The 72,089-nt window shown below is 41.9% G+C and overlaps 2 protein-coding genes across 5 annotated transcripts in view; both read right to left on the bottom strand.

Annotated features, from left to right (window-relative positions):
- REELD1 (reeler domain containing 1) overlaps positions 1-8,129 on the bottom strand; it is a gene marked incomplete at its 5' end in the record, with an annotated part of 10,765 nt that extends 2,636 nt beyond the window's left edge. The window contains 4 exons of the mRNA XM_082611237.1: positions 787-1,120; positions 4,278-4,441; positions 5,723-5,879; positions 7,922-8,129. Coding sequence (XP_082467363.1) covers positions 787-1,120; positions 4,278-4,441; positions 5,723-5,879; positions 7,922-8,129 — 863 coding nt within the window. The remainder of the gene's footprint in view (positions 1-786; positions 1,121-4,277; positions 4,442-5,722; positions 5,880-7,921) is intronic.
- Positions 8,130-26,377: 18,248 nt separating this feature from the next.
- Positions 26,378-46,875, bottom strand: LSM6 (LSM6 homolog, U6 small nuclear RNA and mRNA degradation associated). Of its 4 annotated transcripts, none has more exons than XM_082602730.1 (4): positions 46,768-46,875; positions 38,785-38,900; positions 29,309-29,422; positions 26,378-26,775 (listed from the first exon to the last, which is right to left on the bottom strand). In XM_082602730.1, exons 2-4 carry the CDS (start codon positions 38,876-38,878, stop codon positions 26,741-26,743), a joined length of 243 nt encoding a protein of 80 aa, XP_082458856.1. In that variant the 5' UTR covers positions 38,879-38,900; positions 46,768-46,875; the 3' UTR covers positions 26,378-26,740. The 4 variants fall into 4 exon arrangements, with proteins under 4 accessions (XP_082458856.1, XP_082458858.1, XP_082458859.1 ...); XM_082602732.1 differs by having other exon boundaries at positions 46,709-46,802; XM_082602733.1 differs by lacking the exon at positions 46,768-46,875 and adding an exon at positions 46,436-46,643.
- Positions 46,876-72,089: the final 25,214 nt, after the last annotated feature.

The raw sequence follows: 72,089 nt of genomic DNA on the forward strand, positions 1-72,089 counted from the left end.
CTGGTGGCGCAGTGGTTAAGGATCCACCTGCCAATGCAGGGAACATGGGTTCGATCCCTGGTTTGGGAAGATCCCACATGCGGCGGAGCAACGAAGCCCGTGCGTCACAACTACTGAGCCTGCGCTCTAGAGCCCCCGAGCCACAACTACTGAAGCTTGCGTGCCTATAGAGTCCATGCTCCACAACAAAAGAAGCCACTGCAATGAGAAGCCTGTGCATCGTAACAAAGAGCCCCGCTCACCACAACTAGAGAAAGCCTGCGGGCAGCAACGAAGACCCAACGCAGCAAAAATAAATAAATAAATAAATAAATAAAAGCAACGTTTCCTGTCACTGCTGTGTATACTGATAAAATTACATTTGTTGGAAACACTGGAGTTTGGAGTTAGAGAGGGAATGGGGGCAGGTGGTGTGTGAAGATGGCAGCGAAGACTCAGTGAATGCTTTTATTGATTTATATAATTTATATTTATATATTATATATATTTACATATTATAAATGTATGTCTCTAAAATATAAAACCTACATTTATATTTTATTTTATTTATAGCAGCATCTCAGAGACCTCACCCTGTCCAAGACAGTACAGTTTCCCCAGGTAATTTATATATCCAGCTCTTCTGACCAGTGGCTTTTCTACTATCAGTGTTTCTCACGTACTTAAGAATAAATATGGTTAAGATCTTTTTCTGTCTGACTCCAAGAAGGTTCCATTTCCTCAGCACCCTTGTGTTTGGCCTCATCCCACCACCTGTCCCGAATGGCCCACCCCCTGGCCCATTACCTGTGGTGGGTGCTAGGGCTGGAAGCAAAGCTCTCTGAGGAGAATCCTCTGATAGCCATGAACCTCTCCAGCCCACGAACGTCCAGGGATGGTTCCAGGGTTCGGTTGCTGTCCCCACTGGGCTGGTGGCCATCGCTGACTATGGCAGCTATGTGTGAAGATGCTTGGAATGGAGTCTCTGCAGCCCCAGGAAATTCTGTCACCTGAACATTGGCAGGAACAGGATCTAAGCTGTCCCCTTCTGCAGCTCCAGGGACGGCCACAGCAGAGATATCTGAGCGCTGCTGAGGAAGAGTGATGGGGACCCTGGGGGCCAAGCGGAGGCCCAGAGACACTACAGGGAGAGAAGGAGAAATCGCTCCTTTTATCGATTAGCATACACAGCCAGGACAATGGACTGAATGCCAGAGACTTTAACGTGCCTGAGGACAGACCATTAAGTGTGAACCACTCAAAAGCATCACCATAAAGATGATTTGCTCAGTAATAGAAACTCCTGACCAAGCAGCAAAGCACCTGAATTCTCATGTCTTTTTAAAGAGTAAGCTCCTAGCCTCCTGGGCTTGTGCATTCTTGACAGTCACCAATCAGAGAATATAGAAACCGCTGTGACCACTCTATGTTTTCTCACTTCTGCCAAAACCTGCTTCTAGCTAGAAAATAAAATGGAATCCCACAAATCACAGATTTTTTAAAGCCCTAGATCATTCTTGCCATAGTATATTAATGCAAAAAGTTTCCCCAGTGATGGTAAGGACTCGAGCCTCTGCTACGGGCAGAGGTGGGATCACTGCCCTCCACTGTCTCCTTTCCCATCTGTGATGAGCTGACATGATGGCCCAGAGCATTAGAAACAGCTTCACAGAGGGCAGCAAACAAACAAGCACAGGTTTTGGAATCATTGTCTGGGTTCAGCTCTTCACTCTGCTAATTCCTGATTTGGGGTAAGTCCTCCAGAGTGTCAGTTTCTTCTTTTGTAAAACGAGACCAGTAATGGTACCTACAGCCTAGGACTGTAGCAGGGGTAAAGTGAAGTCATTGATGTAAACGCATGCAGCACAGTGCCTGGTACAGATGCGACCTGCACTACGTGTTTACCACGATGATGAGTAGGGCGACCATGATGTTGTTCAAAAAAAGGTGCCAACAGAAGTTTCTCTGGCCAGGGCTCCAACTGGGTTGGACTGAATTCTTTCTTTCACTCTCTCTCTCTCTCTCTCTCTCTCTCTCTTTTTTTTTTTTTTTTGTGTGTGTGTGTGACACTTTGTTCTAATGTCTTCATTACTCAAAAAGACCGAGATTGAAGTGAAAAATAAAGAAGGCTTACACAGACACGCAGAATTTAGCAAAAATTCTGACAGTTTTAACTCCTGCCTGAACTCTAAATGCTTTCAGACACTTTCTGCAGACCCACTGCGTGCTGGGCATCATTCCAGGTGCTGGGGAGGCAGAAGTGATGCTGATTGCCAACTGTTGTTTCTGAATTCAAAATCTAGGGGACAGACTCCTAGATGCCTAACCTTATAAATCGCAGTGTGATGAGAGCTTCAATACCAGAGCTAAAGAAAGCAATTACAGGGCTTCCCTCGTGGCGCAGTGGTTGAGAGTCTGCCTGCCAATGCAGGGGACACGGGTTTGTGCCCCGGTCTGGGAGGATCCCACATGCCGTGGAGCGGCTGGGCCCGTGAGCCATGGCCTCTGAGCCTGCACGTGCGGAGCCTGTGCTCCGCAAACAGGAGAGGCCACAACAGTGAGAGGCCCGTGTACCGCAAAAAAAAAAAAAAAAAAAAAAAGAAATTACATTTGCCTACCAAGAAGTAAAGGGAAAAGGCTCACAAAGGAGATATTTGAATCGCTCCTGGAAAGGTAAATAGTTCATCATGAGGAACAGTTCCGTTTAAGGAAATGTCAGAAGGCAAAACATGGAGATATAAAAGTAGGTCATGCCTAGTGAGGTTGGGTAGGATCCCAAAGTGTTCCAAGGCTCTGCTGGAAAATAAGTTTGAGAGATACAATATACTATCTTCCCAATGGGACAATTTGTCACTCACATTTGCCAGCTGAAGTCTTCTTACAGTTAAAAAATCCATTTAACTTTGTTAGATGACACCTCCCCCAATGTGTGCGCATGTACACACACACACACACACACACACACACACATTCGTTTTTCCCTTGGGAAGCGCTGGGGTTTGTGTAGAGGAATGGGTAAGAAAACAGGCAAGAGCAAAGCGGAGGAATGTGAATAGCATGATGAGGGGTCTACCCTGTAACTGCTCAGATTGGAGTCGGCCACCCCCCAGGGGACAAGGTGCCATCAGGGTCAACCATCTGAGCGACTTTACAGTATCAACGGGACCCATCTTCCTGAAGCCTCACTGTTATTCATATTCATCTTAAAACAAACATGCCTGGGATCAGAATGCAACATTCGCATGATTTATAACATGAAACAGGAGACTTCAAACCCATGTTGGATTTGCAGGGTCTTCTTAAGGCCACCCTCTCAGACCCTGAGACCTTTTCTCTGCTTTTAGGAGTATCTTGGTGAAAAGGTTGGAAGAGCAGTGCTGGGCAATGTGGAGAAAACAAAGGTTTTGGTCACAGGCAGAGATGGAGGGTGGCCCAGGGTTGGCTCTGAGCCTGGGTCTGCTAGACTAGCAAAGTCAGGGATTCATATCGGATCCCGGCCTCACCATGTTAGCCCGGAAAGGAAAGTGGAATTGAATGGATCAAAGGTTGGATCTTCTGTGCAGATGATTGGATGCCTTTATGAAGGCATCTGTTCAGAGCACTTAACTAGATATAAATAACGAAAATGAGTTCCATTTCACCAGGAATTTTCAGGTGGATCAGACATTCTCTAGCTGGTTAGGGTTTTTTTCATTGTCTGTTTTTGTTTGTTTGTTTTCTCAGAAGTTCATGGGCCAATGGAATCTAAAGTCACTTGGTGAGCCAGGAAAAACAATCATTGCCATTGAAACAGCCTCTCATTCCTGATTCTGTTCTACAACCCAGGCTGCAAAGAGCCATCTACCTACCTCGGAAAGTAACAATCAAAACTGGATGAACTTACATAAAAAAAGAAAAAAAGTTTATTTCTTTCTGGTGCTCCCTGTGCAGCCTCAGGGGTCTGGGGAAAACAGCTGAAATATCGTGGTAATTTGTTAAGTGTGGGAGTGGGGGAAGGTGTATGGCTATTTTTTTGGTTTTGCAGCTCAGTTCCAATGCTTCGTGGCCCACCTTCACCTGTGAGGTTGAGCCGGGCAGAGTGTGTTTGCTGCAACGAACCCTGAACTTGCAAGAGTCCTCCCGACCCACACCCATGGCTGTGGGATCACAGCCCCAGGGACTGTTGACACTCCCAAGGCAGGTGTCTATTGGTTGGGTCCCAGGAACCGGACACTGGCTGGAGTCACTCTTAAGTGAAAATTAGTAACTGTGAAAATAAGGCTGCCAACCAGGCTGGTGAATGCAGCGGCTAGCTGCACCTGGGGCGGTTCCTTCCCTGCCCTCTGGCCTCTGCCCAGGGCCTGGCATAGGTGAGCCAGACTCCACGTGGCTGTTGGAACTAGCTCTACTGTGTGTCTGTTGAGACATGACAGATGATTCAATCCTCGCCCAGTAAACAAAATATGACTGGACCACTGATAAACTGTGGAGAAAGAAAGCAGAGTGATTCGAGGATTTCGTTTCCCTTAAATCGTACCTCGGGCCACCCTGATAGAAAGGAGAGAACAAACAAGAAGATAAAGAAGAACCCAAGTCTACATGGATAGAACTTAGAGAGAGATGATTGTGTTACTCCCTCGGGTGACTTCATTCTTTTTAAAAACAAAAGCTCAATAGCAGCAAATAATTAAAATAGGAGACAATAGGTACAAATCAATTACCCTCCTGAATAAATGCAATCATTAAGAAGCTCCTTTTGACTAAAAGGTATCTTCTAGAACCGTCGACTCAAAAGGTTTCATCTTCAACTGTGATCATTTGCCATTACTGGTATGTCATGAATTGAATTACACCCTTCATTGAAAATTTTATAAATCTGTTGTAAAATTGTGTAATCCTATTGGAATTGTAAATGCTATTGAAAATGAGAGGTAAATCATTCCTATTCTAAATTATATTTTGAATACATAATGCCTTTCTTCAGTAAAAATCATTTGCACCAACATGATCTCATTCATCCTCACCCAAATTTTACCGAATTAGGGATTATTGGCAAGCACCATTTTTCTCACTGTAAGTATTCAGAAGACAGTTATAAAAATGTGATGAATTTAGCTGAGATCACCCAGAGAGTTAAGGGGCAAGTAAAAGTCATGGTTCGTTGTCATGTCAAGGTTATGGTGGGAAAGGATCCTGGGAGGTGAGAAAATGTAGGAGGACTTGAGAGATGCTTCTGACCAGTGACTCAGCTCCTTTTTCTGCCAAAGGGAGATAACGGTTTCTGAACTACTTCTTCTGTAGCACAGAGCAGCTATGACAGTAAATCTAAAAATACAAACGGAGGGGCTTTGAGAAATAAAAGTCACTGTACAGATTGAAGGCCTTCAGGCACCACACCTCCATTGCATTGGAACCAAAGTCCTGGCAGGAGCCAGTTACAACAACAGTCGAGTGTCCTGGCCTTTCCAGATGAGCAGAGTCATCAGGGCACGGTGTTGTCCTCCTTGTGTGTCCTTCCTGCTGCGTTAGGCCACCAGGAATGGATGGAAGGGAAGAGGACCCTGAGGGACGGGGGACACACACCTCATCTCTCACGTTCCCCAGTGCAGAGGGGACAACCATGGGGTCTGGATGTCTCCACACTTGGGCACAACCTCCCTCTTCTGTATATGAGGGTGTAAGGGAAAGAAACTGAGGAATACATACCCTTTCTTAAAAACCAAAAAAAAAAAATAATAATAAAAGAAGTTCGCTTTCTTGGTACATGTGAGGGAAAAGGACAAAGCCACGGTCTTTCTGAGGAACGATGATGCTTGTGTGATGCTTACGGTTGTTGGGAACTGGTCCACGCAGTTGGCAGATACTGGCTCCTTCGTCCTTATGCAACACTACGAGGTGGGTGATGTCATGATCACACCCGTCTGGTGGGCAATAAGCCGAAGCACGGAACCCTCAGTGGCTCTGCTCAGGCCCGGGAAGTGTCCACGGTGAGCCTGCCTCTGTCTCTCTCTTTCTGGGCTCTCTCCCGACTCTCCCACCAGCAGCTCTTTTTTTTTTTTTTTTTTTTTTTGCGGTACATGGGCCTCTCACTGCTGTGGCCTCTCCCGTTGCGGAGCACAGGCTCCGGACGTGCAGGCTCAGCGGCCATGGCTCACGGGCCCAGCCGCTCCGCGGCATGTGGGATCTTCTCGGACCGGGGCACGAACCCATGTCCCCTGCATCAGCAGGCGGACTCTCAAGCACTGCGCCACCAGGGAAGCCCCCAGCATCTCTTTTGTTCCCTAGTGAGAACTTCCTGGAGAGATTGGCCAAGGTTCATCTGTGCGCAGGGAGGAGGGACATCACACATTCCTGGACCATGGATAACAGCACAGAGGGGAGTTGGGACAATTTTTTTTAGTCCCCCCGTAGAGACACTCTATGGGGCAGCCCCAGTGACCCTGCCATCTCACCCCTCTAGGTCATCATAGAGCACTGAGCTGCATTCCCTGCACTATATACCACCGGTTCCCACTAGCTCTCTGTTGTGCACACGGTGGTGTATCTATTTCAATCCCAATCTCCCAATTCATCCCACCCTCCGCTTCCCCCACAGAGTCCACCCGCCCATTCTCTACATTCATCTCTCTATTCCTGCCCTGCAAATTGGTTCATCTGCACCATTTTTCTAGATTCCACATACATGCGTTAATATATGATACTTGTTTTTCTCTTTCTGACTTCTTTCACTCTGCATGAGTAGCTGTCTTTCTTGCTTTTTCCAGCTGGCATCTTGGGAGTTTGGTCCAAGGTGGGCAGGTGTGACTCTGAAGTGTGTGTATGTGTGTTGGGAGGTGGGATGGATGGTGGAAACACCCCTGGGGGGCTACCCTCAACCAATAAATAACAGTCCTCCATCCTCCCAAGGGAAGATGCACAGGTGTGTTTCCCGTGGTTTCTCAGAGGGTCCCCACTGGAATTGGACCCCTGTGCATTGCCCACAGCTGTAACCCACTCTATTTGACACCTCTTATTAGTGTTTTGTTATTCCCTGTCACCCTTTCCCTCTCTCTCATCTATGCTTCCTGGATCACTCCCCAAATAAACCACCTGCACTCAAGTTCTCGCTCTGAATTTGTAGGCACCTGAACTAAAATAGCAGGAAATGCTCTTTTCACTCCTCAAATAATTTTAGTTTTAAATAAGGAGGAAACAAGTCTATTTCTTACACATCCTTGATATGTGATGTTTGTTCAGGGTAACTATATTTATACCTTATAATAAAGACAAAATAATTTTTTTATTATAAGGCCATTTGTGCCCTCTTCTCTTATAAAGATTAATATCAATATCGAGATTAGTTATATGAGTTTCATGATACAAATATTTCATGCTTCATAGCTGCAACTAGGGATTATCATACTAAGTGAAATAAGTCAGAAGGAGAAAGACAAATACCATATGATATCACTTTCATGTAGAATCTAAAATAGGGCACAAATGAACCTATCTACGAAAGAGAAACAGACTCACAGACATAGAGAACAGACTTGTGGTGGCCACGGAGGAGGCGGGTGTGGGGAGGGATGGATTGGGAGTTTGGGGTTAGCAGATGCACATTCTGTATTACATATAGAATGGATAAACAACAAGGTCCTACTGTAGAGCACAGGGAACTATATTCAATATCCTGTGATAAACCATAGTGGAAAAGAGTATAAAAAATAATGTATATATGTGAATAACTGAGTCACTTTACTACACAGCAGATATTAATACAGCATTGTAAATCAACTATGCTTCAATAAAAAAATTTTTTTTAAACCCACAAATATTTCATACTTATTTTTGGCTACATAATTTCTTCTTAGGATTAAGCCAAACTTTAGCCCAGGAAACTCCTACCTGGGACAAACACAACTTGGAATTTGTCACTAGGGCCCAGGGGCTCCTGGGGGTCTCTCAAAGCCTCTCCCATACATACCCGAAGCCGTGTCACCCGGTGAGTTGGAAGAACTGCCAGTGAGAATGGTGATGTGGGGGGTCCTGGGGTTCCGAGGCTGGGCTGGAATGTGCTTGGGCTGCATGTCCACACAGGCCACCGAGACAGCCCCATGGGAAAAGGCAGAGGAGCTGGATGCCAGGCAGAGAGCGGCACAAGCCCAGCCTGAGAGGGCAGCGGGGACCCTCATCCTCCCCTTTCCTGTGCCCCGAGAAACAGCAGCTTAAATTCAGATGCTGTTTGGGAAAACGATATGATGTCCTTCTGAATGTGCCTGACCTGAATCCCACACTGCCTTTAAACCTGAAATACCTTTGGTATCACCTCCCCAGATTGTAAGCACTCAAGGTCAAGATCAAAAAGATGTGCCGCATTACTATACATAAAATAGATAACCAACAAGGACCTACTGTAATAGCATAGGGAATTGTACTCAATGTTTTGTAATAACCTATAAAGGAAATAATCTGAATAAAAATAGATATATATGTATAACTGAATCACTGTGCTGTATACCTGAAACTAACACAACATTGTAAATCAACTATACTTCTGTTAAAAACAAAAGTATATCTCTTTAAAATGGCATTTAAAAAAACCCAAAAAAATCAATGTGGAAATGATCAATAAATATAGCTAGAACAACTTTTAACTAAAAGGAATTTCAATTGAATTAAAGTTTAAATGTGAAAAATGAAACCACAAGAAAAAAAAAAATGTGCCAGACTGTAGGAAGTATTTCATTTCTAAACCCTTTTTTTTAAAACCTCACTTCTTGTAATTTTTTTGTAAGAATGTTTCTTTTTAAAGAGAGGCTATACTAATTACATCAAAGAAAAAAGATCAGAAAATGTTTGAATCCTAATGTGGACTTCTTACAAACTGTCTGATATCCAAGGACAATCTGAGCTGTAATATATTATTGCTGAAATGAGACACCCAATATTCCAATATGGGCAGGCAGCCTGGCATATGGTGACTTGGTTTATCTCTCTAATTGCAGATTACAGAGTTAACGGCTACATACCTTCTGCCAACGATCAGTTATTTAGAGGAGACTGCTAAATTTGCAATGCTTCGATAACTCCTGTCCTTTCTCCTGTTGATGATTTTTAATTATTTCACTCCTTTCTCACAGAGAAGATGAACAGAGAAAGTTATACCCAAGCCCATCCACTCTATACTTTGTTAAATATACTGGGGAAAAAAAAGAAACCCACAAAAAACCTGGCTCAGAAATAGAATAAAATGTTTGGGCAAAGTAACATTTATAGAGTAAATATTTTTGTTTACACCTCGGATGTCCATCCGAAAGAATTAAAAGTTGATTGTCAAAGAAATTCACAGATGAAAGTAAAGTGAGAAATAGCAAATAAGACAGATGAAAAGCTCTCTGAGTAAAAATTCAGGACTAGTTGGCATTTTAAAAAAAATAGCTATTTGTTTTTATAGTCCTAGGTACATGTATTTTAAAAGTTCTGCTAATATTGTGATCTAAGGAGCCATGCAAAGCAACAACAGCTCTCCTCTCTAATAAGCTCATTTTAAAAGGTAAAAATAAAATGTAAAAATTTGGTGAAATTAGCTATAAAAGCAGTTAGACTAAGGAGGTAAACCATACAACCAAATCATCATGTCATCTACTGCCATCCTATCTGCACACACCATCGCCACCTTTACGCTGACCAGACACAGGGGACCAGAGTATGATCTATTGTATAATGGGAATCTCTTGGACTTGTCCTAAGAGTCCTCAGACAATACCTTTCTCTGCTAGGTTTGTTCTCCATAAGGCAGTAAAAGTCAAAACCCCTACCGCACAAGGGGCCATTCCTACCGATTTCCAGACACATTAGAAGATGATAAACAAGGAGCTGTAAAAGCATATTCTCAGCTGAGGAGACCCAGGGCCCTTCTCATCTCCTTTCAGAGGGGCCACATAGACAGCCCCGGGGAGCCCTTGTTGATGGCGGAAGCTGGGCTCCTCCTCACAGAGGCAGATTGAACACAGATGCCTATGGAGGGGGCTTCCCTGGTGGCGCAGTGGTTGAGAGTCCGCCTGCCGATGCAGGGGACACGGGTTCGTGCCCCAGTCTGGGAGGATCCCACATGCCACGGAGCGGCTGGGCCCGTGAGCCATGGCCGCTGAGCCTGCGCATACGGAGCCTGTGCTCCACAGCGGGACAGGCCACAACAGTGAGCGGCTCGTGTACCCCACCACCAAAAAAAAAAAAAGCAGTGTAAGAAAAGAGAAAAATTTTCACAACTTTCTTTGAACTCGACTTTAATTTACTTAAAAATGGGAAATTGATGGACATTTATGTAAATGTCTCAGGCTTGTCGACTTGCTTCCTTCTCCATGCTGCCATGCACTTTTTCCATTGGAAAAAAAGAATCTTTCAGTGCTTTTTTTCTACCCAATTATTCCCTCCTGTATTCTCCCTGTTAAAGAACAATACAGACGAACAGGACTTTAAAACAAATCAATAGTTGCTTACTATTTGCAAAAAAGTACTTACAGAGAGTTGGCTAATGTAAGAAAGTGTCAGCAGTATCTCTTCTCTCTAGGAGTTAACGTTTACTTGAGGTGGGGTGGCAGGATATAGAAGAAAGAATCAGACAGCAAGTTAGTTGTGTGGCCTTGGCAAGTTAATTAATGGTGATGAACCTCAGTTTTCCCATCTGTGAGGTGGGGAGATGATTAGATTTCTCACAAGGATACTCTAAGGACTAGGTGTCCTTGTATATGATGCATAGCAATAAATCACAGCTGTTATTAGAAGGGAGATTAAAGCCAGGCTACCAGAATTTAGAGCAGAGAGAGGTATTTCAACTAGAAACAAGAAAAGATGGTGGATCTTAGAGGTTAGGTGGGGTTTGGGTAGATAGAGAAGGGTAGTAGGACATTCAAAGCCGAAGAAAGAGGTTGAACAATGGTGTGAAAGTGGGAAAAAACGGATCGCATTAGTTGTAATTATCCGGAAATAAAATGAGGCATGCCTGATGTAGGGTGTTGGAGCCAGTGATGTTGTTGGGAGGAAATGGAAGTAAAGGGAAGAGTCAGTAAGATCTGGAGACTGTTTGTATGGAGACAAAGGAGGGGTTTTTAAAAATTGGTATTTAGAAAGCCTGAACACAAAATATAACCTATATCTGAAATAAGGAAGATAGCATTTGATCTTAAGACAGGCTGAAAATGCCCTCTTAGCATCATCCACTCCTCAGCCAACGTTTCCTAAATGCCTGCTAAGTGCAGGCCATGTACACAGGGCTGGGCTATCAAGATGAATAACACAACATCTGCCTTTGTAATGCTGGAGATGGAGACTAAAGCATCCGCAGATAATCACAAAACTATGGGCAGAGATAGAATCACATATGACTATGGAAGTACAGAGAAGGAGTATCTGGGGGTTGGTTAAGAATTTCCTTTTCCCTTTTCAAAAAACCCAAACACTCACATCTTGTGATTGGATGCCAAAAATTAGTCTCAAAAATCAGTCTTCAAATAATTCATTTATGACTGTTCTGTAGCCTTTTTAAAGTATCCTACACCATGTATACTCTTTATCCTCATGTGGCCACTTGGTCCCCCTCACGGCCCTGCATTGCAACTGATTGGCTTTGTGTGTCTTATCTTCTCTACCAACCAAGCACTAAACCCCTGGAGGGTAGGATTCATCTTAAAGTTGCTAAGCACCAATACATAGCACAGTACCATGCTTACTGTGAGGCTATCTGTTAAATAATTTAGCACAGACAGAAGCTAAGGAAGGTCAAGGTGCATGCACCTCTGTGTTCAGAACTCTACGTGTTTCATTTATGTTAATCATCCTCTTCCAACCTTCCCAGGGAAGGAGGAATAATAGCTCCCAGTTGTTGAGTTCTTACTATGTGCTAGGCACACATCTAACTCTACTTGTATGTACTCAGCTAATCTTCACAACGACCCTATAAACTATGTATTCATAATCTCCCATTTTACAGATGAGGAGCCTGAGGCATAGAAAGATTAGGACAACTTGTCTGAGGTCACATTGCTCCTAAGCGGAGGAGCTCTGGAACCTGTGGCCCAACCCCTGTGCTGTTACAGCTGCCATCAATGTTCCAGAAAACTGAAGTATACAGAGAGTGTGGGTTGTGAGGTAAATTAAGGATGGCAGCGAGACTTCAATTTTCTGCTTCTTGGGCCAGGGTTTGGAAGGCCCCCTGGTTAAGTAGGACACCCCGTGAGAACTTACCCTCACGGAGGAACTCGCCTCCTGAGCTTGCAAACCTAACGTAAATGGGCAAATCCACTCCTTCCAAGGATGCAGGTAAAAAGCCCGCAGCATAACTGGAGGTAAGGGCGCCTCAGTACTGCACATTGTCAAATGTTTTCCATCCTTCCATCCATGGCAGATGTTCTCAAATTAAAGAAATTTTAAAATTCTAAGGATATATTTTCTTTTTTCCCTTTTTTCTCTCCCTATTTTTTTTAAAAAAAGAACATGCTTGGGGCTTCCCTGGTGGCGCAGTGGTTGAGAGTCTGCCTGCCGATGCAGGGGACACGGATTCGTGCCCCGGTCCGGGAAGATCCCACATGCCATGGAGCGTCTGGGCCCGTGAGCCATGGCCGCTGAGCGCCTGCGTGTCCGGAGCCTGTGCTCCGCAACAGGAGAGGCCACAACAGTGAGAGACCCACATACCAGAAAAAAAAAAAAAAAAAAAAAAAAGAACATGCTTATTCTAGTACGTAAATATCATCCTTCACCTTCTCACTCTTCACACTGCCTTTTTCTGTCCCATCACGGAAGCAGTCTCAAGGAGGGTTCTCTAAGTTTCCCCCTTACGGAAGTGATGCAAACCTCTTATCCAGCCTGCATCAAAACGAAGCAGATTGTTTGAGAAGCACCCTCCACCCCACCCTCCCTTGCCAATGGAGAATACCAGAATCTTTGAACGTGAAGGCCCTTCATCAAAATTGAGAAATTTTAAAAAACATTTTTCAAGGCACCTCCAAAGACCACACTCCAAAGACGATTCTCTGGTTCACTTTTTAGAGACAATTTCTGAAGGATGAATTCCTTCTTTGGCTTTATGACCCTCAACTCCAGAGCCGGGTCCATATTCCCCCCAGACCCACTGGAGTTCTGTCACATTCTGTTAACACAGCCCTTTCTTCTACTAAACGGGCACCTGAAACGGACAGGCCTCCTTCACTGGCCTCCTGTTAAATCGCAGGAGATGTCGGCCTCCAGGGCGATGCCGCACAGCCGCTAATACTACACCTGCCCTTGCTACCGGGAGACTGGCCAATGTCTTGACTGAATCATTAAGTCCTCTGCACACACCTCTAATACGTGAGGGGGGCCCGCGTCTGCATGAGCCTGAAGCATCTTAGAGAAATGTACTCATTTGCTTCCGACCAGGAAAGCTGGAAGGAGAAACACCAGCCTTCCCAATGCCTAGGCCAGTAGTTAATTCTCCCTTTACATGGAAACATTGCTGTGAAGGGGACAAAATCCATGTAGCAACAGCACCCTTCAAAGTTTAATGAAAGGTCTACCTTGAGCTGAGCCAATAATACCCCTTTAACGCCATCATTTCACTAAATCTCCTGCTGACTTGTTTGCTTATCTCACATGATAAAAGGGCACATCAGTACTAATTCCTCCACCAAAGCACCTCTATCTCCCTCCCAAAGTCAAATTCACACATGTGTTACTGAAGGATCTATAGATAGGCAGAAACTATTAATTATTCTAACATAGTTTTTGTCTAAACAAAATTCAAATATGGCAGCTCCTTTAGTGTTTTGCTTTTCTGTGCCATGCGTATAAAAATAACTATTTGAAATATACAAGATAGGAACAGTCCCAAGTGGAATTTATATAGCCAGATTCTTTTAAATTACATATATTATAGAAGTACATCATTTAAAAACAAAAGCTTTTTACCACATATGTTATTAGTTTATTTCTATCGATTTTGAATGGCTTAGACCCATTGAAAATGGTTAATTGACCCAGGCTCTAAGCTGCCTAGAAGCTAAGTAAGAAAGGTATATATAACCAGTTGCCTACTTATTATCTTTATGGACCATAAGGAGAAGAATGGGCTAAAATAACACAAGGATAACTAGAGAGATGATAAACTGGCTGCAGGATCTCTCCGAAAGGATGCTGATTGTCATCTCCTTCATGCGAGGGGCTCCCTGTGGCCCCTTCCCCCAGGGCTGAGGGAGGGAGGTGTGGCGGGCATGTGACTCTGGCCTGTAGGTGACCAGCCCTGGGGTGAGTAAGCAGACAACTCCACAACAGAATAATAATGAAAAACGATCTTGACAGGCCGGAGCAATGAGATGAATCTAACAAGATGAAATTAAACAAGGACAAATGTTAAGTGCTTTTCTTGGGTCAGAAAAAAACCAATGACACAAACCCAAGATGGTAGAGATATGGCTCACCAGCAGGCATAAAAAACAAAACAAAACAAACAAAAAACTTTAGAGTTTTAAACTACAAGCATGTCACTAAAAACAACCCAAAACTTCTTAGTGCAATTTTGTCTTTTGAACAAGAATATGTTCTTCATATTCTGAGATCACAAGTCTACATTTGGAATTAGATTCTGGGCACCCTGCTTTATTTCTGTGGAAGATGGGTCTAAACTAACATTAAAAACAATTTTGATATTGTAAAGCAATTATACTCCAATAAAGATGTTTAAAAAAAAACAATTTTGAAGCAGCAAAGTCATTGTCAATAAGTTCCTTCACCCAACACGGCTATTTTCATTGCTTGCATGTCACTTTTCACGTTGCATACTTACTTTAAAATGAGTATACAGAAGAAAATAAATAAAACAGAATAAACATATGCAAACTGGAGCGCATTTAGAAGAGAGTGGCCGGAGTGGCTTGTGGGCTCTGAACCTGCATTTCCAAAGAGCAGTTGGGCGGACAGGGGAGAAGATTTATGAGAGGTGTTTTCAAATAGCTGAAGGGTTGACAAGAAGAGATTAGGTTTGTCCAAGGTAAACTTAAAGATTATGAAGAAGAAGAGCATTTGTGAAATCTTGAGTTTTTTAAAGTGTCTTCTCTTTAAAAAAAGATTTTACTGTCACATTAAGTTTGGAAAGCATTATTGCTTTATTAGTAGTAATATTTGTATTTTTAAACATTTGGATATCTTGGATTAAAGACGTAAAATGGTTTGAGCAAAGACTTTCTGGCCAGTATGTGGCAAGGCTGAGAGACAACGAATGTGCTCAAGCTCAGAACAAATTTAAATTCAATATTAATAGAAAAAATCCTCCTATGAGTCAAATCTGTACAAAGACAAAGTAGAAGTCTGCAGCTTTTCATGTAGATAGTGTCTTACTTATGAAGCAATGAAAGAAAGGTATTTAAGAATGGGCCATAGCAGTGGCTTTCAAATTTTCCACCACAATCTTCAGAAAATTATATATATATATATATATATAGTATAAGTATAATGTATATGTTATACATAGCATATATAATACACTATTTATTAAATATTATACATAGTATATATTACATATAGTATATACATATAGTAGATAATATATTTTATATCACCACCATATACATGCATACTTGATTTGAGAACAAAATGGAAACAAAAGTCTAACTACTACTACTACTAATTGTTATGGTGCACTTTGGGTTTTTCTTTCTATTTTACTTTTTTAAAAATATATTTATTTACTTATTTTGGCTGTGCCAGGTCTTAGTTGAGGCAGGCATGCGTGATCTAGTTCCTCGACCAGGGATCGAACCCAGGCCCCCTGCATTGGGAGTGGGGAATCTTAGCCACTGGACCACCAGGGAAATCCCTCTATTTTACTTTTTTAAAATGCTGAACTTCATCCACTAAATTGATTTCATCTCCAGTGCCATATCATGCGGACTGAAAAACGTTGGCCTGGAGAACTATTGAGTGGGACTGCTTAGGTAAGCTAGAGAGCCAACAATTCCTTCCTACAATGAGATTCAATCATTCAATAATACAAACTGTGTTATGTAGCTTAAAAATAAACCCAAACCCTAATTGAAGTGCTTTTTGTTTCCAGTTTAGTGCTTTCCTTCTCTTATTCTACATTATTAAGCTTTTCAATTCTTGATTCTATTTCTAATATTATCTGTTCCTACTTATACTACATCATCTGAAAAATCTTTGATTCTTTTTTTTTTTTTTTTTTTGGCGGTACGCGGGCCTCTCACTGTTGTTGCCTCTCCCTGTTGTCGCCTCTCCCGTTGCGGAGCACAGGCTCCGGACGCGCAGGCTCGGCGGCCATGGCTCACGGGCCCAGCCACTCCGCGGCATGTGGGATCTTCCCGGACCGGGGCACGAACCCGTGTCCCCTGAATCGGCAGGCGGACTCTCAACCACTGCGCCACCAGGGAAGCCCTGATTCTTTTACCTGAGTAACTGATGAAAATATGAAACTGTATAGAACCAAGAACAGAAGGTTGCAACCCATTTTAAGTGCAGTTGCTCACCCAGGTGTGTTTATTTATGTAGTTTCTTTTCCAAGAATCAGTTACAAATCCTTCAAGCAAACCAACAACTTCTCTATTTTATTTTTGTCCACAAGGTTGAGAAAGTTTGTTCAGTGTGGTAAGATTAAGAGACCATGGAAAGACAAATACCATATAATATCACTTATATGTGGAATCTAAAATACGACACAAATGAACATATCTACGAAACAGAAACAGACTCACAGACATAGAGAACAGATTTGTGGTTATCAGGGGGAGGGCATGTGGGGGAAGGAAGGATTGGGAGTTAGGGGTTAGCAGATGCAAACTATTATATAAAGAATGGATAAACAACCAGGTCCTACTGTAGAGCACAGGGAACTCTATTCAATATCCTGTAATAAACCATAATGGAAAAGAATATGAAAAAGAATATATATATGTATAACCGAAATCACTTTGCTGTAGAGCAGAAATTAACACAACATTGGAAATCAACTCTACTTTAATAAAATATATTTTTAAAAAAGAGAGAGAGAGAGATACCATGGCTATGCCATAGGGTGGTTGGTTCCGAGGATGAAATGAGCTGATGTAAGCCAAGTGCTCTAGAGAGTGCCTGACTGGATGGCTGTTAGCTGGGATGACATTGATGGTGATGATGGTGGTGTCACAGTGATCTTCCTCTAGTGTAGCTGCTCAGAACCATACTAATGTGGTCTTGGCATGCCTTCTTCAAGTGAACCCAAAGTGCCTCCTAAAAATCACCCCCTTTTTCCCTCTTTTTCTATTTGGAGTAACCTCAGAAGGATTTGAAAGGTTGTAACCTCAAGTCACGGATCCGTTGTTTTCCCAACCTTTTCTTCCTTTTTTAAAACCAGGGCACTTGCTCGCCTCTTGTTTTCTTGGATCTCACAGACTCCTAACAGTGTTTCCTCAAGGTCACCAGCAAGTTGTTTGGTGCAGGGGGACATAATTCAATGAGTTAACTTGGATGAGCTACAGTCTCCTGTATTTTGGTGGATTCTCTTTCTCTCCTAGGAATGTTTTCAGCTTGGAGTTGTTGTGTTTTTTTTGTTTTTTTGTTTTTTTTGAAGAATAAAGAGTAGCCTGGTCTTCTTACCACCTGGTAGCACCCCGTTAACAAGTGGCCCATCCCTTTGTGGCTCACTATATTCTGAAAAGCCTCAGCTCATTTGTGGTTTGGGCTTCTTGACATATTCAGGTGGTGGGTTAGGGTCTTTGAAGTCAGACTGCTGGGTGGAAATTCCACCCCTGCCACTTACTAGCTGGGTGATGCCAAGCAAGTCCTTCTTTGTGATTCAACTTGCTCATTTGCAGAAGGAAGAATAATGTCTATCTCGTGGGGTTGCTGTGAGCTTAGAACAGTGGCCAGCATGAAGTAAGCTGCTATTGGTATGGGTATCATGGGGAACTCTCTGAAGGCCGATCCTTCACTTTCTCTTTGGAGTTTCTGTACAGGAAAAAACTTTACGAAGGTTTCTAACCTTCTGGAGTCTCCTCTCACAAGGTGATGTTTTCTCTAAACTTTTGGATATCTGCCTTCCTAAAGGCTGGGATACATGTCTGACTACATTCATGTTTATTTCATGTGACAAAGTCACTTTCCCCAATTCCCATCACTTCTCTGTCGGTGAACATTTCCTCCTCTGAGCCCAGTATCAACCCTCCTTGGTGTTTCTTCTGATTTCTAAGTGATGAAACTGTCAGCCAGGCAAGCCAAAAATGTGTCGGATGGCCTCCTTGTAGCGGGATGAACTGCCAGCAAATGTTAGAAAATCAAGGAATAGCACTGTAACCTGCCTTTGCCAGTGTTTTCAAACTTCCCAATAATATATAATAGTGGGCCTGATGCTGAGGATGAGAGCATGTCTATCTGGAAGCAAAAATGTTGCCAACGACGCAGGTAAATTATTTAAGGGCGTCAGGACTGTGTTTCTGTGTGGGTACTTGTCATCAGGAAGACAGCAAACAAACACCAAAGAGCCAGACGCTTTCAGGCACTGGAAATGCAAAGCCAAACACAGCCCTACCTGCAAGGAGCCTCCAGTCTACAATGGCTCTAAATCCATGTGGTCTCCTCGCTGTTTTCTATCTAAACTGGAGTGGTGTGTCTCTCATGGCTCCACACGCGCCCGAGAGGAACTTCTTTCTTCGTGTTTTGTTAAATTCCTAAAGCGCCCACGTCAGGGACACTCACCCACCAGCCCCCCAAGGGGTCACTACCTGTGGGATGGGTCCTTCCTCCACTGAAGGTCAGCTGTGGCTTCGGCACATCTCCTCCCCCCCGCACGGAAAGCTCGAGGTAGGGTCAGCTTGTTCGAAAAATACAGAAATCGGCATGACGTACAGAAGAAGGGTAACGTGGAGAGAAATGATGCCTGTACAAGCTGGGAGGGGTGGTGTCAGGAACAGGAACTGGCCGGTCTCAAGGCTGGTCTCCCCCACAACACAGGGGAGATGGTGCAAGAAGAGAAGAGAAAGCCTTAGTTTGGCGTTCAGTTTCACTCCGTTAAAGGGGAATGAATGACAATAATAAAAGGAATCATATTAAGAGTCTGTTCTGGGTTTTATTCCATAACAAAAAGAATGGTTTTTAAATTCTCTGTCTGATGGCTGGTTTTCCTTTTCAGTTAAAACAATACTTTCATTTCTCTGAACGGGCAAAACAGGTTCATTTGGGAAAACACTGTTCTAATCAGGGGAAAAGCAACTATTCTCACTCAGCCTCTCACCCATTCTTAAGAAGTATTTTAAATAGTTCTTAAAATAGATGTTTCTCTTTTTCTCCAAAATGCAAACACAATAGGACATTATGATGGAGGCCCGCTACATGTCTCGACATCCTGGACTTTTCCATCGCAATTCTCAAAGTGATCAGCTTCAGTGAAAAATGTTTTAATTTTTGTTTTTTTTTAAAGTTATATAATAAAGTGAAAGATGGTAAGGAGAACAGCAAAAGAGTTCATCAGTAAACTTGTCAAGTAAAATGGATCTAACAGGAAACACAGCACGACCCGGTTGGATTCTGAGCCCCATGTGTTGGGTGTGGCGGTTTCATGGGGTGGGTCTTGCTTCAAGGGGTGGGGGGCGAGGGACCCCTGAGCTCACACTGTGGGGGTGATGGGGTGCAGAGGAGGGCGGTCAAGCGGCACAGCAAATCTCACTCTAGAAAGGGCACCAACTGTTTCAGTCTTTATTTGACATCTGAGCGCATGTACCTGTGACCAGGGACAATGGATGCAGCCAGAGTTGGGTCGGGGAGGAAAAGGAGATCCCATTGCACACAGTCTGTCTCCATCTCTCTCATGTACTTACTGGGTCCGACGATGCAGCTTCTAACATGAAGATGCAGCAAAGGGCTGCTGGGAAACAGCCTGGCGTGTAGAAATTAGGATTCAGGAGACTCCGGGGGTGGGCGGGGGGAACAAATTCTAAAATACAGTCATGTCAAAAAACTCAAGACGCAGCACCTGCAGACACAGCCCCAGGGCAGCTTGTACCTTGGCCGGGGTGTAAAGGTCTGTTGGCTGCCTATTGATCTTTCCTGTCACACCCAAGCGGAGAGCCAACAAATCATTGTCAGCAACATCATCTTTGAATGCAGAGGACCGCACACACCTCAGGGCCTTCTTATTGCGACTACTGGGAGGATGAGTAAAGAGAACATTGATTTATTGATTAAACGCACAATCAACAGAAGAGTTGACGGAACTCAGCACTTAAGAGCCTGATCACATCTTCTTTATCCATTTATCCGATGATGGACACTTACAATGGAATATTACTCAGCCATAAAAAGAAACGAAATTGAGATATTTGTAGTGAGGTGGATGGACCTAGAGTCTGTCCTACAGAGTGAAGTAAGTCAGAAAGAGAAAAACAAATACTGTATGCTAACACATATATATGGAATCTAAGAGAAAAAAAAAAGGTCATGAAGAACCTAGGGGTAAGACGGGAATAAAGACACAGACCTACTAGAGCATGGATTTGAGGATATGGGGAAGGGGAAGGGTAAGCTGGGACAAAGTGAGAGTGGCACGGACATATATACACTACCAAACGTAAGGTAGAATGCTAGTGGGAAGCAGCCGCATAGCACAGGGAGATCAGCTCGGTGCTTTGTGACCACCTAGAGGGGTGGGATAGGGAGGGTGGGAGGGAGGGAGACACAAGAGGGAGGGGATATGGGAACATATGTATATGTATAGCTGATTCACTTTGTTATATAGCAGTAAGTAACACACCATTGTAAAGCAATTATACTCCAATAAAGATGTAAAAAAAAAAAAAGAGCCTGATCAAATAGCAGTGGGAACTGTTACTCTAGTCACAGCCACTCCCCAAGTGACCCAGGCAAGTCTTGGAACTTCTTTGCTTCAGGCTTCAGCGTCTGGGAAAGGGGACTGTCTTGTTCAGTGACCACAGAGGGAGACTGCGAGGACTAGCCCAGTGGGCTCCTGAGGTCAGGGCAGAGGTGTGATCCCGTGGGGATCCTCTACCACACTCCCAAGGTGGGGAAATCATCCCAGAAATCTTTGCATCTGTGCTCATGCCAGAGAGACTGGGAAGAGGGTGTGAGGCAGGCTTGCCCAGCTCAAAGGTCAGGTCCTACCAACGGGACAAATAGGAAGCATATTCGCTTTCTCAGGATAAAGATACTTAAAACGGGTTCAAATATACTGAAAGTGAGAGCCATACCAACCTAATGTTTGAAAAGTGATGAGGTTCGGTTTTAGATGTAATATACCCTGTGCCTCTGAGACACAGCTGACACAGGGTATGGCTGTGATGTACATGAAAGGCTCCATGGCTCTCCACAATATGCGGACAGAAAACATATGTGTCTGGCTTGGGATCATGTTTACCTGCTCCATGGAAAGGATTTCCTTACCTTTTGCATTTTCTTTTAAATCCAGAAATATAGGGAATTTTTAAGTTATCCTGCAACAAAACCAAACCAACCTATCCACACCCAGCTTCAGAAACTATGGAAGGAGCAATCACTATCTTCCTTTGGAATCTAGTGAAGATGTAGTTAAGGAACTAGGAACACAAGCTCCCTCAACCCCGTCAGCGAAAAAAGGATTTTTTTCAAGGCAATAAAAATCTGACACTTTGCAGTCTGTAAGAAAAATTTATAATGCAAAGGATGTAGTTAACATTCTGGGATGGTTAATTTTGAGTCAACTTGGCTAGGCCATGGTACTGAAGTTTTTGGTCAAATATTCTAGATGTTTTTGTGAGGGTATTTTTTAGATGAGGTTAACATTTAAATCAGCAGACTCTGAGTAATGCAAAATTACCCTCCATAATGTGGCCAGACTTCATCTAATCAGTTGAAGACCTTAATAGAAAAAAACCTGACCTCCCCAGAAGAAATTCTGGCAGATTGCCTTTGGACTCGAACTGCAATTCCTCCCCAGGTCTCCAGTCTACCCTGTAAAATTTGAAATACCAAGCCTCCACAACTGTGTGAGCCAGTCCTTTAAAATAAATGTCCCCTCCCTGCCCCCCATGGATGGATGGATAGACAGACATACACACACACCCACACCCCTATTGGTTCCGTTTCTCTGGAGAACCCTAATACACACACTGTAATAAATATGAACATTGTTCACCGGTATTTCTGGTTTCTTCTCCGTCTAGGTCCATGAAAAGATTATACTTTACTGAAAACTTAAGGTAAACCATGGCCATGTAACTTCCTTTGGCTAATAAGATGGCAGTGGGAGTGACTGGTGTCACTTCTAAACAGAAGCATTTAAGGGCTTCCCTGGTGGTGCAGTGGTTGAGAGTCTGCCTGCCGATGCAGGGGACACAGGTTCGTGCCCTGGTCCGGGAGGATCCCACATGCTGCGGAGCGGCTGGGCCCGTGAGCCACAACTACTGAGCCTGCGCTCTGGAGCCTGTGCTCTGCAATGGGAGAGGCCACAACAGTGAGAGGCCCACGTACCGCAAAAAAAAAGAAAAAAAAAGTAAACAGAAACATTTAAGAGCCAGGGCATGATGCTTTACGCTCTTCTGCCAGGGCACCAAGCCTTGAGTCACGCTGAGATGCTAGAAACATAAGGTGTTGCCTCCCTCTGCCTGGGCCCCCAGGTGACCACATGAGCAGAGTCCCGCCTACAAGCCCCTGTGGATGTACAGCATGAGTGAAAATCATTTGTTTCAAACCACTGAGATTTGGGTGTTGTTTATGACTGACACACCACCTGGAAAAAAAAAAAAGTTGTCCGGTATCCTAGCAACATCCACTCAACATGCCGATTACAAATTTTTTATTTTTTCTTTATTACAAGTTCAGTAGGACTTCTATTTGATGTAAACACTGGATAGTGATTTGGAATGCTGCACATGATGGTAGTAAAACAGTTTCTCTAAAATTATTTTATGTAAACTTTTCACAAACTGGTCTCGCCTTTAATCCAAATTATTGATAGAATATTTTGCCAAACCCATCAGCACCCATTCCATTATGAAACTTGGAATAAATGGAGTCCATATGGATTTGAACATTTTGTAAACAAGACCTACCTTGTTTACAAAATGTTCTATCTCAACTGCTCCAGTGTTTTATGATTTTATGAAGGTCCTAAAATATGTCCACCTTCTACTTGCTATAACTCCCAAATTACTACTAAGAAGAGATAAGCTTTCAATAAGACAGATGAATCGAAACCAAAAATCTGGCTTTTGCTAGATGGAAAAAAAAAAGAGTATAAAGATGGGAGTTTGAACCATATGGGTCTGTGAGGAAATGGGATAAACAGATGGAGACAATCAGATTTCAAAATTATCTAGTCCTGAGGTTATCTGGAATTTCAAGATATGAACATACAGTTGAGATTATCAAATCCATCTAAAGTGTTCAGATTTTTAAAAGAATTCTCAAAATTTGGCTCAATTTAAAAAGAAAAAAAAGAATGGCACCATTTTCTCCCATAAACACCTAAACCTACACACTTGGTATGGAGAGCATGAACAGGGTCACATTTACTTTACTCTCCCCACAGGACCTAGCACAGTGCCTGTATACTGTTATCATTCCCTGAATGTGAAACTGACTTCTGCTTCCACTTCCTCAAATCCCACTGCCTGGCCCCCTCCCCCATCCCCTAAATCAGGGAAGCAGGCTAAGAGGAGCAGATCAAGTATCAGAGTCACATCCACTGCCCCGCCACTTGGCACGTGCCACTCTTGCCCACCCACTTCTGTGGTCTCATCCCCACTTTGGCTAACTGGACTCCAACTGGTGAGTCAAAGCTGGTCGGTCAGCAACGGAGACATGCGTGAGTGCCGCATGTCTGCTGTGTACTGGTGTGTACTGGTGTGTACTGGTACAAACTGGAATAAAAGTAGCTGCTGGATATTCAGATCCCAGAAGTCAAGCCTAACTCTTAGGTGGAGTTTAGCTCAACAACGATGGGGGCAATCTTAGTAAAGGTAGTCAGAGCCATGCTGTTGAGTGCAGGTCCTCCGGAAACAAGGTCACGGGAGATAAAAACTGTAGTTTGTTTTCCTTTCACCAACAATTTCTTTTCGTGGAGAGAAAAAGGATGGTTAATGCAGTTTGGCTATGGAGACTAGTCCTGGCCACAGAATGGGCCAGGATTTGCCTCTGAATAGAAGAGCCAGCCAATACTTTGAGGATCATTTTCTATGAGGACAAAGGTCAGTGTCAGGCCTCGGTAAGAGGACAGACTGGCCCTGCGGCCTGGAATGCTGTACTAAGGTCACTTGTGAGTCAGTGTGATTATCGAAGACAATGTTTCCCCCCAGAGATCACTTTTATTCTTATAAAGTAGATTATTATAGCCTCCCAGGTGACAAACCATACACGCAAGTCATTGCCGCTGAGTTCTCAGACCTTACGGAAATCCCTTAAACACTGACTATTTGTCACGTAATGAAGCACTCCCAGCATGCACTCCACATCGCCCTGAATAAAAAAGCTGAAGATGTAAACCATCTCTCAATAGCATTCCCCTCCTGAATGCTGAGATGTGAATGTGGAAATCACAGCACATGTCTGCCATCTGTATTTGTACTTGTCAACAGCTCTGTTTTGGGATAAACAGTTTTGAAGTAAGAATCAATTCGACTTGTTGGAAGATTAACCAAGGAACAGCTCAGAAGACCAAAACAGAACATGAAGTCAGATAGTCTAAAAAAAAAAAAAAAAGATCAAGCACAATTTTCTGTTTCTCGCTAAACACTGTTTTGTCACAGCCCAAGAGACAGAGTCTGGTGGCCAGAGTTTGGGGGCAGAGAGACAGGGAAAAATGTATTTACTCAAGTGAAAAATTCTTCAACCCAGAACAAATGTCTTTGCTACGATACAACTGGAAATCATTCACTGACCTCTAGGAGACTCCAGTTAAGAAAAAAAGTAATTTTAGCTTTTATACTTTGTTTCACGGTTCTACTATGTGAAGGTATACATAGGGGACAACTTGCATCGGTACAAGTGAATAATACAGTCCTTTATTACCATAAAAATGGTAGCATTTCCCAAAGTTGATCATGATTAAAAGTAGTTCCATGGTTGAAAACACTACTCCACCGTACAGATATTAGAACAGAGAGACAGCAAGGGGAAAATAAAGACACATACCGAAAGGGAGGTCAGGGAAAAAGTTAGTAAAAACAGGATGCTACAGATTGGTGGGAGATAACAATGGAATTGCTTTTAGAAGCGGCTGATGTGAGTAAATGAAGGGATGCAGTAACCTGGCAGCCCCATAGTCTACAAAACAAATGAGAGCATGTATGTTCCACTTGGAGGGACATCCATTTTCCCCTTAGAAGAAGTCATTTATAAAAGAGCAAATGGGTGATCTGTACTTACAGACTGGACCCTTTTCAAGCCCCCGTCAAGGAGTGATAAATTATTGAAGCATAGTTTTATTTTTGGTGTGCAGTAATACCTTGTGAAATGTTTCTGTTCACCTTTCCTAAGTTATTCATTAAAAAATAATTGTTTCCAATTACTCTGTGCTCTTTAAGCTAAAACCAGACAAAATACCACACGTGCCCCTCCAGACCCGTCACCGCCCCTTCCCGCCCCTCCTTCCCCAGCCTGCCCGCACCTCCTTCAACCAGGAAACTGCTGAAACTCACACGGCGCTCCTGGAACAGGACTGCTGCTTAGAAGGGGGAGGGGCGGGGGAGGGGCGGAGCAGGAAGGCCACCACGACGGTCACACAATTGTCTGGTGTTCGTTCAACCGCAGTGCCCACATATAGTTGTTGTTCCAAGAGAAAGCGTGAACCGTTCAGGGAATACAGCAGGGCTGTGGAAACGTCATGAAGAGAGTGGGAAACCCTCTCGGCAGGAGCCACGTGACGCAGAGAGGCTGCCTCGGGCCAGGCAACGTGGATGCTTGCACACTGCTCCTGAATGAGGTCACATCAAACCCAGCTGGGACTGGAGAGAAAGGCTTCCCGGGAGCCCCTTCCTAAGCCAGAGCGCAGAGAAATTCTTCCAGTCACAGAGGAGCAACTGGAACCTGAATGAGTTTACAAACGCCAGGCCTCGCTTTCCACCGTGGTCACAAAGTGAGAGGACGGTGTCGATGCCTGGGCTCCAGAAAGGGAGCAAGAAAACCCACCGCGTGAACCGGCCGGGGGAGATGCAAGATGAGTGCGCACAGACTTGGCTTAAAAGGAACGTTTACACCTACACCTAGCAATGTTGGAACCTTTAGAATCTCTCCCCCAGCTCAATTCGGATTCCCACTCCTTTTGTGGAAGTGCCACGGTTAGATGCCCAATTCTATTTCCTATCGACATAATGGAAACAGAGGCTAAGCATCTGGTCTCTGGGACCCTTTTCAGCCTGAGACTGAAACTGGATGCCTCGTGGAACATTTTCCCTCAAGCATTTTGTACGGCGAACAGAGCAGGAGAGAGGAAGCCGTCTCTACAAATGTTTTAATTGTCCTAACGTCCATCATTTCAGTCAGTCCCACAAGCAAAGCAGGCAAATCAAATGGTGTTGTTTGAGACTTCAGTTACAAATCATGTAGGGAGAAAAAGATTTTCTCTTTTTTGAAAATTCTTTTTGCTTTCTGCTCACTGACAGAGGTATAAGAAAATGACTACAACTTAAATATGAAAGAACTCTTTACAATTAAATCCACAATTTATACATTTATCTCACTCACGTGTCAGTGAAAAATCACCAACTATGACAAAATAGGACAAATTATATGACAGAAGAACCAAAAAACTTAATAAAAAACATATCTGAGTGTGAAAAGTATGGTACTCTCGGTGTCTTCACATCCTCCTCTTCTGTGTACTTATGTACAACACTGAAAAGAAAAAATGAACAAATTGAAAAAAACTTTTCTAAGTATCATAACAAGTTTTAAAAGCAAGCAGATTTTAGTCTGACACCTCTGCATATTTCAAAGGAATTTTCAAACCACACAATAAATTCTAGAACTATTATAAGACTAATTTTATGACTCTAGACCTGGGTTTGATGTCTTAGAGGACTGTGTTCTGATCTTAGCTATACATCTGACTGGATTTGCAAATCGCAACCAAGGGGATAAAATAAAATGTATGTGAAAGTCTCTGGAATCTTCAAATGTTTTATAATTCTAGGGATAACAATTATGATTGTGGTTAAAATAAATTAGTAAATCTACCAGGCCAGACTTCAGATTCAAAATAAAGAATAAAAAATAAATATTTTCATCCATCTCCTCGATATAATCACTAAACTTCCTGTTTACTTTTTTAATTGCATCAGGATAAACAAGAGCTGAGGAGTTTGTTGTTTTGTCTTATTCTGAGTTCCCTGTAAAGTATCACCCTTTGGTTTATCCGAAGTTTTGCTCAGCTAGTCCTCTCGTGACCACCCACGTGAACTCTTCAGGGTATACTGAATATGTAGTACGTGAGAATCAGACCACATCTAATGTCTTGGTCACTAGAGGCAAGCTTTCACCAGAGGTGTACCTCCCCTCCTACCCCACACGCCTACTCAGACTCTGACAGGTTTGTGCAAAGTGAACATTAAGAGATATCCTGATCAAAGGACATAGCAAAGATCAATCAAATAAGCCAGGATCCTCTTTAAGAGCCGAGGATGTGAATTATGGAGCCTAAAGATAACTAACTACCACCGACTACCCCATGGAAAAGGTTATATAAAGGAAAGCATCAGAATGACAGTAAAAACATCCCTAGGAAACTGGCCAAGTCCAAGATGTAGTCTGTACATGACAGGATGCATCCTATCACCTCTCACAGAACCTGCAGCTAGCTGACTGTTGTTATCAGCTGTATTGAGATGGGGAAAGATCATTAACATTTCTTAGTAAATGGAAAGAGTCAAATAAACACAGTATTAAAAATAGGAAAAGAAATTCTACACATTGGAAGGACTAAAAAGGTATATATATAAAGATATGATATGACCCCAATGTTCACAGCGGCACTATTTACAGTAGCCAAGACATAGAAGCAACCTTGGTGTCCACTGACAGAGGAATGGATAAAGAAAATGTGGTACATATATACAATGGAGTATTACTCAGCCATAAAAAAAGAATAAAATAATGCCATTTGCAGCAACACAGATGGACCTAGAGATTATCATACTAAGTGAAATAAGTCAGACAGAGAAAGACTAATATCATATGATACCGCTTATAGGTGGAATCTAAAAAAATGATACAGATGAACTTATTTACAAAGCAGAAATAGACTCACAGACAAAGAAAACCAACTTATGGTTACCAAAGAGGAAGTGGGGGGAGGAATAAATTAGGAGTTTGGGATTAGCAGATATAAACTACTATATATAAAATAGATAAACAACAAGGTCCTACTGTATAGTACAAGGAACTATATTCAGTATCTTACAATAAACTATAATGGAAAAGAATCTGAAAAGAATATATATATTCAGTTATATATGCACACATATATGATTGAATCACTGCTGTACACTGGAAACTAATACAACACTGTAAATCAACTATACTTTAATAAAACAATTTTTAATAAAATAAAATGAAGATATAATGTGAAGCAATATGGTACTGTAAGGACAGGAGATAGAATAACTACAATAAAAGTTAGGATGTTTAGTTCACAGCAAAGAGATCCAAGTGTTATGGGGGTTGAAGAAGTTATCCAGAACTAAAGAATACACATCAATAAAAAACCCAGAATCAGGAGTCACAGAGCTCCATTTGGGGAATGGGACCAAAAAGTGGGGATGAATCAAGGGATAATTCCCACAGTTTTGATGTCTTTCCCCCCCACCCCAAAATTCAAATATGACTTTACTGATAATGTGTTTTTAAACCATGTACTTGAAAGTAACTATAATAATCATAGCAATAGTAAGTTGTTAAAAAAGCTGGGTAACTTCAGAACCGTATTTCCTCTTTTGTCATTTTTGCCAAACTAAAGGATACAAATCTCCCACAGAAAAAAGCATTTGAATGCTTAATAGAGAAACAAGACAAGCTAACTGCCAAATGATGTAAACCAAAGGCAGCAGGGAAATCGTGGCCATGCTCAGAGCACCAACCGCCAGTGTGAGAGGCTGTGTTGGGGGAATATAACACACTGTATTCAAGAACAGAGCTCTGGGTCAGTGTACCAAGGCCCCTCAATTCATCATCAGCAAAGGGAAGGAAGAAGAGAATTTCTAGGTCCAAAATGCCATGAAGCATCCGAAAAAGAACTAGCCACACTGAAGATCTGAGATGTAGTAAGAATTTAAAAACAAAGCAAAACTAAAACTGAACTTTTAAGTTATCTAGAAAACATGTGGTGATCCTATTTTGGATGCTGTGTAACTGTAGAGTGAAGGGCTATTACCGTTGTTTCCTCGGATAAATGCATCCCCGTACTTATTCTTCAGCTGTCCATTTACATACTCCTCTGTCTGCTCCAAGGCTATATTCATATAGCCATCCAGGCAAGCCAGGACCCCTGGAGATGGATTCAGACAAAGAGAAGACATACAAAGCAAAGAGTTGAAAATGACTAAGGGTATATCTTAGAGCTGACAATCTCTTTACTCATTAGCTCTTACATGTTTAATACAAAAACTCACACCGTAAATGAAATTCAGTAGAGCGAAGCACAAAAAAGTCTTTGCTCTCTGCCCGTCTGAATGAAAGGCTAAGGCGTACAGCATGAAGGCCGTCCTGCACCCACGGCTGGCAGGGAAAACAATGGGCTGCCGCCTCCCTCGTGGCATGTGTGGCAAAAGGGGCAACTTTTAAAGCCTTCGCAGAAGTAACACGGTAAGAATATTCCAAGTGCGACACCATGCTTTGAGAGCTAAAGACAGGAGTGGGCGATTGTGCAGGAACAGATGATCACTAGCCGTGACTCCTCACGCCCAGTGGCATTTCTGACTTTGGCCACTAAGTGAAATGCGGGTCTGGCAGATTGATCTCGTTCTTTCACAACATCTCCTGCAGCAGATGAATGTACTCCAAGGTTAAGAGGAAGGCTCCACAATCCGTCAGAATAATGGAAAAGAGGTGACAGCAGGTGCTCCTGAAAGAACATCTTAAAGCTGTGACTCCCAGTGAGGAACAGCTTGAGAACACGGGCACCATAGTGCTTTATAGCACATCCCTCTCTGCGCTGTTCCAGTTAGAATATTTGCAGATCCACACTAATAAGAAAAACAGTAAACATCCCAGGCAGCTTTCGAGGAAACTGTTCAAGTGAACCTTTTTAATTGTGTTAAGATGGTATCAATTTTGCAAAATTGGACCTGATGATCCTTTTTAAAAAAAGACGAAGATAGGTAAACGATTAACTCTGAGCCTCTAACTTCAAGTGGTATTTTCTAGATAGACAACTTAAGTAAAAACAAATACTACAAATGTGATTCAATTAACCAAGTCGATAGCCCCATGTAGTCTCAACTTCATTAATATGCTTCTCACTCCCTGCCTCTGCCCCCATTATCCTCTCAACAAAAGTTTCTTTTCAAAATTGTGTGTGTGTAATGAGAGCGCAAGACAGTAATCTAACAAAATTCTGCTAGAAGCTGCAAACTTTCGAAGCATCAGAATGCACTGTGAATAATTAATAATAATTATTTCCTATCAAAAGAAAGCTGAAGCTACAACTTTAGTTTCATTCCTGCTGTATTACTTTATATCTAAACCACAATCATAAATGAGCAAGAAACTTCTGAGACATGATATGCAAATGTTTGAAAATTAATTAAAAGCATTTAAAAATGAAATGTTCCCTTCTAATAAAAATATTCTCATAGCAAAGGTTTTTTAAAGAAAAAGGTTCTTGGAGGTTGGGATTATAACCCCCTCCCTTCTCTAAGGGATTAAATTACAATGAATAACAGAAAACAAGTTTCTTCAAACTTGAAGGGAAATTGCTACAGAGAACTGGGTTGTTTCCTTGTTTGTTTGTTTTTATTTAACCACATTCTTTATAGTATGCTCTCAATAGTGTACAACGTTTTGCTTTAATAGTATACAAGCCATGGCCAGACAATCATAAATGGAGAAAAATTAGGGTTACTACTACCCATGTGAAAGGTTGTTCAAACTTACTAGTAAACAAAGAAATTTAAATTAAATGAGATATTACTTGTTGCCAATTAGAATGGAGAAGTTGACATTAAAGGCTAACACAAGGGTTGATGAGAACGTAGAGATGAATGAGCCACCTGCCCTGATGGAGGGCCACCTGCACCCTCTTTGACTCTGAAACTGTACCCCAAGAATCTATTATAAAGAGACACTTGGACAAGTGCTTAAAATACATGTTAAAGGAGCAGTCATTTACAATAGAAAAAAGATTGGGAAACACCTAAATGTCCATTAATAGGACACTGGTTAAAAACAAAAACAAAACTGTGGTCCATCCACTCATGGTATTCCTATGTAGCCATTAAACGCTCCATGTTGTCAGAGAACTGAATGCATTTCTTTAATGTTAAAAAAAAATCAGAATGCATGTACAATTGATCCCACGTATGTAAAATTATGCTTATATAGAGACAGATCTAAATGGGTAAGGGTGATTATCTCTGGATGGTAGAATTTGGGGAAGATTTACCTTTCTTCTATATACTTTTCTCCATTATTTGCTTTGAAATTTCTTAAATATATATATATATATATATATATATATATATATATATATATATATATATATATATATTTCCTTTAAAAATATAAAATTTTCCCCTAAAGAGTAGGCTGGTGGATCTCCTCAATGAAGGGGGTACTGAGAAGATACTGAACACATGTCGCGACCCTAATCAGCTGCTGGATATTCTCTACGAATCTATGACCTCCTCTGGGCCCATCAAAAGTCCAGGGGTGAGAAGCGGCACACAGAGATGTTATAATATCTCAGTATTCAGTATAAAACCATTGATTCCACTGTAAAAATCAAATTAAACTGGAGCTACATTATTAATGTCAAGAAACTAAAGCAGTACATAAAAAGCAGAGTATTTTTTTAGCAACGCTTTTGAATCAAGCTTGAGTTTGAGTCCTAGCTCCTCCCTTACTAGGTGGAGATAATCAACAGAGATCTCAAAGGATTTGTGTGAAGAGGAAATGAAAATTAAAGTGATTCATGCACACTGGACCCACAGTAAGCGCTCAATAAAATTAAGTTTGCACATGTGGAAAGTGGAAAAACCTCAAGAGATTTCGATCATTACTCAGGAAAGAGACCAAGAATTATTCAGGAAAGAGGCCAAAAAAGGCTTTAAAACTATGCTAATCAATTAGTTATCCATACCTGTGAAATATTCCCAGTAATTTAACATATCTTAATTTTGGAAGATTAGGAATTTAGTTACTTCAAAAAAATGGAATTGGATACCATTCCTTACACAAAGTTAGTTTCAGTAGTGTCAAGCCTCTTAAAAAGAGCATTTCATTTACTACAAGACGAGAAAGGTGTCTTTGGATACCCCACATATTATATGAGTGAGAAGTTTACACTGAAAAATGATACTATCTAAACAGTTACTTGTCAATCTATTTTTTAACACCTTTATTAGAGTATAACTGCTTTACAATGGTGTGTTAGTTTCTGCTGTATAACAAAGTGAATCAGCTATACATATGCATATATCCCCATTTCTCCTCCCTCTTGGGTATCCCTCTCACCCTCCCTATCCCACCCCTCTAGGTGGTCACAAAGCACCAAGCTGATCTCCCTGTGCTTCCCACTAGCTATCTATTTTACATTTGGTAGTGTATATATGTGCATGCCACTCTCTCACTTCGTCCCAGCTTACCTTTCACCCTCCCCATGGCCTCAAACATTCTCTACGTCTGCATCTTAATTCCTGCCTTACCCTTAGGTTCTTCAGAACCATTTTTTTTTTTTTAGATCCCATATGTATGTGTTAGCATACAGTATTTGTTTTTCTCTTTCTGACTTAACTTCACTCTGTATGACAGTCTCTAGGTCCATCCACCTCAATACAAATAGCTCAATTTCATTTCTTTTTATGGCTGAGTAATATTCCATTGTATATATGTGCCACATCTTCTTTATCCATTCATCCGATGATGGACACTTAGGTTGTTTCCATCTCCGGGCTATTGTAAATAGGGCTGCTATGAACATTTTGGTACATGTCTCTTTCTGAATTATGGTTGTCTCAGGGTATATGCCCAGTAGTGGCATTGCTGGGTCATATGGTAGTTCTATTTTTAGTTTTTTGAGGAACCTCCATACTGTTCTCCATAGTGGCTGTATCAATTTACATTCCTACCAACAGTGCAAGAGGGTTCCCTTTTCTCCACACCCTCTACAGCATTTATTCTTTGTAGATTTTTTGATGATGGCCATTCTGACCGGTGTGAGGTAATTCCGCATTGTAGTTTTGATTTGCATTTCTCTAATGATTAATGATGTTGAGATTTCTTTCATGAGTTTGTTGGCAATCTGTATATCTTCTTTGCAGAAATGCCTGTTTAGGTCTTCTGCCCACTTTTGGATTGGGTTGTTTGTTTTTTTGATATTGAGCTGCATGTGCTTCTTCTATATTTTGGAGATTAGTTCTTTGTCAGTTGCTTCGTTTGCAAATATTTTCTCCCATTCTGAGGGTTGTCTTTTTCTCTTGTTTATGGCTTCCTTGGCTGTGCAAAAGCTTTTAAGTTTCATTAGGTCCCCTTTCTTTATTTTTGTTTTTATTTTAATTTCTCTAGGACGTGGGTCAAAAGGGATCTTGCTGTGATTTATGTCACAGAGTGTTCTGCCTATGTTTTCCTCTAAGAGTTTGATAGTGTCTGGCCTTACATTTAGGACTTTAATCCATTCTGAGTTTATTTTTGTGTATGGTGTTAGGGAGTGTTCTAATTTCATTCTTTTACATGTAGCTGTCCAGTTTTCCCAGCACCACTTATTGAAGAGGCAGTCTTTTCTGCATTGTATATTCTCGCCTCCTTTATCAAAAATAAGGTGACCATATGTGTGTGGGTTTACCTCTGGGCTTTCTATCCTGTTCCACTGATCTATATTTCTGTTTTTGTGCCAGTACCATACTGTCTTGATTACTGTAGCTTTGTAGTATAGTCTGAAGTCAGGGAGCCTGATTCCACCAGCTCCATTTATCTTTCTCAAGATTGCTTTGGCTATTTGGGATATTTTGTGTTTCCACACAAATTGTGAAATTTTTGTTCTAGTTCTGTGAAAAATGCCATTGGTAGGGTGATAGGGAATGCATTGAATCTGTAGATTGCTTTGGGTAGTATAGTCATTTTCACAATGTTATTTCTTCCAATTAAAGTATATGGTACATCTCTCCAACTGTCTAATTTCTTCCATCAGTGTCTTACAGTTTTCTGCATACAGGTCTTTTGTCTCCTTAGGTAGGTTAATTCCTAGGTATTTTATTCTTTTTGTTGCAGTGGTAAATGGGAGTGTTTCCTTAATTTCTCTTTCAGACTTTTCATTATTTATGTATAGGAATGCAAGAGATTTCTGTGCATTAATTTAGTATCCTGCAACTTTACCAAATTCATTGATTAGCTCTAGTAGTTTTCTGGTAGTCTTTAGGATTCTCTATGTACAGTATCATGTCATCTGCAAAGAGTGACAGCTTTACTTCTTCTTTGCCGATTTGGATTCCTTTTATTTCTTTTTCTTCTCTGATTGCTGTGGCTAAAACTTCCAACACTAAGTTGAATAATAGTGGTGAGAGTGGGCAACCTTGTCTTGTTCCTGATCTTAGTGGAAATGGTTTCAGTTTTTCACCATTGAGAACAATGTTGGCTGTGGGTTTGTCACATATGGCCTTTATTATGTTGAGGTAAGTTCCCTCTATACCTACTTTCTGGTGGGTTTTTATCATAAATGTGTTGAATTTTGTCGAAAGATTTTTCTGCATCTATTGAGATAACCATATGATTTTTCTCCTTCAATTTGTTAATATGGTTTATCACATTGATTGATTTGCGTATACTGAAGAATCCTCGCATCCCTAGGATAAACCCCACTTGATCATGGTGTATGATCCTTTTAATGTGCTGTTAGATTCTGTTTGCTTGCATTTGTTGAGGATATTTACATCTATGTTCATCAGTGATATTGGCCTGTATTTTCTTTCTTTGTGACATCTTTGTCTGGTTTTGGTATCAGGGGGATGGTGGCCTCATAGAATGAGTTTGGAAGTGCTCCTCACTCTGCTATATTTTGGAAGAGTTTGAGAAGGTTAGGTGTTAGCTCTTCTCTAAATGCTTGATAGAATTCGCCTGTGAAGCCATCTGGTCCTGGGTTTTTGTTTGTTGGAAGATTTTTAATCACAGTCTAAATTTGAGTGCTTGTGATGGGTCTGTTTATATTTTCTATTTCTTCCTGGTTCAGTCTCAGAAGGTTGTGCTTTTCTAAGCATTTGTCCATTTCTTCCAGGTTGTCCATTTTATTGGCATATAATTGCTTGTAGTAATCTCTCATGATCCTTTATATTTCTGCAGTGTCTGTTCTTACTTTTCCTTTTTCATTTCTGATTCTATTGATTTGAGTCTTTTCCCTTTTTTTCTTGATGAGTCTGGCTAATGGTTTATCAATTTTGCTTATCTTCTCAAAGAACCAGCTTTTAGTTTTATAGATCTTTGCTATTGTTTCCTTCATTTTTTTTCATTTATTTCTCATCTGATCTTTATGGTTTCTTTCCTTCTGCTAATTTTAGGGTTTTTTTGTTCTTCTTTCTCTAATTGCTTTAGGTGTGAGGTTAGGTTGTTTACTTGAGATGATTCCTGTTTCTTCAGGTAGGACTGTATTGCTATAAACTTCCCTCTTAGAACTGTTTTGCTGCTTCCCATAGGTTTTGGATCATTGTGTTTTCACTGTCATTTGTTTCTAGGTATTTGCTGATTCCCTCTTTGATTTCTTCTGTGGTCTCTTGGGTATTTAGTAGTGTACTGTTTAGCCTCCAATTGTTCATATTTCTTACACATTCTTTCCCTGTAATTGATATCTAGTCTCATAGCATTGTGGTCAGAAAAGATACCTGATACAATTTCAGTTTTCTTAAATTTACCAAGGCTTCATTTGTGACCCAAGGTATGATCTATACTGGAGAACATTCCATGAGCACTTGAGAAGAAAGTGTATTGTGTTGTTTTGGATGGAATGTCCTATAAATATCAATTATGTCCACCTTGTTTAATGTGTCATTTAAAGCTTGTGTTTCCTCATTTGTTTTCATTTTGGATGATCTGTCCATTGGTGAAAGTGGGGTTTTAGAGTCCCCTACTATGATTGCATTCCTGTCGATTTCCCCTTTTATGACTGTTAGCATTTGCCTTATATATTGAGGTGCTCCTATGTTGGGTGCATAAAGATTTGCAATTGTTATATATTCTTCTTGGATGATCCCTTGATCAGTATGTAGTGTCCTTGTCCCTTGTAATAGTCTTTATTTTAAAGTCTATTTTATCTGATATGAGAATTGCTACTCTAGCATTTTTTTTTTCTGGTACGCGGGCCTCTCACCGTTGTGGCCTCTCCCGTTGCACAGCACAGGCTCTGGACGCGCAGGCTCAGCGGCCATGGCTCACGGGCCCAGCTGCTCCACGGCATGTGGGATCTTCCCGAACCGGGACATGAACCCGCATCCCCTGCCTCGGCAGGCGGACTCTCTACCACTGCACCACCAGGGAAGCCCCAGCTTTCTTTTGATTTCCATTTGCATAGAATATCTTTTTCCACCTTCTCACTTTCAGTCTGTATGTGTTCCTAGGTCTGAAGTGGGTCTCTTGTAGACAGAATGTATATGAGTTTTGTTTTTGTATCCATTCAGCCAGTCTGTGCCTTTTGGTTAGAGCATTTAATCCATTTACATTTAAGCTACTTTTCAATATGTATGTTCCTATTACCATTTTCTTAACTGTTTGGGGTTTGTTATTGTAGGTCTTTTCCGTCTCTTGTGTTTCCTGCCTAGAGAAGTTCCTTTAGCATTTGTTGTAAAGCTGGTTTGGTGGTGCTAAATTCTCTTAGCTTTTGCTTGTCTGTAAAGGTTTTAATTTCTCCTTCGAATCTGAATGAGATCCTCGCTGGGTAGAGTAATCTTGTTTGTATTTTTTTCCCTTTCATCCCTTTAAATATGTCCTGCCACTCCCTTCTGGCTTGCAGAGTTTCTGCTGAAAGATCAGCTGTTAACCTTATGGGGATTCCCTTGTATGTTATTTGTTGTTTTTCCCCTGCTGCTTTTAATATTTTTTGCTTGTATTTAATTTTTGATAGTTTGATTTTATGTGTCTTGGTGTGTTTCTCCTTGGATTTATCCTGTATGGGACTCTCTGCCCTTCCTGGACTTGATTATCTGTTTCCTTTCCCATATTAGGGAAGTTTTCAACTATAATCTGTTCAAATATTTTCTCAGTCCCTTTTTTTTTCTCTTCTTCTTCTAGGACCCCTATAATTCGAATGTTGGTGTGTTTAACATTGTCCCAGAGGTCTCTGAGACTGTCCTCAATTCTTTTCATTCTTTTTTCTTTATTCTGCTCTGCAGTAGTTATTTCCACTATTATATCTTCCGCATCACTTATCTGTTCTTCTGCCTCAGTTATTCTGCTATTGATTCCTTCGAGAGAATTTTTAACTTCATTTACTGTGTTGTTCATCACTGTCTGTTTCCTCTTTAGTTTTTCTAGATCCTTGGTAAATGTTTCTTGCATTTTCTCCATTCTAGTTCTAAGATTTTGGATCATCTTTACTATCATTACTCTGAATTCTATTTCAGGTAGATTGCCTATTTCCTCTTCATTTGTTTGGTCTGGTGGAGTTTTACCTTGCTCCTTCATCTGCTGTGTATTTCTCTGTCTTCTCATTTTGCTTAACTGCAGCCTGCAGGTCCGTATTTCCCATTGTTTTTGGTGTCTGCCCCCAGTGGCTAAGGTTGGTTCAGTGGGTTGTGTAGTCTTCTTGGTGGAGGGGACTGGTGCCTGTGCCTGTGTTCTGGTGGATGAGGCTGGATTTTTTCTTTCTGTTGGGCAGGTCCGCATCTGGTGGTGTGCTTTGGGGTGTGTGTGAACTTATTATGATTTTAGGCAGCCTCTCTGCTAATGGGTGGGGTTGTGTTCCTGGTTTGCTAATTGTTTGTCATAGGGTGTCCAGCACTGTAGCTTGCTGGCTGTTGCGTGGAGCTGGGTCTTAGCGTTGAGATGGGGATCTCTGGGACAGCTTTCGCTGTTTGACAGTACATGGGGCCAGGAGGTCTCTGGCAGTCCAATATCCTGAACTCGGCTCTCCCACCTCAGAGGCTCAGGTCTGACACCTGGCCGGAGCACCAAGACCCTGTCAGACACTCGGCCAGGTACATGGGGAGTTTCTTGCCTTTTGGGAAGTCTGAGGTCTTCTGCCAGCATTCAGTAGGTGTTCTGTAGGAGTTGTTCCACATGTAGAGGTATTTTTGATGTATTTGTGGGGAGGAAGGTGATCTGCACGTCTTACTCCTCTGCCATCTTGAAGGTCCCTCCCGTTGCTTGCCAATCTTGACTGCTTCCACAAAAACAAATGCTGCTGGGCCAAGGAGTTCTTTATTATCTGGTTATTCAAGCCTGGCTATCACCAGGGGATGCAGGCACACCCATCTCAAAGCAAAGACAGGAGACAGGAGCCCCAGATCATGCAAGTCAGAGGCACACACTCTGCTGTCAGAGTTGTCTCTAAAATGAACCATCTCAGAGGTAGAAAAAGAAAAGGGTATAGAAACTGTTGACAACCAATGCTTTTTTGGTCTACTGGGCACTTCAAAGAGGTTAATAAAAAGCAGTTAAGTCACCTTTACTTCTTTAGTGAACACCAGTAAGGATGAAGCATGGAAATCTTACCTCGGTAATCCACTCCAGAATTTAATTTTACCACAACTGGTCGTCCGATGATTTGCTTCAGGAAGTCACTGGGTGTTTGCTTCCGCAGACTCATTTTAACGATCCTGATCAGAAATCTGAAAGGGAGCAATAAAGGTAAAGACAAAAGTTAATTATTCAACAAAAAAGCCTGGAAGCCCTTAATGTATTTATAGGAAATCAAGTGTCAAAGGACCACATGCAAAGAGCCAACACTACTCCACCACCACACCCATAGCACGGCAGCTAACATGATTCCAGTTCTTACCTGGAGCCAGATACTAAGCTAAGCGTTTGACACACGTTACCTGGTTAGGCCCACAAGAATCCTCAGACACAGCCTCACCACAGAAGAGCCTGTGATTCCAGAGCCCCTGTTCTTAACCACTTGTCACCACTGTGTCCGCAGTCAACATACTCACGACCACCATGACCACCACCACCACTTACCCAATGCTCACTTCATGCTGAGCGCTCTACTAAGATCCCTAGAAATACTATCAAGTTTAATCTTTACAAGAACCCTGGGAAGAAGGTCTTCATATCCCCATTGTGCTGATGAAATTAAAGGCCCAGAAGGATGAAATTACGTGCCCCCAAATCTGAGGGGATCAACATTCAAGTTCCAATCAGGCATGTTTTAAAGCCACTGTTTACATAATGTTTATATGGTATTTACAACAGCTGATTGTAAATTCTATATGCCAAAACAGTATCTCCAGAAAGAATAATAATCATAACTGAGAGCCAATATTTGAGAGTACTACAGGCCGGCACTTATGTAAGCACTTTACATGTATTAATCCACTTAGAGCTCACTGAGGTAGTTATTGTTTTAACCTCATTTTACAGATGACTAGACACAGAAAAGGCTAAACATCCTGGTCAAGGTAACATAGCCAGTAAGTAGATGGGCAGCCCATGTCTTAATCACACCTTTATGCAGCCTCCTGAAAGCTGCTAATGTAGCCAAATATTTTTATTATATTATGTATATTATAATTATAGCAGATACACACTCTCTATAACAAAGAAAAAATCTTAAAAATCAAGTATAATAGGAATCTAAAATAGGGAAAGAGCATTACACACCCAAATCAATCACAGACATACATAGCTACCCATCACTCCTTTCAAAACTCATCCTGTTTTGTAAGTTCTCTATCTCAAAATACTTTGGTAAACAAACGTAACAAAATGTAACTGTTACTTAAGTAAAAACTTTGGAAATTAATTATTCTGTTTCAGTCAAATTCAGCATCAATTTTATTTAGTAGCCATATAAACATTCACATTTAAAAATTAGTATGAATACAATACTTGAAGGACTCTCCTCAAGAACTCAAGTTGTGGGGCTTCCCTGGTGGCGCAGTAGTTGAGAATCCGCCTGCCAATGCAGGGTACACGGGCTCGAGCCCTGGTCTGGGAAGATCCCACATGCTGCAGAGCAACTAAGCCCGTGCACCACAACTACTGAGCCTGCACTCTAGAGCCTGAAAACCACAACTACTGAGCCCGCATGCCACAACTACTAAAGCCCACACACCTAGAGCCCACACACTGCAACAAGAGAAGCCACCACAATGAGAAGCCTGTGCACCACAGCGAAGAGTGGCCCCCACTCGCCGCAACTAGAAAAAACCCGCATGCAGCAACGAAAGACCAAACACAGCCAAAAGTAAATAAACAAATTTTTTTAAAAAATCAATTTTCTTGTTTTGTTTTCAATCAAAACTTTCACAAAACATTCTTCCGTAAATAGCACTGCTTATTTCACTCCAAGTCCACCCACTCCACAATCTGAATTCAGGTTTAAGATCATTGTTTGGAGATTTTCTCAACGTAAATCCATGCAGATTCAGCAGTTTGGATAAACTAGAATTCTAGATTATTGGCTTTTCATTTGTTTAACAATTATGTATATGGACACGCCCTGCAAGAAAATTTCTGCAAAGAAGATATACAGATTGCCAACAAACACATGAAAGGATGCTCAACGTCAGTAATCACTAGAGAAATGTAAATCAAAACTACAATGCGGAATTACCTCACACCGGTCAGAATGGCCATCATCAAAAAATCTACAAACAATAAATGCTGGAGAGGGTGTGGAGAAAAGGGAAGCCTGTTGCACTGCTGGTGGGAATGTAAACTGATACAGCCACTATGGAGAATGGTATGGAGGGTCCTTAAAAAACTAAAAATAGAACTACCATACGACCCAGCAATGCCACTACTGGGCATATACCCTGAGAAAACCATAATTCAAAAAAGAGTCACGTACCACAATGTTCACTGCAGCTTTACTTACAATAGCCAGGACATGGAAGCAACCTAAGTGTCCATCGACAGATGAATGGATAAAGAAGATGTGGCACATATATACAAAGGAATATTACTCAGCAATAAAAAGAAATGAAATTGAGTTATTTGTATTGAGGTGGATGGACCTAGAGACTGTCATACAGAGTGAAGTTAAGTCAGAAAGAGAAAAACAAATACTGTATGCTAACACATATATATGGAATGTAAAAAAAAAAATTGGTTCTGAAGAACCTAGGGGCAGAACAGGAATTAAGACGCAGACATAGAGAATGGACTCGATGACACGGGGAGGGGGAAGCGTAAGCTGGGACGAAGTGAGAAAGTGGCATGGACATATATACACTACCAAATGTAAAATAGTTAGCTAGTGGGAAGCAGCTGCATAGCACAGGGAGATCACAAAGCACCACCTAGAGGGGTAGGATAGGGAGGGTGGGAGGGAGACACAAGAGGGAGGAGATGTGGGGATATATGTATATGTATAGCTGTTCACTTTGTTATAAAGCAGAAACTAACACACCATTGTGAAGCAATTATACTGCAATAAACATGTTTTAAAAAAAAGTTAATGACAGAGAACAGTTCTGAAAGTTTCTGAGATGCTCTTCCTGGGTTAGGATCCTCAAATTTGGCTCAAATAAAATTTTCCATTTTTTAGAAAAAAGAAAAAAGTTAAAGACAGATAAAAGAATACAAACCTAGACTGATAGTTGCTTAACTGATGATATTAGTTATTTTTAAAATGTTACTAATACTATCTTTCCTCACCTTTAAAAAGGCATGGACATATTCTTCTTCTAAACTCATCAAAGATCATGGCTCTGCCATTAAGTCTCACCTCTACCCCAATTAACATCAATCTCTTCCTGAAGGCGTTCAACGCTTCAAATTTTTATGCAGCATCTACCTGTCAGGTACTTAGGCTGGGGATGTAACACCAATAAGACATGGCCTTGGGCCCTCAGAGTTCACACTCCAAAGGGGACAGAAACATACAAATGGCAAAGTTTTTAAAAAGCTGTATGCATTTGGATAAAATGATGCAGAGAACAGCACATACGGAAGAGTGGCTTAGACCAGGCCTTGGAGATCAAAGAAAGATTTCAGGAGGTGAACCTGAGCTGAGTATGGAGGAAAAGGAGTCCACCAGCCTAAAAGGAGAGAAATCTTAGCAAAGGTATTAGACAGTGTTTGGGTTTGAGGGGCAAATGTTACCTAGGCCAGGAGCACAAGAAGTAGCTGCAGAAGGGAGCAGGGCCACCATCACGGGGTCAGAGCAAGTCAGGCTGAGAGCGCGCAGCCCTGAGCCTCTAGGCCAGTTTCCCAAAAGTGAATCATCTGCATCACTTGGAGATCCTGATTCGGTAGTTCTGGGGCAGGACCCAGAATCTGTTTGCAAAAGCGTAGGAGACGCCTATGAACTGGCACGCACGGGAGATACTTGTGTCAGTGATGGGGACCCTGGGAAGGTCTGAAGCAGAGACGTGCATGACTGCAGACTGGAGACAGGCCCTCTCTCAGTTCTGGCGTCAGTTTCCCATTTGGTTACCTGTCACTATTTACTCTCTTTTATATGCTTTACTTTTTTTAAATAGGAGTCTTTTCTCCCTCAAAAGACTGGAAGCCACGTGAAAGGAGAGACTAGCACCAAGCTTCTCATTTACTCCCTAGAACATTGACATTGTGCTAAATCTCTTGAAAAACATTTGTTTTAAGTTATTTGGAAAGAGGATGGTTGCTTCAAACACATTTTATCCATCACTTTAGGAGAGCGTATCTTTTACATTCGTCTTCATTAGGCTTCCGTGGTACTCCCTGTTACTTAATGACTCACCCATAAATCCATTTTGTATGAGTCAATTGGTCTCGACACCACAATTTTTCCCATGACTTGGCTCACGTAACTTTAATTTTTCATATTTTAAATTGAATGAGGCAGAAGGAATAGTTCTGTTTCTGAAGGAAGAAAAAAGCCTCTTGAACCATAAACGTATAAGAGGAAAAAGGCTTTCTTGCTTCAGGGTCACCTTGATAAAACTTCTCTTCAAAATTAAAGCCATAATCACCCTCTAGGCCTCCTCTCCCTTCCCTGACTCCTACTCAGGCTTTTAAATGACCTATTTTCATAAATGGCTATTAAATCAAAAGCAGTATATTTTCTGGCAGAAGCTACTGAGAGGTCTGGTACAAGAACATCTGCCTACTGCCTTGCAGAGATTTTTTTAATTAGAAGAATGGGGAGGAAAAAAGAACCAAATTTTATTCATCCACTATGTGTCAGGCCACACTAGATTCCTCAGCAATTCACATAGCAACCCTGTGAGGCGGTGAGCAGAACTAAGGCTTGACCCCAAAGCCGAAGCCCTTTCAGAGGTACAGCTGCCCTTTTGAATAGGTGTTAAACCTGGGGAATGGCCATAGAGACAGCGAGAGATCTATTTGGAGAGTAGCAGTACTGGGGGGAAAACACGGAAAGTGACAAAGTACTGTAAATTAGCCTGTGACGATACTTAAACATGGTCAAACCGAAAGAAATATACAAGGAGACATGCAAATCCTTGTTTCCTGGCAATGTTCACTGTAAATGTTCACCTACTCTTGAAGTATTTACAGTTTAGGGTGAAAAAAATTGAAAAGGAAAAAAACTGCAATGAAACCCAATACTACAACCCAAGTAAACGCAGCTGTAGACGAACACATCATTGTCAGAGAGGGCATCAGACGCGGAGAAACACAGCTCTCTATGGATCTACCTTCCGAGACAGCGGATACGCTGCCCTCTTCCGAAGGCTTCAGACCAATCCCTCCTCCCCACCCACAGGGGGCTACCTTCGTCCCCTCTCTCCCAGGAAGCACGCTGAGTTGGCCCTTGGCGCACCCAGAGCACCCCTCTCCACTCGCAGTCATTGCCCTTGGCGGGCTGTTTTGCAGTTTTCCTGTTTGCTGACCAGTCTCCCACACTGGGTTCTAAGCTTCTCGGGGACAAGGAAAATGTGTTACTCATTTAGTAACCCTGGTACCTAAGCACACTGCCCAGGCCTGAGGAAGCAGCACTTAAGGGCAGTGCCAGGGAAAAGCCCTGTCCCTACCCCTCCTCTCCCAGCTATGTTTACATCCATGCATGTAAACAGTTATAACCTAGTCATATCTCTATTACTGACCACCAAATTAAAGAAAGATGGAGAAAACAGAAATGTTTCTGTGTTGTCCAAGAACCAGCTGCACCCAAATCAACACAGACGGCTTGTTAAATGCAGATTCCTGAAGCCAACTGCCAGTCAGACTCTCTAGGTAAGGAGCACTGTAAGTTATGTTGTATAAAGTTCCCCAAATAATTTCCATAAGCACGTGGTTCTCCGCCAGCAGCAATTTTAAACCCCACCCTCAGGGACATTCAGAAATGTCTGAAGACATTTTGGATTCTCTTGACTGCGGAGAGTGGTGCCACTGATATCTAGTAGGTAGAGGCCAGGGATTCGGGCTTAACACTCTACAAAGCACAGGACAGCGGTCCTCCACAACAAAGGATGATCTGCCCCCAGATGTCTGCTGAGGTTGAGAAACTCTGTTATAAGCCCTAAAACCGTTGTTCTCTGATCTTAAGGCAACAAGGAGTTTTAAAAAAACCTTCAAGGGTTAACAAATGAGAACCAACAGCTAAGTTCTAAGCACATGACAGAGTATAAATCATAACTTATTAGATATTTTATTCCAACATATAAAGAATATGAAAACAACTGTCAAAAAAAATCTTGACAGGATTGCCATTCCAAATAATGAATTTCTAGTCCTGACTATGAAAACGTCACTTTTCCCATTTTTCAGTGCTATAGATCACTCAGATGATTAGAATCTCTGTTACCTGGCCCAAATCTGAAACCGTAGAATATGAAAATATATATATATATATATACATATTATATATAGATACAAATTATATATACATAGCTGAATCACTTTTGCTGTACACCTGAAACTAACACAATATTGTAAGTCAACTACACTTCAATAAAAAAAAAAAACTGTTGAATAATCCAGGTGATTTAAACATCTTTTAAAATTCTAATACTAAAAATGTCACAGTTCAGTGAGAGACCACCTGTTGCAGCATAAAGAGTACTCACTTGGGATGCGGGGACCCTGAGTTCTAATCCCAGCTCTGCTACTTAATTAGCTGTGTGCCTTGGATAACTCATCATTTCACCTCTCAGGCCCCAGGTTCCTCATCTGCAAAATAAAGGAGTTATGCCAGACGACCGCTTAAGGGATCATCCTGCTCTAACATTCAGTCAGGGCCTATGCAGTAACTCCAGAAATACAAATACACACACACAATAACATCCTCTGAAGAGTCCTGCACAAAATTCAAGCAAGTTGAATTGCCACATACCACTATATTAAAAAAAAAAAAAAATCCAAAGAGGCTCAACCCTGCCAGCTGATATCCTAGAAAAGAATTACTTTTGGTGAAAAAGGCACAAACGTGAATGGTGAAAACTACTAAAACTTTTTGGGCAAACAATACGGCCATGTGTAGGAAGACCTAAAAAAGACCCCACAAGATCACAGCATCTATTCTAATAACTTCACTCCTCAGAATCAATCCAGTTAATCATCTGAAATATTTTTTTTAAAAAATGTTTATCAAAGTATTACCTGGAATACTAAAATGAAGCAAAAATTCACAAACACCCTAAATGCCCCACAGCCGGGAAATGGTTAAATAATGGATAGGACCTACACAATGATGATTTAGGTAGCCAATCAAAAGAAAACACAAAATTAGAAATTATATTTAGGAATGATTTCTAAGTGAAAGTGAAAAACTAAATATACTGTTAAGTGATAAAATGGGTACAGCCTTAGCTCAAATACAAACTAGCCCAGAACAGAGACGGTAGGCGGAAGGGTGCCATGAACGTTATTTTCTTCACTAAACGTTTCTGTATTTCCAATTCTTCTATAACCGTCTTGTATTAATAAGGGGTAGGGAAAGGACACACCAAATCACTCTCAAGATTATCTGCATCATCCCAGTTCTAGACACCTTAAACGAAAATACGGGCTGACCGCGCGCGCACATGCCTGCTCACAAAAGCCGTGGTAACAGGACTTAACACCATGCAACTGTGGGCATCCCCAACCTGACAACTCGAGAAGGTGGGCTAGTCCAGCCCTTAATTCCTGGGAGTCAGGCGCAGCCACCCCGATGCAGCGGAGGCCAGGCAATTCCAGGTGAAGCCTGGCCCTGTGTTCGGGTGCGCTTTCCCGCCGAATCCCCGGGCTCATGTCGGGCTTCCCAGCGTACTTCTACCACCATGAGCGGTCTCGGAAGTCATCTCGTGGGGCCCGGCCGATGCCTTTCCTCCCCGAGCGATCTAGGCTGCCCTCGGGGTGGAGTTCTCAGGACCGAGCTCGGGAAGCCCGGCGCCGGAGGTCCCAGATCTCCCGGGCACGACAGGCGCCGAGGACCGAGCGTGAGCGCGGGGACCCGCCACCCGCAGGCTCCGGAGTCCGCGTTCGCTCCCGGGCCCTCCAGGGGCTGCAGGCCCGGCCCGGCCCGGGGATGCTGCTCACTAACCCTGCCCGGGACGACGGAACACTGAGGTCTCGGACTGCCCGCGCGGCCGCGTGGCTCACCTCGCGGCCGGGATCGGCACCCCGACTCCGGGCACCCCACAAGCCCGGCCTCCGTCGACCAACCAGGCGAAACCGAAACTGAAATCGCCGAGGCGGCGGCGCTTTTCTGTCTCAGCCAATCATTGCTTTCCATGACTACGGCAGCCCGCGAGGACCGAAAAGTCTCACTGCTCCAGAGCGCGCTAATTCCAGAATCCTGGTTTGCCTGAAGGCGAAGTTAGAGCCCCGGAGTCAAGGTGGAAAGCGCTGGGGCTCTTTTCTAACAGAAAGCAAACACCACCAGTCCTCCCTCCCCCACTCCCGCAAAGGAAAAAGCAACACTGGAAGGGATATTTTAACCAGGATTTCTTTTAGGCAGAAATGTTAAAAAATAACTTGAAGGCATAAGAAACTGGAATTCTCTGCGAAAGTAATGTCTATACGTACTCAAGAAATGTCCTGAATTTGAATAATTAAATACAAATAAATAAATAAAACAAGCAGTCTAGGATCTTTAAATCCATTTTTGGATTTTGCTTAAATGTGTGAAGACGAAGTCTTTCTTAGCAAGAGATTGTTTCCGTAGCGACGATAATCGACACAAAAAATTAAAATCACTGAAGTAACTCGTATTATAAAGGCATAAAGTGCGTTGTATTACAAACTAGTTCTAATTGGAAATGGTGTACAGACATTATTTAAGTGCTGCTATGGGAACTTGGTTTGGAACTTTGCATGAATTCTCAATATTCTTGCTATTCAAGGGAGAGGAAAAAGAAGAAAACTAGTATGCCAGGACTTGATTCCTTTTTCCCCTACACAAATACCCTCATCAGCTTAAAATTTATACTTTACTTCTATTCCAAATTTGTAATGCTATAAACAAAGTGATGATGTCTTTAAACAGATCTTTAACCCTGTTTAAGTGTTACAGGATCTAAAATACAGATTTTTTTTCTAAGACAAAAATGAGTTCACCCTCTTGTAAGCTTCTCTTAGCTAAAGGCAGAAGAAATGAACCTTTGATTGACACAGGGGACAGAGAATGACTAGCTGTGATTTGGTAGAAAAGAGGGATTTCCTTATATGCTTTTATAAGAGCTCCCTTTGGGTAAAGACCACATAATTGTAGATTTATTGAAAAGAGCTGTATTTGAAGTTCTTGCAATATAAAATATAATGTAAATTTTAAAAATTTAGGTAAAGTGTCATTTAAATAAATTAATTAGCTGCCCCAAAAAACCCCACAACATAATAGGATATAAAGCCCCATCCCCAAACACCTTCACAAAAGACATCAAATTGTACTATATTCTGCACCAATTGTTTCAATTATTCAAAACAGAATTTTTTATTCATAGCCTCTTTCCCTTTACCAAAGAGGCTTCATGGAGTCATTATGACTGGTGGGCAGGGGACAAGGAAGAATTTTAAGGACACGTTTCATCTGCAGAGCAGCTGCAACCTTTTCCAAGGGGCAAAGATTTGTAAGGGCCCAAGCAGATAAACAGGGTGGGCACCATGAATTAGTTCACAAGCCAAAAATGTTTACCAAAATGTAGTTGTGCCCAAACCCCCCCTCAGCAGCTTAGAACTGGCTTTCACTGACCCACAAAGCAACCTTCCATATTTTACAGGGGTTTTTTTCCCCCAGCATCTTTTATTATACAAAGAAAACATGTGCAAGACTTTTTCGGAATACTAGTCCACTGAGAACAAGTCTTCAAAGCCCTGAACACAAACATTAATTTATTAAGGAGTTTTAAAGTCATAAAACTAGCATGACAAGATTTAGTTTAGCTTACATGGTTTAGTTGTAAGAATTGATGAACCTACATTGACACATCATAATCACCCCAAGTCCATAGTTTATATTAGGGTTCACTTTGATGGTATACACTCTATGGGTTTTGACGAACATATAATGACATGTATCCACCATTATCGTACCATACAGAGCAGTTCCAGGATCTCCAAAATCATCTGTGCCTCGCCTGTGTATTTATCCTTCTCTCCCCACTGACCCCTGGCAACCACTGATATTTTTACTATCTTCATGGTTTTGCCTTTTCCAAAATATCATTCAGTTGGAATCATACAGTGTGTAGCCTTTTCAGATTGGCTTCTTTCACTTAGTAATATGCATTTAGGGTTCCTCCATGTCTTTTCATGGCTTGATGACTCATTTCTTTTTAGCTCTGGATAACATTCCATTGTCTGAATGTACCACAGTTTATTTATTTGTTCACTTACTGAAGAATATCTTGGTTGCTTCCAAGTTTTAGCAGTTATGAATAAAGTTATTATAAACGTCTGTGTGTGGGTTTTTGTACAGACATAAGTTTTCAATTCACTTGAATAAATACCAAGGAGTGCAATTGCTGAACTGTATGATAAGAGTGTGTTTACTTCTGTAAGAAATGGCCAAACTGTCTTCCAAAGTGGCTGTACCATTTTGCATTCCCACCAGGAATGACTCAGGGTTCTTATTGCTCCACATCTTCACCAGTGTTTGGTGTGTCCAGTATTTTGGATTTGGGCCATTCTAATGGGTATATAGTGGTAACTCTTCGCAGTTTTAATTTGCATTTCCTTAATGACATATCATCATATGCTTATTTGCCATTTGTACATCTTCTTTGGTGAGGTGTCTTTTCAGATCTTTTGCCCATTATTCAATCAGATTGTTCATTTTTTAAAATTGAGTTTTAAGAGTTCTTTGTATATTTTAGATAACAGTCCTTTATCAGATGTGTCTTTTGCAAATATTTTCTCCAAATCTGTAGCTTGTCTTTTCATTCTCTTGAATTTATTACTCTTAAAATAGGCAAATGCTAGCATAAAAATACTGAGATGAACTTTTGCCACTCTGTTTTTTTGTTCCAAACTTCTATAGTTCTTTGTACTTATGCCTTTGAAAAACTATATCCTTCCGTGTTTCATGTGCATAAGAGAAGGTATTGAAATCAAGGGCAGTCATCAATTAGCCGTTAATAAATAATAAACTGTAACCTGCCTTCATTGATCAAACTCACTTTGTTTTTACAAAAACTTGCATGTCCTCCAAGCATCATGTAGCCTAAACAATAAGATGTTTGCCTAAGTTGTTTTTTTAGAAACTTAGAATCACCTGTGTCTCCAGTTCAAGCTCAGGTAGGTTAAGACTGGTTAGGACCACTGACCTTCCCATTAGGCTGTCCAATAGGTGACCTGTTGACATCAGAGGATCCAAAACTCACCCTCAAAACATGCTGGCACCACCATTCTCTGAACATGTGTCCCATGTAAAAGCCTGTAACATAGTTGCGCTTGCGCAGAATGATGATCACCTCACCTTGTTCTTATCTCCAGTCACCTCTCTCCACGCTTCCTATGCCTCAGCTTTATCCCATAAATATCCTGAGCCCCTCGCCTTTGAAGCAGTTTTAAGATTTGTTTTCCCTTCTCCTCATTTGGCTGCCTTGTGAATAAACTTTTCTCTGCTGCAAACCCCAGCATCTGAGCATTTGGCTTGCTGAGCCTCAGGCAAACAAACCCAGTTGGGTAACAATATCACATCTAGCTTATTTTATAAAATACCCAACAGCCCTGTGGACATGTGGGTGATTGTGTTATGTTCATGACACTGATGATGAGAAATGCAAACATGAAACTGGATTGGTCAACAGTCTCCAAAGCAGATTTTAATATCTAAATTAGTGCTATACTTCTAGTAACTTTGGCCGTCTTGTTCCAGCGATGCATTAACTCTATGAAGTGCTGGCTTGCACTTGGAGCTTCAGACTGGACAATAAAACCACCTGTCACATCCTAGATTTGGGTATTTGGACCACTGTTGTCTACCTTCTATCATGGAATGTGAAAATTTTTTGTTAAAGACAACAAGGAAAAAGATACACTTGTCGAATATCTTCTGAGAAGTAATATAAGCTTTTTGACTGTGGGCCAAATTTCTCAGAAAAAACAGTGGTGTGCCTTTTATTTTTCCCAAAAGATGGGATATATTCTACATCATGGGCACTGGGTTTCACGTATAACATTGGAGATGTTTAAATAAATGCTCAGACGTCATCTACCATCATTTTGGTATAACTTGAATTTCAGAAGAGATGGGCTCAGGGTCTGAACTCCTAGGAGGAAAGTCTTCCAAATGCAGTGATGTTTTATGCTCCACTCTGAACTCTAGAAAACCGCTCTCAGCTGTAAAATTCAGTGAAATCGGTGTGACGCTGCTCTTGTATTTTAATCAAGATGAACTTGAAAGGTGAACAGTATAAGTGGGAGAAATTATTTATAATTTAGTAATAAAAGTTTATGTCTAACACTCCAGATTTCATACATCTGCTATGTGCTGGCCCTGAGATATAAAACAATTGAAGTTGCCTTTACATTTGGCCTCATATGAAAGGTCATAAATTAGAATGATAGCGTTCGTCTTCTTTCCTAGCTCACAAAATCTTCATATTAACATCTTCACCTCAGACATAAATGGTTACCCAGCCACAAAGAAAAGAGTTGTATTGGCCTTTTATGAATTATAGTTTATGTTGGAAATCTGTGCTCCATAAGGCTGCTGTTCATCTTGCAGTGGAGTGAATCTACTTCAGTGATCTAATTCTACCACAGTGAAACTAATTAAAACTGTACAGCCAGTTGAAATAAACAAATTACAGTCTATAAAAATTCAGGAATAGTTTAGATATCAGCAAATGATTTCCAAGGTATGTGGTTCTTTTCATTCTTAAAAATGCACATCTACATCTCTGAGGGATTTTCTCTGCCTGAATACTTGACACCACATTTATTTAAAACAAATTCAATTTTCAAAATGTTTCTTACTAACGTGATTTTAACTGATAATGTGAAAATTTTGATCTTTTCAACTACAAAATCCATTTCTATTATGACACATAACTAAATTCATTCCAAAATATTAATGAATTGGACCAGTGCTTTACGTTTAGATTTTCAAAAAATGTTTACAGCAAAAAAAAAAAAAAAAAACACAAAAAAAACAGTTGTCCTCGATTTCCCAGGGTGGGTTATCAAATCCATATGCTTTTTTGGTGTATAGATTTCTTTCACCCGCACTGTGGTGTAGTTAAAATACAGCATATTATAAACTAGCAGGGTCAAGTTCAAGAACAACTTCAGAATCTCAGGCCTTCAATACAGGGAGAAAGCAAAAATTTAAGAGCAGATGCTACCTCTCTGTAACTTTTAGCATTAGAAGCTGTTTTTCACAGTTCTGGATTAGTGAACATAATACAGCTGGAAATTCCAATATGGTAGCATAAACTCTTTCCTTCCAATTTTGTTTTTCTTAAAACAAAAGAGACAAAGTTGCCTTTTTCTCTCACTGAAGTTACTGCAATAAAAAACACATCTGTGGCCACCTAAAACTCTGAGTAGCAGACTGTCTAGTTCTTTCTGGTGTGAGAAGACCTGCACCAACGTCTGGACACATTTCTAGAAGGTCACCCATAGATAGAGGGTGATCAGCTGCCTCAAAAACACAACACTGTCCTCATTTCATAACATTCCCAAAAAAGAATTTGGGGAACTGACAGCCATTTTATAAATTGTAACTAGAGCAAAGAATAATACCCTCTTTCCCTGAGGGTCTTCTACAGACTCAACTGAAGAGAATCCTTTCTGCCTTTTAATTTATTTATTTATTTATCTTTTGGCTGTGTTGGGTCTTCATTGCCGCACGTGGGCTTTCTCTAGTTGCAGCGAGCGGGGCTACTATTCCTTGCGGTGCGCGGGCTTCTCGTTGCAGTAGCTTCCCTGATGCAGAGCAAGGGCTCTAGGCACGTGGGCTTCAGTAGTTGTGGTGTGCAGGCTCAGTAGCTGTGGCTTGCAGGCTCTAGAGCGCAGGCTCAGTAGTTGTGGCACACGGACTTAGTGGCTCTGTGGCATGTGGGATCTTCCCAGACCAGGGTTCGAACCAGTGTCCCCTGAATTGGCAGGCAGATTCTTAACCACTATGCCACCAGGGAAGTCCTTTTCTGCTTTTTGTTAGAAGGAGAAACGAGACTTTCGAATTTACGCTGCTGAAGAATTGAGACAAATAGGTTGCAGAGGACACAAAACATGGTGAGGACATTCACAGCTTCCAATCTAGTCAAGAGTCAGGATGTATATTACAATTGCTGGATATACTCTTCTCACACCTGGTGGGGGAGATACTGAAAAATTAATGGAGGCATGTGCTAGATTAGGATGCATCCTAACATTATATCCAAACGACAACCTGTTCCCTTTTAAAGTTCTATGTCTTTGTTCAGTGCCTGGCAAAGAAAAGGCACTCCTAAATACACATGGATGAATAAATGTGACTACGTGGGAACATTCTCAGTTGGTCCCGGAGTAAGACCCTCTGAGAACCACAGCTTGAATAAATGTTAAATAAAATATGAAAGATGAGAAGTTCCTTGATGTGAACTCTACAGGAATCAGAATTTCAACACTTCTTGAGCCTTATTCTCCCATCCCCAAATCACACAATTAGTTAATAAACATTTCTTCATCAATGATTAAGTACCTGAAATGGGTAATGGCTTCTGAATCTGACTTTTTGCATCCATTCCTCTTCATGGGCATCAAAGATTGCAGAACTTTCAATGAAGCTTACTTTTCACTTTCCTAACTGGACAAAGACCACACCAGGGCCTCCTTCAGCACGAAAGTTACTTCCTAATTACATGTGATGGAAAACTAGAGTCTTACGGATGCCAACTGCCCCACCCCAAATAACTTACAGAGGCTTTTCAAGAATAACTTACCATGAGCAAAATTCAATAGTACACTCCTAAAAATTCAAAAACCAAGAGGAAAAAAAGATCCTGGAGGAAATCTATTATAGAGAAAATTGATTGTTCTTTCAAAATACAAAGGTAGATGACTTTTGCATTCTTAGAGTGTATGCATGTGTTTTAAACAATAATATTTTTTAGTCTCCACTAGCTGGAGCCAAGGAAGCCTTGGCTAAGCTCTGTGCATGGTCTCTTTCCATCATTGAAGTTCTTTCATTCCTAAACCTCTGGCAACTTGTCATTGGCCCCAAGAGTGCTCACCTAACTTAGAAGTATTGATTGACAAAGTGTGAGGCTGTGAATTTCACACAAACCTGCACCAAGTGCCATATGAGAAAGAGTGAAACTTTTTGCCTGGAAACAGCTGCTGGACAAAACTCGGGCAGGGATTAATTTTCGCCTTTGACCATTTGCAAGACTCATCCCAGTACTGAAGCTGAATACTTGCATCTGACAGGGATTTGCAAGGAAGGTTAAAAAGGTGGCAATGGTTAGGTAGGCCACCATAGCTCACCACCCCTCAGTCTGAGAGGGACCTGGCAAGTCAGATATGGTGCCACAGAACAAGAACGTCCACTGGAAGACACACTAGAAGCAAGGTTTCTGTAGAGAAGGGCATGAGGAAGGGGTGAGCCTTGCCTCTCAGCTGGGGAAATAAGCCTCTAAGATGGCACTCTCAGCCTCCCATGTGAATAGTGAGTGCCAAGGGATCTTTTTTTTTTTTTTTTTTTTTTGTTGTTGTTGTGGTACGCAGGCCTCTCACTGCTGTGGCCTCTCCTGTTGTGGAGCACAGGCTCCGGACGCGCAGGCTCAGCAGCCATGGCTCACGGGCCCAGCTGCTCCGCGGCATGTGGGATCTTCCCGGACCGGGGCACGAACCCGTGTCCCCTGCATCGGCAGGCGGACTCTCAACCACTGCGCCACCAGGGAAGCCCAGCACTGGAATTCTTATCGGGCTGTTTCTCTCAAGTGTCCCCAGGAACTGAGCCTTGGCTCTGAGTTTTCACTTCTACCCTCTAAATGTTCCCCAAGGTAATTCCTGTGCTTTCGGTCTCTTCCCCAGGTTTTCAGCTGAACATCATCATAACAGACCTTATAAACTCATTTTTGATAAAGTGATAATAGCAGATCCAATATGTTATTTTGCTCAGGTGCATTTGTAAGGTGGCGTTCTTTAATAACTTAGAGTCATAAGTCTCTTAGGAAGCGTTGGCATCAGTGCCAGGTGTGGGGACAGTGTGCAGGTATTTATAGGTGCAATGCTTTCCCAGACAAGCAGGAGACGTGCCCACTTGCCCAAAGACGCAGAGCAGCCTGACTGCCTAGCCCTCTTGTTGTATAGGGCTAAGAGTGGACCACATTAGACTCTGTCCATCTCATTCAAACCAAGGAATAAAACAGCACCTCTTTGCAAAAAAAAAGAGGGGGTGGAGAGGAAGGACATGAAGGTGGCATGGAATGTAATTTATTTAACTCGAACACTTTCAATATTTATAATCCCAAAGATTTAAGCCTCTTATTCCATCCCTGAAAAATGAAAGGCTTCTACCCCCCAGTTAGAATAGTGGCAGCTGTCACGAAGGTGAGAGAAGCAAAGATGATCTAGATGAACGTGCCTGATTACTTCCAAGGAAATCGATCCAGTTAAACCACAGAGATGATGTGTTATTCTCTATCAATACTGTTAGCATTTTATATCACACTTCAGATTGTAGTTACGCTCCATTAGTGAATCTGGATGTGGAAGTGCAGAAGGTCTTCCAGGAAGGGTGTGTGTCTTCTCAGCTCATGTCCGGTCCTGGCTAACAAACTTGTGCTTCACCTCCTGTTCCAATACATCTCCATCCAAGCCAGAAGGTGATTCCAAGTCTGCAAAAATGAATGCTTTATCAAATATGTGTTTTTATTTAAGGTGGACCAAGAAGTGAGGGCAAATATGAATATTTAATGAGATGGGTTTGTTACTCTTCAAGAAAAAGCACTGAGTGAAATGTAGACATTCTTTTTAAAAAATTATCTACTTTTAAAAAAACACAAATATGACATGTTTTCTGTAGATAAATACAGATGAAAAAGAGAAAACTCAAAACTTGCTTGTTATTTCACTGCTTCCGAGCAAACCAGAGTGTGAGTACAGAGCTCCCCTGGGCCACTGCCATTGCCTGTGTCTCTTGCTGTCTCTTATCCGGATGATACTCACTCTTGTATAACTTTTTTCTCATTTAATTAGACTTAGTGAAGATCTTTACATGTCAGTGAATATAAAATCATTTTAATAACAGCATAATATGCCACAATTTAGTTAATCCTGTCATTATTAAACAACTTTGTATTTTAAATTCTTTGCTACAATAACAACATATATTTAAATATGTGTGTGAGGTTTTTTGGGGTTTTTTTTGAATGCTTATCTATTTCCTTAGATAAATCCCCCAATGTAGAATCAGTATTTCCAAAGATCTGCGTGTTTTAAAGGATATTTTTCTATAGTTGTTGCCAGATGTGTCTCCAGGAAGACCAATTTTTACTCCTCAAAAAATAAATGAGAGTGCCCAAAGATAGATGTTTTTCAAAATAATCTGACTCATTTGTAAATTTCTGTTTATCTTCCTGCCTTCCCTTGTGGTGTATAAGCTCCTGGAAGACAGCGAGAATTCCTGGTTACTACTATGTCCCGAGCTCCTGGAACATGCCTAACCCTGAGTATGTCTAGTATTTGTAATTTTATGTATTTGGGATTAAGAGAAACCAAATTGTATATGCTTCAGGCCCCTATATAACCCGGACTTCTCCTACTCACACTTACTCTTTGCCAGGCACTCTCCTATGCATTTTATGAATATGAATTAATTTAATCCTCACACAGACCCTGTGAAGTTACTACAGCTGTCATCCCTGATTTGTAAATGAGTTGATTGAGGCTCAGGATAATAATTTGCCCAATATCACACAGTTGTGGATCTGAGATTTGAACCCAGGCAGAGTCCATGATCTTTAACTACCTTGATTTCTTTTATTTTTTTATTATTTTTTTACAACTTTATTGGAGTATAATTGCTTTACAATGGTGTGTTAGGTTCTGCTGTATAACAAAGTGAATCAGCTATATGTATCCATGTATCCCCATATCCTCTCCCTCTTGCGACTCCCTCCCACCCTCCCTATCCCACCCCTCTAGGTGGTCACAAAGCACCAAGCTGATCTCCCTGTGCTATGTGGCTGCTTCCCACTAGCTATCTATTTTACATTTGGTAGTGTATATATGTCCATGCCACTCTCTCACTTCATCCCAGCTTCCCCTCCCCAACCCCCATGTCCTCAAGTCCATTCTCTACGTCTGCATCTTTATTCCTGTCCTGTACTGAGGTTCATCAGAACCTTTTGTTTTTTTAATTCCATATATATGTGTTAGCATATGGTATTTGTTTTTCTCTTTCTGACTTACTTCACTCTGTATGACAGACTCTGGGACCATCCACCTCACTACAAATAACTCAGTTCGTTTCTTTCATGGATGAGTTATATTCCATGGTATATATGTGCCACATTGTCTTTTCCATTCATCTGTTGATGGGCACTTAGGTTGTCCTGCCTATTGTAAATAATAGTGCTATAATGAACATGTCCTGCCTATTGTAAATAGAGCTGCAATGAACATTGTGGTACATGTCTCTTTTTGAACTATGGTTTTCTCAGGGTATATGCCCAGTAGATTTCTTTTAAGTTGCAGATACTAATCTGTGCACTGCAGTAGTCATGGGCCAAATAGCTAAGTTATTTTCTGTTATCTATTGTTTTATAACAAATCACCCCCAAACCTAGTTATTTAAATCATAATCATTTTATCTCCCACAGTCTCTGTGGGTGAGAATTTGGGACAGACCTGGGTGTTCCTGGCTCAGGGTCTCCCTCAAGGTTGCAGTTAGATGGTAGCTAGAGCTAGAACTACAGTGGGCTTATGCAGCTGGGGATTAGCTAGGCACCTCCCTCTCTCTTTCTCCGTTCATGTGGTCATGAGTCCACTCTTTATTGGTCTCTGAGCATAAGCTAATTGTGCTTCCTCCCAGCATGGCAGACAACTTACAAGGTGGTTAAAGACTTTTTGAGTGAGTGTTCCAGCAAACAAGGCTGAAGGCTTTTATGAACCAGCCTCAGAAGTCACAGAGTCAGTTCTGCCATAATCTATTGGTCAAAAGTCACAAAGCAGCTCCACTTTTAAGGGAGGCTCCTCCCCTCAGTGGGAGGTACGTCAAAGTCACATCGCAAGAACACATGGGATGGGAAATCTTGTTGCTGCCCTCTTTGAGTTATTTGTAGTGAGGTGGATGGACCTAGAGTCTGTCATACATAGTGAAGTTAGTCAGAAAGAGAAAAACAAATACCATATGCTAACACACACGTATGGAATCTTAAAAAATGGTACTGATGAACTTAGTGGCAGGGCAGGAATAAAGACGCAGGACACAGTGGGGAAGGGGAAGCTAGAAGGAACTGAGAGAGTAGCATTGACATGTATACAGCAGCAAATGTAAAATGGTTGGCTAGTGTGAAGCTGCTGCATAGCACAGGGAGATCAGCTCAGTGCTTTGTGACGAAGACCTAGAGGGGTGGGATAGGGAGGGTGGGAGGGAAGTTCAAGAGGGAGGGGATATGGGGACATATGTATACATATAGCTGATTCACTTTTTTATACAGCAGAAACTAAAAGAACATTGTAAAGCAATTATACTCCAATAAAGATATTAAAAAAAAAAGTAAATTAAAAAAAAGGGAAATACAATCTGCCACATAACTAAAAATTTCTTTGCCCATAAAACGTGCTTTAAAACTCATACTTCATATAGGGCTGATAATGTGTGTGTTGATTCATTCTTGTTTGTCAGCAACCCACTCTTCTGATTGATAAAATGTGCCTATAAAATGGCAAATTGGCAGAGTATATTTACAGAATGGAGGTATAGTTTACAGCTCTGGACCAAAGAGAAATGACCAGACTTTATATAAATTGAGCTTGGGACCCTGACCTAATGTCCAGGATTTTAATGCAGAATTTCAACTAAATGGGAAAGAGATACTTTTTCTGCTTCTAAGAAATTATCCTTATTGCAAAACTGTTTTTTATTACATACACGAATTAGATTCAGTGTAGCTGACTTTACTGTGCTGGGCTTTCTATATAGGGTCACTCGTGTCCAGGCAAGTGCTGGCCTCTGGCAGCAGGCCAGCAATAAAGGACTGGGAGCAGAAGGGCGAAGGTAACTTGACCCCCTCCCCATGAAGTGATGGCCACTGCAACGGCCTGTCCCCTTTCAGCTGTGATTTCATTTACCAAACAAGGCTGATTTAGGAAGACGTTAGGAGGCCCAAGTAGTGACAGCTAGAGATTTCAATCCTACTTACTTCTTGGCTGTAGGTAAAGAAGTAAAAGTCCCCCCAGAGGAAACCAGCTCAGAGTGATTAAATCAGCCCTCCGTGAGGGCCCTGGGGATATTGGGTGCTTATGGTTGGTTTGTTTGTTTTCTAAAGACTGTCATTGATTTCAAACTGGTGGAGTCTGAGAACACTGCGTTTCTGCATAGGTTAGTGTCTCTGGTTGATAAATCACTACTGCCTGTCTGTGCTAAATTGTCCCACCTGTCCCGGACAAGTCCAAAACACTCTAGTGCATGATGGAGTTCAGTGGCACAAAGTGGCTTAGGCCCATTTTATGTGAGCTTGTGATTATGACTTCAAAAGGAACCAACAGGGCTTCCTTGGAGGCGCGGTGGTTGAGAGTCCGCCTGCCGATGCAGGGGACACGGGTTCGTGCCCCGGTCCGGGAGGATCCCACATGCCGCGGAGTGGCTGGGCCCGTGAGCCATGGCCACTGAGCCTGCGCATCCAGAGTCTGTGCTCCGCAACGGGAGAGGCCACAGCAGTGAGAGGCCAGTGTACCGCAAAAAAAAAAAAAAAAAAAAAAAAGGAACCAACAACCAACATCTGTGAGTACAGACTGCCTGTAGCACAGCTAGGGAGAAAAGCATCCCAGCCCCAAGCCAAACTCCGAGAAATTCCCAAAAGGCCAAGAGTCTTTCCCTCTCCTCTCCTTCAACAGAAGGATTATACAGTAAGGGATCCCCTTAAATGCTCATTGGATCTGATGATGAGTGAAGGTTTGGTCTCCTTTTGAATTGGGACTCCCCCTTGGCCCAAGGCACACTGCTATTGGTGGGAAGTTGTTAACTTTCGTAACATGGTCTAAATTTTCTAAGGGTGGGGATGGAGAAATGACAGAACTTGCCCTTGAGAATTTTGCTGATAACATAAAACATCACTTCGCTTCACTAGATAGTTGAGTGCCCCCAATTCCTTGACTTGTAACATTGCCGGAACCAATTCTTTGCCACTAGGAACTACAGAGCCTGTTCCCTGACTTCGTTTTATTTCTAGGTATTTGCAATCATTGACTAATCTCACCTAGATTTCCCCTCTACCGAGAAAGCCACACAGCAGGCCCCAGCAAGCAAGGCTGGTGTTGAGACACACTACACAGAACACAGCAAACAGAGGTACAGTGGGATGTCTAGGCTTCAGCCACTTCCCTGGAGGTTTTCTTTTTTGCTCATGGTAATTGGATAGTTTTTCTCATAGCCAAGCCTTTCCTGGGCTTGTTGAGTCTGGTTATTTTCATTTGAATTAATCCATAGAAAGTCACCAGTCATAGGGCCTAGACTTACTGAATTACAGATAAACACATCCATAAAATCATTTCACAGCTTACCTTGGAAAGTAATACTATACAGTCCACAGCACTGTGTCAAAAGCAAGAGAGGAAGCATTGTGGCATTTCTATTCATTTGTCAGTGGGATGAATATGGAGATATTGATATTTTAGCCTTTTATGAATGAAAGAGGAGTTAATTCCATCCTATGAAAAGTTTTTGATTTGTCAGCTTTGAGAAGCTGAGTTCTCTGAGTCTTTATGAATCCACAGAGTAGCTGACTGCCAAACACAGCTGTACCACTTTTTTTTCACTAATGGGATGCCCTGAATAACCCGGCATTGATCTTAATGGTCACTTCTGCAGAGAGAAATAATAGTATCTGACATCTAAGTTCCTCTTCACAAACTACCAAGTAAGAATAAACTTCGGAGATGAACCTAAAAACCAAATTGAGAATCACTAGTTTGCTTCACAGACAGATGATCAAACCCCACTCCTGAATGCAACGGTGTTTGAGAGTTTAATTTAGGTCTTTGATTGTAAGACCTTTCAGAAAATGCAAATGTCCCTGCCTGGAAAGTGTTAATTTGGAACCTGAAGCCTCACAGAGGCAAAGGTTTATACTGTAGTTTCCTCAACCATTTTTCTCTATTTTATGTCTTTAGGTAGAAAGGAAACCCCACCTTCCATGGATAATGCCCCCTAAATTCACTTTTGTCAACTGAAAAAAAAAAAGCACAACATGAGAGTTGTGAGTTAAGTTTTATTGGGGAAAAAATGAGGACAATAGCCCGGGAGACAGCATTTCAGATAGCTCTGAGAAACTGCTCCAGAGAGGCGGGGGGAAGGTCAGTACAGATGTGATTTTGGTGAAGGTGGAGCACATGTAATCAAGCACATATTTTTTGCAGGTTTCTGCCAGTCTCGTGACGGTTACTGAGAGTCACAAGGAGCAGACGTCACCAGGAAGGGTTTTAGTGCTTTTCTATGTATAAGGAGATTGCAAGAATTGGGCTCATAAAATCTTCTCCTGAAAATATCTAACTCTCTAAAGACCTGTTCTACCAGTTTTTCCCAGAGCACAGAGGGCCTCATTCCTGATCTCCTCCCCGAGCTCCTTCCAGGGGGTGTTGAAAGTCTGCAGCTGCAGCAGCTCATGATTTAATCGTTGTAGAGGTCGATGGCAAGTGCCAGTCTGTAGTTGGCACCATCTTTTTCCCTGTGTTGGAGAGAGGCCGTCGTCAAATAAGTTCCACGAGCAAGAGATGATCTGGCAAGTCTTTAAAAATGTTAAGGAAAAGCTTAAGTCCAACACAACGGCTACTTCATTTGTGAATTACAAGTGACTGGCGGATTAAGTATTCTTCGGTCACTTTCTAGACTGGACAACAAAACATGAAGGGCTAAAATCATTGAAAACGTCTAATGATTTACTCTAAGAGTAAGTGTGAAAAGCATGCATTAATAAATCTTACTCCAGCTGTATATCTTATCTGAGCTATGCCAGCCCTCTTTCTAAGCCTGAATTTTTAAAACTTAAAAAAAAGGGGGAGGGAGCTATCTTTTCCAAATGTGCTCCTAATACACTCAGTTAAGAAAATGTATATTTATTTTTTGAAGTAATGTCATTACCAGAAGCCTTACCTTTTTCCCTTTGACAGGAAAACAGAGTGCTTATCTTCGTATTTTCATAATGAAAACTCCCCAAGCTCAGGCGACTCTGGCAGATTTACAACCTTTGAGCAGGAGAGCTGACAGGCATTTTAATATGAAAGGAGATATGATGTCTTTAGTGTACAGTGATGTCACTTCTAACGAGGGAGAAGCTGCTTTCTGCAGTGCCATCACCATAACAAGGCCGACCTGGCTGCTTCCTAGGAGACCTTCTCACCTAGAGAAAGGTCACAAATAAGACAGAAGGAAGGGACTCTCCAGATTTAGGTGGAAGGGTGCCCTGCGAGGTCCTGGGCACAAGTCTATTGTGAGTGTGCTTTAGCTACCAGAAGTTGAACTGTCTAGACAGAGCTGACCTTGAGAAGGGAAAAGGTAAGTCCTGATACTGAAAGGGTAATGAAAATCCTCCGGGGAGTGTTAACATGAAAGCTGCATTGCCTGTTGACCATTTCCTCTCCCTGCTCTCCTACCTGGAAGAGGTCTCATCACTTGAAAATGATATTGACAGCCCCTCTGTCATTAGAAGCGTGCGTGATTGTTGTGCCTGGAGAAACGACAGTAAACAAATGCTAGAAACTCACCATCTTTTTGTTTGCAAATGAGGCCTTAAAGGTATAGCATTTGGTGTAGAAAATACTGGTTCTGGTTTTGAAAAGAGCATTGCATTCTCAGAGGCAGATATTCAGATGTCCTTGTCCTAAGTCCTCTAATTAACACTGCTACCCACTCCTAACTGAGCAGGAAGGATTTTTATCAAATCATCTGAGAACTGCTATGTTGCTAAATCCCGTGTACCTGGGAAAGGAGAGAAAGGGCCTCCTGCAAGCTACTTCCCCGTGAAATCCTAAAAGCACCCTCTATCACATCAGAGAAGAGTCTGATGCGGCTTAGCAAGGAAAACCCTACTACTGTATTCCAAAACCAGAGGGGCTCTCACTATTCAAATAAACTTTCATTCATTAAGCACAATTTCTGGAAGTCCGAGGGTTAACTTAAGAACTTAGGAGGTTTTGCCAGCTCAGAGGATAGCCGAGCATTTAAAATTTGCCAGCGCAATTAAACGTACTTCTCTTTAATTAAATGGAGGCACATTCAGCCATCTACTCACTCAAAATTAAGTATCAAAGATTTATTGTGTAAAGGAGCCAAACAGTAAAGGCAAGGGTTAGAAATGACCAATATCACAAAGGGCTAGACTTTTTTTTAATATGTTATTATCTAATTAATTTTACTGCAGTGAAACAGTGGTTATGAGCCTGAGCAGGCAGTCCTGGGCTGTAGTCTGTCTCTGCCACTTACAAGTTATACGATTTGGAAAAGTTACCTAATGTCTTTAGGCCTCAGTTTCATTATATGTGAAATGGGAATAATCGTTTTACTACCTCACAGCATCTGTGAGAATTAATTGAGATAATCACTGAAAACCACTTACCGCCATGTCTAAAGCATGGTTAAACACTCATGGGAGTGCATGGGAGTTTGGGATTGACATGTACACACTATTTTATTTAAAATGAATAACCAACAAGGACCCCCTGTATAACACAGGGAACTCTGCTCAATATTCTGTAATAACCTAAATGGGAAAAGAATTTGAAAAAGAATAGATAATGTATATGTATCACTGAGTCCGTTTGCTGTACACCTGACACTAACACAACATTGTTAATCAACTAGACTCCAGAATAAATAAATATAGCCCTATCACTACTATTATTATTATTAAAATAATTAAATTAAATATTAATTTAATTTTAATCAATTAATTTTGTTTAATTGTTAGATATTTAAGTTAAATTATTAAAATAAGATATTTATCCTAAGTAAAAAAGATACATATAATAAGATATTGATCTTAATTAAAATAAGATAAATATCCATATTAGTCATGTGTCTTGCACTAAGATCTCACTTGTAATACTTCAGAATATATAAAATTACCTTATGTATATAGTTTGTAATGGAAATTTTTTCTCCATGGTTGCTCAAAGGATCATACTTCAAGCTCTAAATGACTACATGTGGCCCTAGGTCCATGGGCTACTGATCCTTGAATGATGATTTTGACATAAAAATGTGTACCCATTCAAATATTAATGGCGACTACTACCCCACACGCTTGCCCTTCCACCCCCATGCTACTATAACCCAGTGGTTCTCAAACTCTGATGTGCACAAGAGAATCAAGGGAGCATGTTATTCACGTAGACATTCCAGTTTGGTAAACTTGGACAGAGGCCCAGGCACATGCTATTTTAGTAGGTAGACCATTGATTCTGAGGCAGATGGTACATAGAGGTCCTAATAGCTCACTGGAGGATGATGCCCTGCCCCCCATGTGTCAAGGAGGTGAGGATGGACCTTTGGAAGGATATGTCATTTCCCTTCTCTTTCTTGGTAAGATTGGTATTGCCTTCTGCTTAGGAGGTACCTTCAGATCTAGAGGCTTGAAGGGGGCCATGTGAGGGTCGAGAGAGAAGAGACAAGGCAGATTTCTCAGGCCACCTCTCTCCTGTGTTCTAAGGGCAAGGGATGAATGGCTTCTTGATGTCTCGCTGGAGTAGGAGAGGAAATGAGGACATGACTGGAATCTTGGCACAATATTCACGGCTGTGCATATGGCTGGAACATCTTTTGTTGTTGTCTCTTAGCTTCTAAGTGTGACAGGAGGTAGTGGGTGAGATGTTGGATTCAGTCGAGGCAGGGGAACCAAACAATATCCTTGGAATATAGGCAACAAGGTCCTAATATACTACAGGGGCTCCTAAACTTGGACCCTGGCTCACTCAGGCAGAGCGCAAGACCTCATGGCACACATACCATATCAGATCTTACCTTTCATGTGTTACTAGTTCCATTTTCTGTTTTTCCTCATCTGCATATGTTTATACACACACAGGAAGAATTTCACAATACTGCCAGGCGTGGGAGGCAGGCTTATTAGTAAAATATTGAGTCAAAACTTTCATTAAATTTTATTAACATAAATAAAGCAGAAGTTATCATACCTATCCACAAAACAAACAAACAAAAAAACACTGAGCAAATGGAAAATCAACAACTGTTCTTAGATCCATCAGAGAACTGAGGTCACAGGGCAAACCTCTGCCCCCAAAGTTGGAGAGGCAGACAGGTGGATAGAGAGTCACAGCTTCCCAGAGCATTGAGCTCTGCAAAACTGTAGGGGTCAGGAAACCTAAACTGTAAGTAGATAATTGCTGGCAGTTCAGTGTGGACAAGTCTAAGAGTTAAAAATGCCAGGGTTTCCCAGTCTTAGGTGGTCTCCACACTTTGGTGAGTTTTACCTCCAGAATCCTGAACCAGTTCTCACAGTGAAGAGTAGAGAAAAATCCCCTTGTGCTTCTACCATGAAGAGGGCAAATGTAGCCATTTCGAAACAGTCCAGAACTCCCTGTTCTTAGTAAGTCCTGCCCTCAAGGAAAATATTTTACAAAAGCCTAACCAACATGGCTTTTACCAGAGCCTAATGACCTAGGAGTAGGGAAATACCCAATGCCAGTCCCATCTAGCCTTCCTGTCTCATCTAAGAGGGAGAAAAAAAAAAAACTGAGAAGCCCCTGTGAAGGTCACAGCCCAGGGGCATGGGCTCATTAAAAGACTAAGACCTAATCTTAGGACCATAGAATGCTTTTCCTTCCCCCACATCTTACCAACACATAAGTAGGGCTCCAGTATAATATCAGGGGATTACGACTGAAATAACTGCACACTTCAGACTTTATTTAAGAGGAAGTCTCTGGGAAAACACAGAGGGGAAAGCAACAAAACCACCAGAGGAAATTTTAGCCTCGGATACCTACAGTTGTAGCAAACAGTAAACATAGCCTAACTCCTAGCCAGCTAAACATAAAACTTTATACCAAAGGTCTATTTACTTTAGTCCTTTTTATCCAGTAAATTATGTTCTTCCTTAAACAAAAAAATTACAAGGTGTACTAAAAGACAAGAAACACACCCTGAACAGACAGAGCGAGCTTCAGGTCCACACTCAGATACGGCAGAGACTTTGTTTGCAAAGAGGTATTAGATGTATTTATTTATTTATTATTTTTTAAAGATTTATTTATTTATTTATTTATTTGACTGTGTTAGGTCTTCATTGTTGCACCCGAGCTTTCTCTAGTTGCGGAGAGCGGGGGCTACTCTTCATTGCGGTGCGTGGGCTTCTCATTGTGGTGGCTTCTCTTGTTGCAGAACATGGGCTCTAGGCGCACGGGCTTCAGTAGTTGTGGCATGCAGCCTCAGTAGTTGTGGCACGTGGGCTCTAGAGCGCAGGCTCAGTAGTTGTGGCACACAGGCTTAGTTGCTCCACGGCATGTGGAATCTTCCTGGACCAGGGATCGAACCCATGTACCCTGAATTGGCAGGTGGATTCTTAACCACTGTGCCACCAGGGAAGTCCCTGGCAGAGACTTTGGAATTAGCAGATTAGTCATTTTAAACAACATAATTAATATGCTAAGGGCTCTAATGGAAAAGTGGACAACGTACCAGAAGAGATGGGTAATATAAGCAGAGAGATGGACATTCTAAGAAAGAATCAAAAGGAAATGTTACAAATCAAAAACACTGTAACAGATATGAAGAATGCCTTTGATAGGCTTAGCAATAGACGGGACACAGCCAAGGAAGGAATCAGTGAGCTTGATACTTGAGTCAATAGAAACTTCTAAAACTGAAATACAAAAAGGAAAAATAGTGAAAAAGATAGAGCAGAATATCTAAGAACTGTGGGACAATTACAAAAGGTATAAATGCCAAGCATTAGTCACCATGGTGAGAGGAGGATAAAACTCTCCTGACCTCACATGTCCTTGAGGCAACATAGGACAGAATCTCTCCTGGACTGTCATTGCCCCTTGCTCACATGTTCCAATAGGAGGAGAAGTAAATAATTGGATTGGTGAGTTTGGGAGAAGGAATTAAGTATCTCTGACAACACCACTTCCTTCTGTGTTCTACACATCTCTACCATGAAAAAGGTGGCCTGTCTCAACTGGCAATACCATATTTTTCTACTTCTGCCTTTTATTGGATGGGTAAATTTTATTCTGACAGAAATATTCAGAAACTTTCTTTTTTAATATTTATTTATTTGCCAGTGCCAGGTCTTAGTTGCGGCGCTCAGGATCTCCATTGCCCCTCGTGGGATCTTTGTTGCAGCATGCAGGATCCTTAGTTGTGGCATGTGGGATCTTAGTTGTGGCATGCAAACTCTTAGTTGCGGCATGTGAGATCTAGTTCCCTGACCAGGGATCGAACCCAGGCCTCCTGCATTGGGAGCACGGAGTCTTAGCCACTGGACCACCAGGGAAGTCCCCAGAAACTTATTTTTGTAGCAATTTGTTTTAGCATGAGTTTCCTAGAAAACAGAACCTGAGATGAAACCTACAGGCTAACTTTTATTGGGAAGGGGTGCAATCTCATGGCGACTGGAATGAGGGAAAACGTGTGAGGAAGGGAAGAAAGGAGAACCAATATAAAGTGGTAGGTGTATCACTAAGCGGGCCATGGCGTTACAAAAAAATTAAAACACAGCCAATTACCCAGTCACATGTCACAAACTGTGTGGAACCACTGTCTCAGAAAAGTTCTTTGGTGGGAGAAGGGAGAAAAATTATTTACTAGTTCATCCCTCTCCCATTCTGTATACTGTTTCGCATTGGTCAAAGTTTGCTCCAGATGGCATGTACTCCCTAACACTTGGAGGTTGTATCGCCCACACTTCCAGGCAACTGATGGGGAAGTCAGATCCCACACCCACTGGGTGAGAAGAGCCAGATCCTCAGCAGGTCCTATCAGTTTAGTTCTAGAGACCAAAGCTGTTATGGTTTTCATTGTGACGCTCATGACAGAGGTAGTGTCAGAGCCTTAGAGGCATGGTGGCTGAGGCAGAGACACCACATCTGGCACAGTAGCTGTGCTCAGCTCTATCACTTGTTAAATTTGCAGTAGTTCACTGTCATGCCCTATGATCTCTCTGATGTTTACAGAAGCCAGAGAGTTGACTCAAAACAGAATGTTATGAGAACCCCTCCATCTTTAATGATGGCGTTAATCTCTGTCATTCTTCAAGAACTGTGGTATTACGCCTGCAAATGACAGGGGATAAGGGAGTTTCAGGAGCTTACACATAGCCAGTGGTTCTCAATCAGGGGCGATTTTGCCCTCCTAGGGGATATTTGGCAATGTCTGGAAATGGTTTTGGTTGTCACAACTAGGTCTCACTGGCATCTAATGGGGAGAGGACAGAGATGCTATTAAATATCCTACAATGCCCAGGAAATACCCCACAGCAAAGAATTGTCTGGTTCCAAATGGCAGTAGTGCTGAGTTTAACCCTTCCTACCAGTCACGCTAATTCACAGGACAGGTCATTGATCTGAGGATGCTCAGAAGCTAAGGACATCTGTCTTGATTATACATTCAGAAACCAGGGAAATAATCACAAAGTGGGTATCTAAAACCACTGAACCCACCATTAGATGGACTTGGTCTCCGTAAACCTCTGGTTTAACCAGAGGACTGTGTTGGTGATTCAGGTCTCCTGATATCAGGATCATCTCATGCACTGTAGCTAATGGCCCTTGAAAAGTCTAGGTTTGACCCTTTCCCCAGTGTATAGTTACCTGGGCAAATTGCCTCAGTTCCCTCTGGGGAAGGATCAGGTATGTATACTTGTATATACTTTCAGTGGCATTAAAGGGTCCTTCCTCAAGGGGATCCAGCATCTCCTTCAATCAATGGGCTCTGGGTTTGTTAACTGACTTAGATCTAGAAACTCAATGATGGAGTACAGTTTTCCCTCGTGGAAGGCAATGATAGCCTTCTGCTCAATAATTATTGATTTTTTAAAGTATTCAAATTAAGCAACACCCTAGTCAGCTTCCCAATGCCATATATCCCTGAAAGTAGGCACCCTCGTTCATACTAAGGCCTTACTGCTCTTGATGTTAATTCAGGCTCTCCTTCCTTTGATGGTAAAGGGCTGCCACCTGGTTTTTGGTAGATCTGATTCCTTTTACCACCATGGATTGGATTAGAGGGGGCCCAATTCCATAGTAGCATCTTCTATGGTGATCCCTGACCACTAAGCTTCTCAAAGATGTTTGTACCATTCCCCTCGGCCCCCCATCATTCCCACAATTTCACCCCAGGCCTTCTGGGATACATAGTCAGGTGGTAGGTCTTAGAAAATGAATCCACTCTCACATGTTCACCTTCTTGAGACTTCTGACTCCTTTATCTAAACTATGTCAAGGAAGTTCCAATATCTCCACATCATCTCCTTTAGCCCGTCGCAGTGATTAGGCTGGAAGGAGCCTAGTGCAGTGAATAAGAACCAGTTCAGGTGTCCTGAATGCAGGTAAGTGCCCGTGGCAGTCCATTCTCACCCAGCCAGCCTCTGTCTGCCTCCTCCAGTCAAAGCATCTCAAGATCCACACCCGTGGCATTCCCACAGTTCCTGCCAGGACGTTTCATCAGGCTTGACATTTCCTTCCCCAGCAGGGCTTGTATTAATACTTCCCTTTGTATTTGCCCAGGGTCAGGGAAGGGAGGTCAGAGTGGGTCTTGAGGAAAACTAGAGCACAAGCATCATTTGGGGAGGCACCTGCTTCTGGTGACATCATTGCATGCCGTCCAGGCAAGGGGGTGATTCTTCACCCCTGACCGGGAGAAACAGGTTGTTTCTGCCAGCCAGGGAGATTCAGGCTTGTCTACACCAGTGTCTCCATCCTAGGGTTCAATTTCCCACTCTTTCCCTATCAAGGCCCTGACCTTGACGTAGGAGACCTGTTGAGGCTGCACTGTTAGTTTTCTTTACAGCACTGCCACCCTGAACTGATTTTCAGTACAGATGTCTTTCGGCTGCAGGAGATGTGAGCCTCATTTAAAGTAGCTCTCAAGATCCTTTGGCTTTCAGAGTATGACTTGAGTTGGTAATAGGTGCCCTGAGACTACTTATCAAGCCTTTATCAAGACCTCAAATTCCTTAAAGCAGCCACCCCTCCACCACAATCTTTGCCCCTTCCTGATCAAATATGGTAGCACCATGATTTTCCCAAGTTTAGCCGTCCATCTGTGCTTCATCCCAAATAACCACAGGTGAAAGAGTCGGTTACTGTGAGGTCACTTCGAAGGCCTGTTACCATCCCACTTACCTGATTGTTTTTAGACCATCAAGAATAGAATCAATTCCAAAATCTCATTCTGAGGGTCTTCTTTCTCGGATACCTCTTCTACTAACTTTCTCAGTAAACAAAGCCTGAGGCAAACTTGTGTGCAAATACTTTAGTTATTGGTAGTATAATCCCAGGACAGCCAGGGTCAAGAAAAAAGGGAAATGAGGCAGGGAAGGAAAGGCAGCCAATACACAGAAGGTGGTCCATCACTGAGGTGGCCACAGCTTCGTAGGAAAACACAGCCAACTGCTTGATCAAACGAGAAGTATCTGTGTTAGGAAACACCTTCTAACAACTGTCTATTGAGGGCAGTGTTCCAGTTTTCTATTGCTATATAACACGCTACCCGAGAACCTAGTGGCTTAAAATAATCATTTTATTCTGTCCTGATTTTGTGAGGAACCTGGGAAGGATGGGAATGAGTGATCCATCTCTGATCCACGAGACATCAGCTCTGGTGGTTGGGATAGACGATCCACTATCAAGATGGCATCCCCACTCACATGGTCTGGGATAGCTGGTAATTGGTGCTAGCTCTTGGCTGGGAGCTCAGCTGGGCTACATGGATTCTCCATGTGGATTCTCCAACATGGATTCTCCATGTGGATTCTCCAGCATGGATTCTCCATGTGGTGTGGGCTTCTCTCAGCATTATGGTTCCAGGAGAACCAGGCAGAAATTGCAAGACGAAGTCCAAGAATGTTGCTTCAACTACATTCTATTAATCAGGCAAGTCCCTAAGGCCAGTGTAGATTCAAGGGGAGGAGAAATTAAACTCTACTTCTCAATGGAAAGCATAACAAGAATATGTCACCATCTGTAACCTACCACAGGCCACAGGCGGGGAAGAGGGACAGCAAATATAAGATGGTACATGACTGACCTGGCCAGGGTCATACAAGAAAATACAGCCAGTTATTTGAACATTTCAGTCTCCAGATAGGATGTTTGGAGAAAACCACCTCAGAATAGTCTATTGGGAAGAAAGAAGACTTTATCTGCTAGTTCCTCACCCCCATGTTGTCTGTTGTCTTTCACTGTCAAAGTTTGCCCTATGAATTGGCAACCCATACACTCCCAGGTGGCTGCTGGGGAAGCCATATTCCATAATCCACTGTGTGGACCTTCATCTGAGTCCAGAAGTAAGTGGGATGATCCAGAGCCGCCAGCCCTTGGTGGTAAAGCTGCTGTAGCTCTTGCAGTGGTAGGCAGTCTGGGGCACTCTATAGCCAGGGGGGCAAGATAACTAGTGGTATTAGAAACTGGTGCTGCTTACCTTAGGTGAAAGTGGTGGTGAGCAAGGCTCTCCAATGAGGGGCAGGTGAGGCTGTGAATCTGGGGACATGCGTCAACCTGGTCCAATGCACACATCAAAACACTGTCACTGAATGCAGCTTTCATAAGTAATAAAGCAGATCTTTTTATATCCATCTAAGGTCTCTCGTGGTTGATTTAGAACCATCTGTGCCTCTCTCAGTTGGTTCCAAACTTGGGAGAGGTAGTTGGATATTTTCTGTTGTCTCTCCAGATCTCCTACCCATGTTTATCCAAATGTCTGAGCTCCAGAAGGCTGCCTATATAGACTATATCTAGAGGTTCCCCAGTTTTCTAGCTTCCAGTTGGTTTAGCCAATGGGATACACCAAGAGATCAGAGGATAAGACTGGAGTAATGTTGCCACCGTTGGCTGTGTCCCTTTAACAAAGAGCACAGGTCCTATCAAACAATCTTCTACGGCAACTCTCAAATAGTTCCCAAACCACCTTCTCCCTTGCCCTATCTGGTGCAGGAGCTCACCTCTGCTGCTGACCCTAGGATACCCACCACTCCTTGTAGGTTTCCTTTAGCACAGCCCACACATTTGTAGACTGTCCTTTTTAAAATTCTCTTTAATTACAGGTTTGCGTGTGCCTTCTGTTTCCTGTTGGGATCCTAACTAATACA

Source organism: Mesoplodon mirus, assembly GCF_964341445.2.
Source record: "Mesoplodon mirus genome assembly, chromosome: 2".
Lineage (NCBI taxonomy): Eukaryota > Metazoa > Chordata > Mammalia > Artiodactyla > Ziphiidae > Mesoplodon > Mesoplodon mirus.

Bases quoted from the DNA above. Each gene is read 5' to 3' on its own strand.
- LSM6 (XM_082602730.1), bottom strand. From the start codon at position 38,878: ATGAGTCTGCGGAAGCAAACACCCAGTGACTTCCTGAAGCAAATCATC. The intron at 29,423-38,784 runs GTAAGATTTCCA...ATCCATCTCCAG, and splicing joins TTCTGGAGTGGATTACCGAG to GGGTCCTGGCTTGCCTGGAT. The intron at 26,776-29,308 runs GTAATAGCCCTT...TTTTCTTTTCAG, and splicing joins ATTTATCCGAGGAAACAACG to TGTTGTACATAAGTACACAG.